The sequence below is a fragment of the Rhea pennata genome, chromosome 1 (genome assembly GCF_028389875.1).
Source record: "Rhea pennata isolate bPtePen1 chromosome 1, bPtePen1.pri, whole genome shotgun sequence".
In the NCBI taxonomy this organism is placed as follows: Eukaryota; Metazoa; Chordata; class Aves; order Rheiformes; family Rheidae; genus Rhea; species Rhea pennata.
In genome coordinates, this window is record NC_084663.1 from 208,562,790 (window position 1) to 208,634,294 (window position 71,505).

At 40.0% G+C, this 71,505-nt stretch overlaps 3 protein-coding genes across 7 annotated transcripts in view; 2 read left to right on the top strand and 1 right to left on the bottom strand.

Moving 5' to 3' along the window:
* PCF11 (PCF11 cleavage and polyadenylation factor subunit) overlaps positions 1–15,225 on the top strand; it is a 20,110-nt gene extending 4,885 nt beyond the window's left edge. For 2 of the 5 annotated variants that reach the window (XM_062567362.1, XM_062567365.1), the window contains exons 2-16: positions 463–588; positions 2,881–3,069; positions 3,506–3,697; positions 4,566–5,674; positions 5,944–6,133; positions 6,223–6,865; positions 6,946–8,429; positions 9,740–9,827; positions 10,517–10,636; positions 11,161–11,269; positions 11,872–12,055; positions 12,494–12,649; positions 13,743–13,835; positions 14,335–14,370; positions 14,977–15,225. In XM_062567362.1, coding sequence (XP_062423346.1) covers positions 463–588; positions 2,881–3,069; positions 3,506–3,697; positions 4,566–5,674; positions 5,944–6,133; positions 6,223–6,865; positions 6,946–8,429; positions 9,740–9,827; positions 10,517–10,636; positions 11,161–11,269; positions 11,872–12,055; positions 12,494–12,649; positions 13,743–13,835; positions 14,335–14,370; positions 14,977–15,192 — 4,935 coding nt within the window. In that variant the 3' untranslated portion in view covers positions 15,193–15,225. The remainder of the gene's footprint in view (positions 1–462; positions 589–2,880; positions 3,070–3,505; positions 3,698–4,565; positions 5,675–5,943; positions 6,134–6,222; positions 6,866–6,945; positions 8,430–9,739; positions 9,828–10,516; positions 10,637–11,160; positions 11,270–11,871; positions 12,056–12,493; positions 12,650–13,742; positions 13,836–14,334; positions 14,371–14,976) is intronic. The other 3 variants (XM_062567363.1, XM_062567364.1, XM_062567366.1) reach the window with 3 other exon arrangements.
* Positions 15,226–18,519: 3,294 nt separating this feature from the next.
* ANKRD42 (ankyrin repeat domain 42) lies at positions 18,520–41,841 on the top strand. The gene is made up of 12 exons (XM_062567367.1): positions 18,520–18,563; positions 21,492–21,655; positions 23,185–23,292; positions 23,593–23,712; positions 24,315–24,450; positions 28,778–28,978; positions 29,955–30,080; positions 31,433–31,538; positions 31,875–32,050; positions 32,448–32,574; positions 35,467–35,611; positions 39,023–41,841. Exons 1-12 carry the CDS (start codon positions 18,521–18,523, stop codon positions 39,116–39,118), a joined length of 1,548 nt encoding a protein of 515 aa, XP_062423351.1. The 5' UTR covers position 18,520; the 3' UTR covers positions 39,119–41,841.
* Positions 40,640–52,403, bottom strand: CCDC90B (coiled-coil domain containing 90B; the record flags this gene model as incomplete). The annotated part of the gene is made up of 9 exons (XM_062585462.1): positions 40,640–41,984; positions 43,416–43,530; positions 44,296–44,349; positions 44,434–44,505; positions 44,585–44,626; positions 45,296–45,397; positions 48,238–48,341; positions 50,839–50,958; positions 52,274–52,403. Coding segments are annotated over 9 exons (795 nt in total), but the record flags the coding sequence as incomplete, so codon positions are not given.
* Between the last annotated feature and the right edge of the window lie 19,102 nt (positions 52,404–71,505).

Below are 71,505 nucleotides of genomic sequence, written 5' to 3' on the forward strand. Positions count from 1 at the left end.
TCCAGAAAAACTGCATCCAAGGAGGTTTGAATTATAAGCAACTTTTAGAAGTTCCTTCAGTTGCTAACGATGGTTTCCTACTAACTTGAAATTCATTTCTCAATGGGTTTTGAAAGGTTACACTGAGCAGCAATATTGTCTCGTGAGCTTCTTTTTTTTTCTTTTTTTTTCTTTTTTTCCTTTTTTTCTTTTTTTGTCCAAAGCTTTCATACACAAACAGAATAAGCTAAGATATTACTACTTTTTTTGTGGTAGACACACTGCCCTGGTACTTTGAACTGAGTATCAATTTTCCAGTTTAAGTTTTTGTAAAAAACAAAAATCCCAAGCAAATCCCTTTGTTTTTATAGTGGCAACCAAAAAGAGAGGTCTGTATTTCTGGGATCGGTAATCCCTTTATTTAAAAAGCTTAAAGTATATTTTTATTGTACTAAACTTCTCAGTTTCTTCTTATTACTCCAGGCTCCTGCATCAGAGAAGCTCCCAGTTATGTACCTTATGGATTCCATTGTCAAGAATGTGGGAAGAGAGTATCTTACTGCATTTACTAAAAACCTAGTTGCAACATTTATTTGTGTATTTGAAAAGGTATATACACTTTCAGAAAAGTTCTGTATTCTAAGCAAAATTTGTTCCTGGTAAAATAAATACATGCTTTCAGTTCTGGGTTTTCTTGGGTGGTGAATTACAGGAGTTGATTGGTTTTCTTAAATCTTAGTACTGTTGTGTATAATGTGAAAGGATATTTGTGCTGCTGTCGAGCATGTAAGTTCTGTGTTTGCTGAAAGCTGCAAAGTTGTATTTAATTCATAAATTTCTGTAGTCTTCCTTTCCAGGCAAGATTTAATAACAATTTTTCATTAATAATTGCTTCCCTGGAAGGACTTTTCATAATGTATAGACTGATTAAATATAAATTATTTATTTTTAAGATAGTTAATAGTCTTTATGCCAAGACTGTACTGAGACTCAGTTTCTTGTGAATTTCTCATCTCTTGTCTATTGTGTAGTTAATTAGGTTAGTCTAAATTACTTTATTTGTAATGTGACAATGAGTGTTTGAACTGTGAAGACTGAAAAACATTGACACCTGATACTCTTCTGGTGGTCTGTGATTAAAAAGAAATGTTAGGAGGAAGGACTCTTAGATATTGCTGTATGATGTTACAAATAAGTGTTCAATATCACTCAACGTTGAGAACTGGTGCCAAATAGTTTCATTCGTTTTTTTGTTCTTAATCTTTAAACCCAGTGAAGTAACCATCTTAGTCCTTAGTAAGAAATGCAAATCAAAGTCCAGTTTTTGAAAGACTGGACTTGAATGGGTTTAATTTGGATCAAAAATGAAGGGTTAAATTCTGATTTCTTGCATGCCATGATAAGAGAGCTGCATTTCAGGATTGAGATGAGAGGATCATTTGCCTGTATCTCTACATATCAGTAAGGATCTGAGATCTCAGTATGCTTTATATATGGCTTTCAGATGTGAAATGGGTGACTAATTAGGCATGAAGCTTAAACTCCTGTGTGTTAGAATGGGTAGACAAGTAGAAGTTCTACTTGGTTTTTTAGTATTATATTTTAAATACTCATTCACTGAGTTGCATTTAACTTTCTTGCAGCTGGAGCTCTGGAAAACAATTTTTTGAATTTTGTAGGTTAGCTGTCTACTGAGTTTACTAGAGTGCTTTATTTATGCATATTTAACATTATATATATACAAAGTAGCGGTCACTTGTGATAGCTTAGCTGGTAGTGTTACAAGATACAAGTTGGATTCCATCCTTGACATTGTTACAAATTTTATTAGTAAATGGGCCCTAAGGTACATTTAAAAACTTAATGAAGTCAGATACTTTTGTACAGACATTTCAGCAGCCTTTGTAGCAAACTTCATATCCTTTTGTTGAAACTTGGATAGAACTGCCTAACTAACTGATAGTTACGTACTACTTGATTTTATTGAAATACTTAAAAAAAAAAAAAAAAAAAAAAGGGAAAAAAATCCCTCCCCAAAAATATTTCAAGACTATGGTATGTCTTGCTCTAATGCCTTAAAAATAAAACTGCAGGAGATGATGTTTAAGGGCCAATATTTAATGACTGATTTAGCATATTGACTCTAGGAAAGCTATGTGTTGTATCCTCATTTATTTTTTTTTATTTTATGTTATTGGGTTATCAGGTAAATTAGGAATTTACTGCAAAGTAAAAATTTAACTTGTTTTAATGAGATAAATAAAACTAATATTTAATGAAAAGATAAAATACGGACTAGACCTACAAGGACATTTCATTTGTAGTTCATAGGTATAATTTTGCAGTTCAGCTGAAATATAATTGGCTTAATTTTACCTAATACCCTTTTTGTTGTGTTCATTGGAAAAAGTTGTTTGGTGACTGAACAGACAAGAAGCATACTCTGATTTTGTTTTGTGATCCGTCGTTTTCTGATTTGCTGGTGCTTATTATATACCATTCAGCACAGGCACTTGAATACCCTGTTGTCTTAAGGGCTCTTGCCTTCCAGTATTTTTATTACTTTTTTTTTTTCACGGAAAATACGCAAGTAAAATGAGAATTTTGGTAATGGAAAAGTTGAAAGGAAGTTCTTATAGAGAATGATAATATACAATAAAACCTTCAAGTGGCCTTGAAACAACAATTCCACATTGAAGCTTCTAGTATTGACTCTGTTGGTATAGATGTGAATCATAAAGCACATCTGCACTATTTATCAATTCTGCCTAGGCAGTTGAATGTGTTAAAATCACAAACTATTGATATGAATATAAAATAACTGAAGTAAGTTTTACAGAAAAGTGTGAAAAGTTGTTTTATATTAACTTAACAAGCCATAGAATTGTTTTATTGTTTTAGGTGGATGAAAATACTAGGAAAAGTTTATTTAAATTACGCTCCACATGGGATGATATTTTTCCTTTGAAGAAACTATATGCCCTTGATGTCAGAGTCAACTCATTAGATCCTGCTTGGCCAATTAAACCTCTGCCCCCAAATGTGAATACTTCTAGCATCCATGTGAATCCTAAGTTTTTAAATAAATCGGTAAGTTTTCATGCCTACTGTATGAGCAGATGGTAATACATGTAGTTTTCATTGCTTGTATACTGATTTTTTTGACAATTTAAGTAAATTAATAAAGAAGTAGCTGACCTTTATAGACAGGTAAGGTGAATTTCTGAATTCAAATATTTGCTGGGCTTGGTTTCTGTATTTCAGAACTGTATCTTATGTTTCTGAACATTAATAATTTTATATGAAATGATGTGCTGTAACTTTCACTGTGGACAGACTGTAGTGGAGCAAAAATCTTCAAATATTCTAGTTATGTTTTGCATTTTAAATGCAAAATATATAACTTCATTACAAACTTAAATCTCGCTACTGGATCATGATAGCAGTTAAAGGAGATGGAGTTAGTTGATTCCATCAAGACTCAGATGTAACTTACTTTTTTTTGTTTGTTTTATTTTGTTTTTAGCCAGAGGAATCTACTGCACCTACCTCTGCTGTCACTTCTGGTGCCTCAACTCCTCCAGCTGTTCCTGAAATACAAAAGAATTTGACACAGGAGCAACTAATAAGGCAACAATTACTTGCAAAGCAAAAACAGTTGTTAGAACTTCAGCAGAAAAAGTTAGAGCTGGAGCTGGAACAGACTAAAGCACAGTTGGTGAGTAGGGTAGTTGATGGACCTCTCATAGGTGGGGTTTTTGTTGCAGTTTCTTTTGAATAGCACCTTAGCTATACTGCTAACTGCAGTAAATTAAATTTTTCTTAGTTCTAGACAAAAAAGTTGTTTTAGAATTAGAGCAATGAAAGTTGATCTTGGGCTCTAAAACAATATTAAATAAAAATCTCACTGTTTTTAATAAAAACTGAATCAAAAAGGTGAAGTTTTTGAGAGTTTTTTTTTATTATTTCTACTCTCCAAAATGATGCCTGCCTATGATCCTGATTTTCCACCTTTTTTCATGGGTTATAGCACACCAGGCTTTTTCAGTTACCTTTGCTCCTGTTCTTCTGAGAAAGTTTGGAGAATCAAGATTCTTAGCCTATAAAATCTGTTTCCTCATCAAGTCAGATTTCTTAAATGTGAAAGTCAGTTAAGCAATGTTATTTCAGGTTTGTAATTGAAAGTCTTGTTGCACTGATAGTTGTAAAAACATCTTGATGGTATAAAAATATGAAACTAAAGCACCCTGAAAGTCTTGAAATAGGAAAAATAACAGATGTGTAGCAGCTTAGTTGCCTTGAGCATATGGAGTGTATGAAAAAAACCTAATGTTGTAGTGCAAACATGCTCTTACATCAAATTTTCTAGGATTGACTTTTCATTTATGTTTGGACTTGATCTTTTGTAATGGTACTGCATTATTTTAAAACCTGTAATCAGCAATTAACAGGTCACTTTGAGATAATTACCTTGTAAGCATGTCTTTTGAGACATTTCCATTGGTAGATTTCGCTCCACAGAATATCAACATCACTGGACAGGAGTTAACAGGCATTTTAATGCTGCTTTTTTCCTTTCTATTCAGGCTGTTTCTCTTAGTGTTCAACAAGGATCATCTACTATAGCTTCAGTTCCAGCACCTTCCAAGCAACATATGTCTCAGACGCCTCATATGGCAGTTAAACCTCCTCATCAGACTTCTGTGCAAGCTGAAAAAAACAAACCATCCCCAAGTCCTCCACTTCATGATATCAAAATAGTAAACAGGGATCCTAGGCTTAATAGGATGGCTCAACATTCTTCTCATGCTAAAGATCAGTCTCATAGGAAAGAATTTTCATCAAATGCAACCAGTCAGTCTGATACCAAGGCAAGCAAAACGGCTCAAGCTGAAAAGCAGAACTCATCAAAGCAAGAAAAACTGAAAGCAAGTGAAAAAACACCGAAGAAAGAACTTGATCAGTCAGAAGCAAAATCTAAATCACCATCACCTTTGAAAAACAAGCTACCCAGTACTAAAGATACTAAAACCCAGGAATGTGAAAGCACAAAAGTATCTGAAATCAGTAAACGAGATCCAAGATTGAAAAAACATCTTCAAGAAAAGCCAGAGGGCAAAGAGGAGGAGGTGAAAGACAAGAAGAAAAACACAGAGAAAAAAGAAAAAGAGGAACATAAGACATCGGAACATAGACCGGTAGGCAGCAGAAATAAAGTAATTAATGGTGTTGTTCAGAAACAAGATGTGGCTACAGAGGAATCAGAAAAACAAGGTGGAAAACAGGGGAGATCAAGTAATAGAAAACGCTCACGATCACGCTCTCCTAAATCTCGGTCGCCATCTACACATTCTCCAAAAAGAAGAGATAGGAGATCACCCAAAAGAAGACTTAGGAGTTTGTCTCCTACTTCATCAACTCCTAAAATTGGAAAGATACGTCAGATAGGTCCTAAGCAGTCTCATGTTGAAGAATGTGCACAAGCAGCAAGAGATGAAAGAAATTCTAATAAACGAAACCTTAAACAAGAGGTGCGAGATCCAAGGAGAGTGAAAAAAGCTCAGGAAGATAGGCCCCAAGAAACAACGAGCCAGCATTCTACAAAAACCTCTCCTGATCCAAAGGAGAATGCAGAAAACTGGCAAGGGTCCAAATCAGGCAAGAGGTGGAAATCTGGTTGGGAAGAAAATAAAAAGTAAGTTACCAACTTTTAATCAATTTCTGTCTGAAGTCAGTGGAAATTTTCCTGCTGACTTCAGTATGCTCAGGTTTGGGAGGCAATGTTCAGATTGTAAAAATGGATTATTCCAATTGTTAACTTCTTTTATTAGTAGAACATGGAAATAATGTATATTTAGATTCTGATGTGATTGTGGTGTTTTGCTACAGTTAGATTAAATTGGAATGTGATAGGTATGTCCTGAATAAAGGAGTAATTGGTTTTAAATGTTTTATTGCTTTCAGCTCACAGCAGAATGAAGAACACCAAGCACTTGGTAAATCCCCTCACCAAAGACACCGGGAAAACTGGGCTGCTAGTAAGGGAATTTTGTCACCCCGAGCACCGAAGCAGCAGCACCGCTTAAGTGTGGATGCTAATTTACAAATTCCCAAAGAATTGACATCTGCAAGCAAGAGAGAATTACTTAAAAAGGTAATACTGACTAATTTGTATTTATAGAAGCATCCTGGATGTAGTTGTATGTTGTTTTAGAAGTCTGAACTTTAACTTTAATATTACAGGCAAATGAACGCTTAGCATCTGGTGAAATAACACAAGATGAGTTCCTTGTTGTAGCTCATCAGATCCGACAGCTGTTCCAGTATCAGGAAGGAAAGCACAGATGCAATGTGTGGGATAGCCCTACAGAAGAAAAATGTGGTTTGAAAAAGAAACCTCTTCTATCTGATGCAGAATTAACATATTATGAACACAAAGCAAAATTGAAAAGAACACAAGTACAGCATTCATTGTCGCGACTTGATCTGTTAGACCCTGATGATATTTTAGATTATCATATACCTGATGCATTACTTTCTGGAATAGAATGTGAGCAAGCCAAAGCTAAGCGTGGAGTACAGTTTGACAGAAAAGAACCATTTGGGGAAAGATCCAGGCGACATTCTCCTGTAAGTGGCAGTAATAGACCTTTTCCTGATAGTCTTTCACCACTTGAGAGTCGACGAAGAATTGAGGAACAAAATGCTACTAAAGGAGCAAGAGGTTCTAAAAATTTCGATCCTTATGACAGCTGGGGAGAATCAGATGAGTTTAGAGAAGCTCTCAGACAACAGGGGAAGAGTACACCAGAGTTTCAGAAAATAGATGGTGATGCAATCTGCAGATTTGATAATCGTGAAGAAAGACAGCTTCTGGGGCAAGCTGGTATGTATTTTTGCCTTATTTTAGTGCTATTTAGTAATTTGCAACATTTCAGCAATTAGTTAATGGTTTTGTTTGTTTAGGTGTTCGAGAGGAACCAAGGTCCCCATTCAGTGAACGTTTCAAGAGAGCAAGGTATGAAGATCCAGACAAGGCACCGTTTTCAGAGAGTCCAGGATCAAGATTTGGAGGCATTGAAGTAAAACAGAGAATAAGCGCACTGATGGAAGACAGATCTCTCTTTGATGGCTCACCGAGACAGCCTGCTACAAGAGTTGGGGTAGATGGACCAGGAAGTCCTTTTGTTGATGGTCCTGCTGCTGGTTCAAATTCTAGAATTGATGGGCCACCTGGACAGGCTGCTATGAGATTTGAGGGGCCTCTGGTAGGGGGAGGTGCCTCTCAGTTTGACGGACCACTGGCAGGAGCAGGGGGAGCTGGAGCCCTAAGATTTGATGGGCCACCAGGGCAGCTGGCAGGGGCCCTCAGATTTGAAGGACCCCCAGGACAGGTTGGTGGAGGAGGTCCATTGAGGTTTGAGGGACCTCTTGGGCAGATAGGTGGTCCTTTGCGTTTTGAGGGGCCAGCAGGACAGCCTGTAGGTGGTCCTAGATTTGAAGGACCTGGAGTTGGTCTCAGGTTTGAGGGGCCACGTGGTCAAATTTCAGGTGGTCTCAGGTTTGAGGGACCCCATGGTCAACCTCTGGGGCCCCGAGGTCAGCCAGGGGGTGGTCTCAGGTTTGAGGGACCCCATGGTCAGCCCTTGGGGCCTCATGGTCAACCAGGGGGTGGTCTCAGGTTTGAGGGGCCACACTTACAACCGTTGGGGCCCCATGGTCAACCTGGAGGTGGCCTCAGATTTGAGGGGCCACATGGTCAGCCTGTGGGGCCCCATGGACCATCAGGTGGTGGGCTTAGATTTGAGGGGCCACATGGACCGTCAGGTGGTGGTCTCAGATTGGAAGGACCAGGGGTAGGTCCTAGGTTAATTGATGGGCCAGCACACCAAGGAGGGGGTGGTCTTAGATTTGAAGGTCCTCTGGGTCGAACTGGTCCAAGATTTGATGGCTGTCATTCCGCTGGATTTGATGGTCAACCTGGACAGCTATCTCTGCTGCAAAGATTTGATGGAATTCATGGACAGCCTGGCCCAAGATTCGAAAGAGCACCTGGCCAACAGGCACAACCACGATTTGATACAGCCATACCTCAAAGATTTGATGGTCCTCACCAGCAGCCCTCAAGGTTTGACTTGCCCCTTGGCCTTCAGGGTGCACGTTTTGAAAATGTAGCTAACCATCCTGCCTCAAGACTAGAATTGCCACCGTATGGACAAAGCGGTCCATTTGGTGAACATCCCAGCCAGAGCTACAATGGACCATCTCATGGGATGCAATTCCAGAGACCTGAAATATTTGATGGTTCTCCAGGACCAAATTTCAATGGGCCAGCTGGCCCAGGAGCACAGAATTTCCCATTGAGAGCATCTGGACATTATTTTGATGAAAAAAGTCTTCAGGGTCCTCAATATGGAAGCTTCAATAGTATGTCAGTGGGAAATAATCAGGTAAGACTTGATTGTACTAAATAAGGTAGTCTGAAGTGTTACTGTATAGAGATTAGTAGTTATTGTTCCTCCTAAAACAAGGTTTTTCTGATAAGCAGGGAGGCTGGGAACTAGTTTCAGACTAAAAATTATCCTTGCTAAGAAGTTTTTAGATTACTGAAGGCAGTCATACACTATTTTTTTGAAAAAGAAAAATCGGAAAAAAAGATTTTTACAGTCATTTTGTAGCTGAGAAGGTAACTTGAGGAAGTACACTATTTTAAACTCACAAAACTAATTGGAAGTCTACTATTCTCGTTAAGTTTACTCAAAGTGAATTCTCTGTAAAGCCTGGAAGATAGAATTATGAATATACATGATTAATCTGTTCGGTGCGGAATTACAGTAAACCAAAATAATTGTTACCTTTTTGAGTCAGTATTGATGGTAAGACTTAAGAGAAATCTCTAATTTGGGGGAATTGGGAAGGTTTGGACATTGTTGAACTACACTTGAAGAATGTTCTTTGTACCAGAATGCTTTGAGGCCTGTCAGAAATGCTCTTTTTCAGAAGGGAAAATGATGCTGAATGCTGATGTTCATTCCTTTCAGTTGATTACGGATAGAGATTTTAGTGGCCATTTTTTCTTTGAGGGACAAAAATCACATATGAGGAGTGAACTGAACCTAATCCAATTGTGTCCTGCTAACCTCTAGAGGGATGAAATTTTAAACAATTTTAACTTTCTTAATAAATCCAAAAGCAGTTTGCAAAGAATATTTTTATTAGAAATGTATTCTAAAAATTATTTCTCTATCTGGAGTTTACTGCAGTTAGTTTTTTGAAAACATCCTGTTTTCAGGATGATTTTGGTATAAGGGATACTATTTTAATTACTGTATAAGAAGGAATATCTGTTTACTGAAAAATAACATTTTTTCATGAATGGTCATCAGATTGTCCAGTTTCTTTCTGATGCACTCTGTTTTATAAGTAAGTAATATGTTTAGAAAATGTGATTGGAATTTGAAGGAATTGATTTTCAAATTTTTCAAATTGATTCAAATTTTGGAATTTGAATAAGTAAAGGAAAAGTATATTTTATTTAAATGTTAGACATAACATTCACTGAATTTTTTCTGATGGGAAATTAGAACTAGAGAAAGATTATGAGCTCATTTTTTGACTTCTCAATACTGAACTGATACGATATGTTCCTCGAGGGTGTTTAATATAGCTAAAATTGTGAATGCCTAGAGGTTAATAACTTGATTATAATATATTTTTTAATTTTATCATGCAAACAGTACATAAATATTTACTTTTATAGGTGTCTCTTATGTCTGCTCAGCCAGGACCTTATGGCCAAGGTCAGCAGTATTTACCAAATCCTGGAAGCTTTGTTCAGAACCCAGCAGGTATGTACCAAAATAATGAAAATAACAATAATGAAGTAATAACCTTTTTGTTTCTTTTGGACTGTTTTGTTTATTAGAGGCTATAAAAATAAACATTTCGTCCTATCTTGGTGTACTAATTCTGGGTAATTCTAAAGGAAGCCTTGACACTTAATGAGGTGCTAGTAGATGTGGTATCTATATTACCTGAATTCGTGTAGGGGTTTCCCTCAAACACTGAAATGTTTCATTAGTTTTCATTAACTATATGGTTATGGGTATATAGTTGGGCAGAAAAAAACTGGTCTGCTTTTGAGAGAAGGAAGGGATTGGTTCATAGGACTGATTTGCATTTGCCAGGTGATACAAAACTTACTAGTACATGAATGGTTAGTAATGAAAAGCTTATACAATGTCATGAATTATTAAAAGCAAGTGATCAAGTAGATTAGTCCTCATAAATACTTTAAGCATCTTTAAGTGAGAAAATACTACATTTCAAAAAACCGTATTCAGTAGAAATCTGTATGCCAAGAGCCAGCATAGATAGCACTTAAATATTTGCATTATGAAGGAAGCTGCTACAAGAGAAGAAAAAGTTGGGAGGAGCGTGCAGCAGAGAAGCATGTTGCGAAGTGCGTTGGTGGAAATGAAGTAAATTTTTGAAGCTAACCTTTTGTCACTATGAATGTTGATATTTTCTCCTTTAGGAGCCCTTCCACATTCATACCCTGATAACCACCTTGGTCAGCTTGATGTCAATGAATTGTTTGCTAAACTGCTGTCAACAGGAATCCTCAAACTGTCAAAAACTGATTCCACGTCCGCACGTATGTACATCCATTATGTTCTAACTTCTCAGTTTATGCATAACCTAAGTGCAGCTTTTTTTTAATGGAACTTTTTTCTTTGGAAGGAATTCAGTGCATCTGAGGAAGTAAATTCTTAACTTTTAAAATGCATCCTGTAGTTTAATTTGTACAATTAAGCTATGCGAAGCAGTGAGATGCATCTTTGGTGCTGCTGCTTAGAAACTTGTTCTTGATTATAATCAGGTTCTTACCAGTTTCATTCTGAAATACTTCTTTCTCTAAATACGAAATATTAAAGCCAAAGACTTAGGTGAAGGTATTGAAACACTGTTTTCTTCAACTCAGGTTGTAAAGAACTAATTGCATTTTGTATGCTGTTTATAATGTTAGAAGCTGAGACTGATTCAGCTATTACTATGCACATGCATTTTAACATAAATTGTTTGCATTCATATTTCAATAAAAATACCTTTCAGGAGTTCTTTATTTTTTTACAGTAATGTACTGAAGTTTTGATAAGATCATAATTTTCTATTTTCTAGAAGTGAATGAAACATCAGCCCAGCCAGCTGCTGAAGAGGAGGAGGATGATCAGGGTGAAGATCAAGATGTCCCAGACCTCACTAATTTCACAGTTGAAGAACTCAGACAGTGCGTATAGTAGCATGATACTACAATGCAGTAAGAACAATGACATGGCAATATCTGTAGAGTTAATCCAAGACAGCTGAGAGCTTTTAAAAGATCAAATGTCACTTTGTTACCAATACAGGAGGACCTGCAGTTTTTGGTTCTTTTGTTAGCCTAGCAGAATTTGAGGGAGGAAAAAGGGGAGATTAACCTGAGTTATTTTTATCTGAGATGCATGTTGTGATTTAATCAGCAAGATTATAGAAATTGAAGACTGTTAACTTCCTTTACCAGTGTTACTAACTTTGTGGTAGTTTGCAAAGCTGAACAAATGCTGGCATTACTGTAGTATGCATTATTAGACCCTTGGAGCTCCTAGATGTAAAACTAAGACCTACACACTGATATGTTTCTCATGAACAGATAATGTGCATGTTTTCAGTTGATCATGTTTTGAAAATCAGGAAAATATTTAGCTATGTTGCATGCTTTAACTGTATAGAAGATTAATATTTTTTTTCTACTGTTGTGATCATTTGAAGCAACTTAATGAGGAACTTCTTCTTACCTGTTACTTTTCAAGAAAATGTTAAGCCTGCCTTTTTTTTTTTTTTTTTTTTTAGGCGTTATGACAGTGTTATAAATCGACTATACACTGGAATTCAGTGTTACTCATGTGGAATGAGATTTACTACTTCACAGACAGATGTTTATGCAGATCATTTAGATTGGCATTATCGCCAAAACCGCACAGAAAAGGATGTTAGCAGAAAAGTTACACACAGAAGGTGGTACTACAGTTTAACAGTAAGTAATGGAATGTGTGTTTTGATTAAATTAAAAGCCAGCTTTATGTGTGTGCTGTAGGACTGTGGTTGAATCTAGAATTACATCATCGCAGGTGTTTGCCTTTGATAAACAGTGCTGCTTAGCTATTTCAAATAGTTTTTATAAATGCCATCAAAACACAAAAGATAATAAGCAGTTTAAATTGTTAGTATCTTTTTGGTATTAATTAGAATGGAATGGAAATAGAAAGTGTTTTTTCTGGAGAAAGTTTTTTGAACAGCGTAGTACTGTGAAAAAATGTATACTGTATAATGCATGTGATGAGCATTTCAGTTTTTAATGAAGAGACTCATTACATATACTACTTTTTGAATGGTTTTTTTTGAGCTTTGCTTTTTAAACTTGGATTTGTGGCTACTTGTCCATGTCTGAGTGTGAATGAAAAATTTCCATTAGGACTGGATTGAATTTGAAGAAATAGCTGATCTAGAAGAACGTGCAAAAAGCCAGTTTTTCGAAAAAGCTCATGAAGAGGTTGTGTTGAAGACACAAGAAGCTGCAAAAGAGAAAGAGTTTCAGAGTGTCCCTGCTGGACCAGCTGGAGCAGATGAGGTATGTTTCAGCTTGCCTTCATTAGCCTGGGTAGTGAGAAGGATTTAATACCTTGAAGAATTCTACAGCATTCTTTTACACAGTGTGTTAAATATAGCATGAAGTTTTGTTCTTGGGCCTCTGTGTCATTGGTTTTATATTTGTTTATGTAAGATTGTTTCCTAATAGCAGATAGTGGTGTAAATTACCAGTAGTTCAAAACAAAACAAAAAAACTCCCACCACCTATTGATGATCCTTAGCAAAACTGAAGTTGGAAATGCGTTTTAATTAACTGTGTGTGTCTATAAGAATAGTAAATTGAACAAATGAATTGGAAATGGTCCTTTGTGGTTCAAGTAACAATTGTCTTACCTAGTTTGTGTTACTTTTTGCATTTTTTTTTCAGTAGAAGGTAGGCATTAGGACAAAGAAATACCTCAGTCTTTTGACTTGAAAATAACCAGTAGATACATATTTTATTAGATGAACTGGAATGGTATCACATACAAGAACTGTCAGAATCTCAACTTAGTTTTCACATGCTAACCCTATATGAAACTATCTATCAAGCCCTGAAAGCCTTTGTTTTAATTTTGGAAAAAAGTACCTCTCATGGCTTGTTTTCAAATTTGATTGTATGGCAGAGAAAGTATTAAAGATGTTAATGTTCTAAGCAAAAGTTTTCCCCTTTTAACTTGAAACTCAAAGTTGAGGTAGGGGTAAGAGTGAAGATAATGCTATAAGTAAAATTAACGGAGTTTCTTTACTGGATTGTGTTACCTGGCAGCAAAAGAACATTAGATTGTTACCAAGTGTTTTGCAGAGACTTCCTAGCTTAAAGGGCAAAGCTTACTGTTCCCAAGTTGACAGCTGTCTGCAAGCTATGATGATGATAGTTATTGAATCTGCACACTATACTCAAATTTGCATTAATACATGTTTTCTAAAGTTGCTTTTAAAACGTGGAAGCAAGATCATGTTGTAGGTCAATATGTTTATCTTATGTTAAAAAAAAAACTTTGATTGTCTCAGTTGCATTCTTAAAGTTGATGTGTTCAGTATATTGTTAAAAATCCGCTTTATATATCTCTGTTATTTTAATAATTTTCCAGAGTTGTGAAATTTGTCAAGAGCAATTTGAACAGTATTGGGATGAGGAGGAGGAAGAGTGGCATCTGAAGAATGCTATTAGAGTAGATGAAAAGGTAATCTGATTTTATTACATGTGATACTTGTTTAGAGTTCAAAAAAAAAAAAAGAGTTGTAGCAAAAAAATGTGAGGGGAAAGTGATGATTTTCATTCCCCATGGATTCTCTGGATGGTTTTGCTGGTGTCCAAGTACACCAATATCTCAACCTTTTAAAATGCATGAAATCTTGATTGTATTAGCATAGGCTCACTAGGGTTCCCTCATGCTGCCTTGCTAAAAGAAAGATAAATGTGTATGTTGGTTCTATTAATTCTAAATACAGCTGTAGACAAATAATTCTCAGCACTTACCAGGCTTTTGTTTAACTTTTCCTACCTAAACCACGCATGCAATCTTTTCTCAGTTAGTTATGTTTGACTGTTATACTTTGCCTACTTGTACTATTATTTTTCTAGAGGGATTATAATATGTGTAATCAAAACTTTTCTGTTCATGACCAGTGCTTCTACTATAAAATAAGTATATATTTAAGTGTACAACAATTCCTTTCCAGATTTACCATCCATCATGTTACGAAGATTACCAAAATGTAAGTGAACCCTTTATACTCTTTTTAAAGCATTTTGAGTTGGTTTTGCTTGATTTCTGGCTTTGCAAATGTATTCAGAATATGCTACCCATTTCTGTTGCATATGACTGCACAAGGAATTGAGGGCCCCAGGCATGGGAAGTTTGTAATACAGAATTACCTGAAGATGTATTTTTTGTTATGATGTAGCATGTCAGCTTTTGTCTCACACACAACTAAAGAGAAACCGTGTTTTGAAAACGTTCTGAATTAATTGCTGAGTGAAGTGCTCGATCTTAGGAATTCACAAAAAGAAATAATTGATGTTGATGTGTGTGTAGACATTAAATTTTTAATGATTTGAAAGTTGCAATGCTTTTGGATATAGCTTGGAATGTTTTATGGTAATGTGTTATGTGTTTCATCCCTGCTTGGATGATATATTTTCAAAATAATTGTAAAGTAATTTTGTCAGAATAAATTGGCTTTCTCAAGGCCTAGGTAAAGCAGAAGTTTGGATTTTGAATGACTGATTATCAACTTGCTGTTTACATTTTGAAAATTATAAGAAGCTACAAATAGTTCTTTTAATGGTGTATTAATGCTACAATAACTTCCATTTTGCAGACATCATCATTCGATTGCACGCCATCTCCCAGCAAGACTCCTGTAGAAAATCCACTAAATATTATGTTGAACATTGTTAAACAAGAAACACAAGAACCCTGTGACTCCCCTAAAGTCAAGGAGGAACCTGAAGACACCCCTACTGCCTGTGCAGAAGAGAGCACATCTGCATCTACAGATATTAAAACAGAACCTGATAAGGTTGAGTCTGTTTAAATAAACTGAGGTATGATTTTTTTTTTTTTTTTTTAACAGAACAGAAGAGCTGCTGTGTTGACTCTGGAAGGCAAATACTTTTTATATGAAATAAAAATGTTTAGCTGAGGCAGGGCCTCAGCTACTGTTTGGTTAATAAATACATTTTTGTATTTGAATTTCTTATTGCCTGCACAGTTTCAGGTGTCATTGTGTGAAAGTTCTGTAGATGCGTGAAAATTTAATGGAATGAAATTGTATATGTAAAAATGTACAATTTTCACATGTGAAAATGTAAATTATAAATAAAAGATATTTTTGCTATATATGGAGTGTAATGTTTATGCACACCATCAAATGAAGACAGTGTTTCTGTATGTTTTTGAGTTTAAATGGAATTAAAACGACCTCAGTTTTAGACCTCTCGCTCAACAAGATTCAGAAAAATGAAAGCAAATAACTTCCTTCCGTTATCTCATTTGTGGGTTATCAAGGGAAGCAATGTAGGAACATTTTCAAACAGCCCACCCTAGATTTCTTTTCTTATTAAATTTATTTGAAAAAAACTTACATACATATCCAGATGATAAAAACATAATCAAAAAGACAGTTCTGGGTAGAAGGGGAAAATTAACAAAGCAACCAGAGTGCTTGATTGTGAACACAAGTGCCAACAAACATTCAATTAACAAACCAGGATGCCTGGTAGTTGAGACATTTTAAATAACTTTTTTGTTAGTCAAACACATATGAATTTAATATAGCTGAACAAACTTTTCTTTAAGTTACAGGGGGAAATAAATGTAAGAATGCTCATTTGAAACATGGTTAACATTTTTTCTTTGTTGGTTATGACTGGACTTAGATGGTAAACCAGATATCCTGAGATGTTAATATTTCTTAAATGTAATAAATAAAATGAAGCATACATTTGAGTGTGAATGTCTTCCTTCCAGGAATGGGTTTGTGTGGGTAGCATGTTTATGGGATTGGAAATAAATGGACATAGAGCATATGTCTTGGAATAAAACTTGAAATGTGTTTTGTCCTCTCTGGCATGTGTAAAGTGTGTAGTTTTAAAGCTGCTGAGAGCAAGACTTAAAAGCACTAAAATTCAAAGAGTAATGTCACAGTGCTAGTGTATTACTCTTTGCAGTGAGGATATTTCAGTGATCAGAATTTCTGTGTGTAAGTAAAAATAATAAGCAGTGACTATGCTGTCTGTGTTTGTCACTATTCTTTCAATCTTCACAACCAGGCTTCAACACTGTAAGCAGTTTCTAAGATGTTAATAGTTCCTTGAGCTTTATCATTTATCATTTTATAATTAACAAGATCTTAGCTATGGTTGTGAGCGTAGCCAGTTCTGGATGTCAACCTTAAAAATACCTTTCAATTAGAGGAAGTCTAGAGAGCATTAAGGGTTTGATCAGGAATAAGTAAATTTGAATGGTGGTATATATCACTGCTGATGGTAGCTCCTGGCTCTGCTGTGGGAAGTGTTGGATGAGTTACTCAGATGTTAAAACGGTTTCTGCCTGGAACATGGATGTAGGCTTGTTCCATTGATACTTTGTGTATAGAAATACCATAATTTTACAAATCATTGACATTGAAATTCACAGAACCACAGAATGATTGAGGGTGGAAGAGACCTTCAAAGATCACCTAGTTCAACCCCTGCTCAAGGTCACATAAAGCACATTGCCTAGACCTTGTGTGGACATTTTTTGAATAGCTCCAAAGATAGACTCTCTGGGCAACCAGAGGAGGCTGAGCAGACATGTTCTGTGTTTTAAAGTCTGAAGCAAAAAAGATAGGAACAAATTGCTCTACCTGTTTGGTGGGGAAAGAACAGAAAGAGTTAAGTTGCAATGAGGGCTTAAGAGGACAAGCTTGAAATCCTACTTGATCCATGTAATTAGTAATGCACACTGGTAAATCTTACAAGGAATAGTTCTTCCTGCCTTGCTTTTGGAGTTTTGAGGCCCTGTTCTCTAGTGTAAGTATTAACCATGGTTATGCATTTCTATGAGACTGGTGATTCCCTAAGCATCAGTCTTGAATGCAGTCTGTCTGTGTTGTGTATTTGTCCCCTCTAGAATTGTGAAAATGCTTTCTTTTCCATCTGGTGCAAGGATATGCGTATGAGGAAGTCTACTGGTGGGCCATGCTTCATTTTTTCTGCTGTGAGGATGGAGCGTAGTGGGACTAGATGAGTTTTCCTGTCACTGTTCATCCTGTTGATCCTGTCATCCTTTTAGAGAAGCAGGATCAGATAGTCCTGGTTTCAGCCCTCTAAAATCCTGCTGGACCAAAAGATTTGAAGTGTGATAGGGTTTTTTTGTTTTGTTTTGTTTTGATTTATTACCTGCAAAGTATTCAAACTCTGTACAGAAATGTTACTAATAAAAATGTTGAATGCAGGCTGTAAGAATATGTGCCTTTTACCTGCAATAGCCTCAAAGTGTGCACATACACTCTCAGAGGCTTCACATTCTGCAGTTTACAAACAAATTATTTGTGAGTAGCTTCCTTCTCATCAGTAGTATTGATTTACTTAGGGGTATGTGATTATATGGAACCAAGGATTTGTGGGTTAAATCTGTTGTTAGAAAGATGTCTGTTCTCTCTAGGCAGGAGTCTTCATATCCAACCTAGCTTTAGGAGACTTAGGGACTTAGCACCAAAGATTTTGTTGTTCTTTTCCTGGGGAGTATCCATGGGGACGAATCGGACCTCATGGAAGCACAGGTAAGGCATGTCCCACTGCCCTTGGTTTGTCTGATCTGTGTGTTCCCAAACCAGCTTTGGGAAGATTTGTGGGAACTTGCTCCCTAGTCCGGCTCAGCCTTCCCTGCGCAAATGTTGAGTTTCCTCAGACAGAGTAAGAGGGGAAGCAGCAGAGCCCGGACTCCGGCCGCCATCCCAGCTCCGGGACGTGTCTCCTCGCGGACGAACAGGGGAGGCTGCGGAGCCGTCCCGGCCGCGCCCCACGCACCGGCTAAGGGGGCTGAGAGGCGGCTCGGTACCTCGGCAGGGAGGGGAGCTCGTACCCCGAGAGCACCCTGCGCGCCGCGGAGAGGCCGGGTCACAAGCGCGCAGACCAGGCGGGCGGACCATAAGCTGGCTGAAGTCCGCCTCGGCAATACGTTGCCGCCATTTCCCGCCCGCCGAGGCAGCGCGCGCCGTCCCCATAGCAACCCCGCGGCGGCGGCGGCGGCGGCGGCGGCGGCGGCGGCGGCGGCGGAGGAGGAGGAGGAGGAGGAGGAGGAGGAGGAGGAGGAGGAGGAAGGCGCGGCGAGCCCGCCGCGCTCCCAGCCCCCGCGGCCGTGAGGGGCCGCCAGCCATGCCAACCGCCGCCGCCGCCGCGCCGCCTCCCCCTCCGGCCGGTGAGACGGGCTCGCCCGCGCTCCTTCTGCCCCGCGTCCTTCCCGGCGGGCTGCTCCCCCGCGCCGCGCCCGGCACCGCCATGGCGGCGGGCGGGAACTGCCCCCCCCACCCCCCCCCTCCTGCGCGGCGGCCGCCTCCCGCCTCGGCCCTGAGGGGAGCGACCGCCATGGCGCACGGCGCGCCGCTTCCCCTGGCTCCGGCGCCGGCCCAGGCGCGTTTATATTGCCCGAATTCCCCTATCTGCCACCTGGGGACCCCGATGAAATTCTGATGAAGTTGCTCAGTGTTGGCGAATTGCGCGGGGATAAAGGGCATAACCGCGGCAGGCTCTGGAAGCCGTGAGGTGGCCGGAGCTGCGCTTCACGAGGTGTTAAGTTTTTTACCTCGCAGCCCCGGCGCTGAGCGCACTTGGCCTAACGAGTAGCTTTTTGGGGGCTCACAACCTCTGTCTCCTTGAAGTACTCCCCAGCTATGCTACGTACGACTGTTCTGCGTGTTACAAAAATACACGGACATTTAAAATTAGCTCATTTCCTCATTCTCAGTGATACTCTTCACATAATTTCTTTAACAAATCTTGGTCTTACCTAAATGCTTACTTTACATTTTTTTTTTCTAAAAAGAGGGCTTTAATGCAAATTTGATAGAAGTTTCAAAAAAATTTACATGGGAAATGTATTTCACCTTGAAGATCAACATATTTTTTGCTAATTTCATGTAACAAACGTTTATGGCACTTTAGTCCCACTGTAGCTGCCTCTGGATAGTTTATGGCAGCTGGAGCCAAAGTATTACACGTCCAAGGGGCAGGCGGCTGGGAAGGAGCACAGCAATGCTTGGAATCACTCTCTGCAGTTTTAAAAGGTCATTTTGCCTTCCAGAGAGGAGTAGGAGACAAAATTCAGTCTGTTTGCTGGCCTTTATGTTTGCATTTCTTCTGGATTAAAAAAAAAAAAAAAAAAAAAGAAAAAAGAAAGAAAGAAAAAACATTACCTTGAACTTGTTGCACTAGAACATTTTGTAAAACACATTAGTACTTTGGCAAGTAGCGTAGCTGGCCAGGTCCTTCTCTGAGGTAAGTCAATATAATTGTGTAATTGGTGCAAGTCAGCTCTCTCTGATGTAAGTCAGCATAATCACAATATAATTGTTCTCCTGACTTGGTGTAATGGGAAGTGACACTTTGGTGGGAAAACAGTGTCCTAGTGAGACCATCTCTTAAAAAAAAAATCCCCAAACATGAAATACACATAAAAATTATTTGAAGCATGAATTCAGATTACCTCCTGAGATCTCTTCCAACCTCAGCTATTCTGTGTTTCTATACTGTTGTTCATGTAGTATTTTGCCCAATGGAGTGCTGGTTCCTAGCTGAAGCTGCCTTTGCAGGGCAGAGAGCTGCAGCTTAACTGGAGGAAGTGCAGTGATATGTGGGACAAGATGATGTGATGTGTTACAGCGCAGGGGGTTGCATTACGCTTAGTCTAGGTTGCTGAAATCGCTTCAGACCTCTTCTCTTCTCCCTTGTCTTCTCCCTGGCAAACACGAATCTGCCTGAGCAGTACTGGCATGCAGTGATTGCAAATTACATGAAAATAGGCACAAGTAAACTGTGAAGATTGTTTTTAAATCATTTTTAGTGCTTTTTATGTATATGGTCAGAAACCTTCTCATATGGTATGTTATTTATATTCTTTAATACTTTTGATCTCAAATTGCTTAACAATTTGAAGCAGTATAACATTCCTTCTTCATGGGCAGAGAAAATGAGTACTAGTAGTACCTTAAGGCCTACATTTTCCTGCTCGCTTGACTTGTAAAAAAAAACTGTGCCTCACCTCTTCAAGACTTTTCTTTACATGATGGAATCTAATGACGTTAGTGCATTTTGGTACTAGAATGATGACCTTGCTAGAAAGGTTCCTGTTATGCTTGGCTATCTGAAATTAGTCACCTGAGCCATTAGATCTACTTACATCACTTATTTTTGTTTACGATTTTTGTCAAACTGCCAAGACATTGCAAGGAGGTTTAGATATTTACCTCACATTGTTACATATTAACCAGTGAAAAGGCCTGAAGGAGAATACAAACTATTTACTTCTATGACCTGGTGGTGGATTTTTTGGGACCACACTGCTTTTACATTTAGAGTGATTCTGTGCCAGTGAATCAATGAAAGTATTATGACTTCACTGGGAGCCGAGTATCAGGATTCTAGCGAAGTGACTGGTGCCAGAGCAATACCATAGTTTTAGTAAAAGAGAAACACAGGATGACTAACACATTGTACGAATTTATTTTCTACAGCAGCTTTAATTCTAACATCAGCTTGTTCTGAGGCTGATTTCTGTAGCTCAATCAAGAGCAGTTACACAGTATGCTTACTTGGAGAGGACTTAGGTGCCCTCCAGCATGGTATGCCTGGACCTTAGCAGCAGGACTGTGACCATGTGGAGCACCTGGAAAGTGACAGCTGAGAGCTTGTTTGCTCAAGTGAGACGCCTTCCTGGTGATGCTCTTGAAGATATGATTGATGAAAGAATTAATGATGCTCAGGGTTTTGAAAGACAGCTAGTGCTGAGGTGGACCTGCTCCAGCATCTTGCACGCGTAGATGGGGTAGCTGTCCTTCCTGCTCATGTTGTGCTTCTTGTAATCTGTCTTCCGGGTGTTATTCATGACTTCTTTGGTGTGGGAGGGGACCTGGCTGTCTCAAGTTTTTGAGTATTGCACTGTTTATGACAAACAGAAGTGGCTAAGGATTCCTGCTAATGAAAGTCCTATTCTAACTCTTGTAGGTTACTCTAAACATTTTTGGTTGTTTCCTTTGAAGCTGACACCCCAATGTTTCTTTGATTTATCACTTATTTCAAATCTCCTAAATGTTGCTGAAGTGGCTAATGGCCCTCTGTTATTCCTCACTAGCTGTCAAGAAGAAGCAAAATTATGCTAGTGTTCACGAGGCAGTGAAAGCCGGTGATGTAGAACAGCTTGCGTCAATGATAAAAAGTGGAGCTGGTATTAACAAAGTGGATATAGTCCATAAGTTCACACCTTTGCACTGTGCTGCACACTCTGGAAGTCTGGAGGTAAAATACTTTGTTAGTGCTCAGACATAGCTTAGGTTTTTGTAAGTTAATGTTTTCTTCCTTTTAGTTAGAGAGACAAGACATGAAATTGCTAGCTCTGATCAAGCTAAACAAATAATCTCTATCTTGTTTTTCTTAGTAAATATATTCACCAGGAGTAGAAGTAAAATTTTTAGTTTTTTGTTGTGCTTTTCTGAAGCTTCAGGCAGTTTATGTACTCAACATTGAAAGATTTCAGAAGTGATTTTCTTACTGCAAGTATAGTGTGGCTTCCCTTCCAGATTCATGGCCTTCTTTTGTCCCTATTAAGTTTTACCCATCATTTAAGGACAAATCCTGTAGGATGTGTACAATATTCTAATGATGATTGCATTGGGCTGGACTGAACCAGATGAGAAATGACGTGAAAACACATTCATTCAATTTATCAGTGTCTTACCCCATGCCTCATTCTCTATAGCAATAGCTTTAATATTTATTTTAATAAATAAAACATTGACTACTGATGCAGAAATCAACAGATACTTGCTACATACATGTGAGGAACTTTCAGAATGACCAAGCTTTTGTATTAAGGATAGCATATACCTTCTTGCTACAACCTCTTGTAAAATTATTATAACAATCTAACCCTGAAGAACAAGGCTATGAATAATTGTATAAAAAAACCATGCCCAAAAGGAAAGGATGCAAAGTTTCTGCTAAAATCAAAAATGCCATTGTTGGAATGTGCAGAAACTGTCAAGAAAATGCTGGTCGTCATGTTGTCAGCCCTAAAAATAGCTCACACACCCTTTTCTACCTCTATAAATTCTGTAAATTTTCATTTGATTCTCCTACTTTGTAATCAGATAACTGAGTTATGTCATCTGTTTATCTCTCACTAAGCTCTTAAGGTTGGAAACAGGAAGAATCAGAGTTGGAGACTGACATAAAGCAACATAATAAATAATAATAATAATAATAGTATCTAATAAACTATATAAATAGTCCTCGGCCACCTTCTGGTTAGTTCATAAAGTTTTTCATGTAAAACAAAAGGAACTGCTGGAAAAAAGTGAATAAAGCAAGGCTAGGCTGTGAAAAGTTGAGAAGAGAGGTGGGACTCCGTACACACAAAAAGCCTAATAAATTAAATGAAGTTTTAAATGTATTTGGTTGTATTTTTCCCCGAGCAGTTTCAACTGGAATTCAAGAGAGCATATTTGCATTTTCTTCAGTGTTTTTAACTCATGCCCCATGATTGCTCTCACAGATTGCATTTTAAACCTGGAAAAGAAAAATTCATAAGACATGCTATAAAATCAATGCTAGGGTCTAGATTACTCGGTCATTCTCCTAGGTGAAGCCTTGAAACTGTATAACTTACCCGTAGCTTCCTAATGCACAAATACCTGGCTAATCCATGCCTTGGGTGTCTTATTTCAATAATGAAGTATTCTGATATGCTTTGAAATGTAGCGTCTACTGAGTTGTGCCCTAGACTCATGATAAAAATAATTTAAAAGACTTTGTTTTTGGTTGTGCAGTGTCTTCACTGGTTGCTCTGGCATGGAGCTGATATAACACAAGTAACTGTCAGAGGCTGGACAGCAGCTCATCTTGCAGCTATCCGAGGTCAGGATGCTTGCATGCAAGTAGGTATAAATATTTGCTCTCAAACAAAGTTAGTAGGGCAGACCTTGAGCTTAGATGAACTATCACAAGGTCATTATGAAGATCAGCTAAGACAGCTCCTAATGGTGCTATGAATATCTTATCAAGCTATCTTTACAACTGGAAGCATGTTACTGTTGCTCTATCTGTGCAAACAGAATTATTTTGTATAAAGACAATGCCTAGAAATCACCCCAAAGTTGTCCTGCTGAATTCATCCTTTTAGTCAACATTTACTTTTTCAGCTTGTGAACTGAACTTCTACTTTTCATTTCTTGTAGGCTCTGTTATTAAATGGAGCAAACCTAGAAGCTCAGGATGATCGTGGGTGCACTCCATCACACTTAGCTGCAGCCCATGGGCAGTCTTACACTTTACAAACTATACTACGAAGTGGAGTGGTGAGGAACTTTTATCTATAGTTCCCTAGCGGAAAGCCAAAGCTTCATATCTTTTTCCAGATAAGATAGACTGAGATTAGAAATGTAGATTCATCATTGTTGACATATTGTTGGAGGATGAGGGAATTTATTTTTAAATTAAATTTCCATTTTTTTAATTGTAAGATATGTTAGGAAAATGTTCAAAAGTTCTAGGGAGAATCAATAATGTGAGAAAACAACATTCCACAGGGATGTCACTAAATAAAGATTGGATACTATGGTTATTGTGATTTTTCTCAGTTGTACTAATCTTCTGTAGTAAAAACTTAAAAAAATCCCAACCAAACCGAGGTATACATTTAAGGAATAATGAGGGATATGGTGACAAAATTATGTCTAAAAATGTACCCTTTATACATATATTATTTAAATAAAACCAAGAACTTATGAAAAATACCTCCTCTTGGAATGAGCTCTATGCACATGGCATGATCTTTGAAAAAAGTTCTTGGATTTGACTTAAACAGTTGAACACAATGAATAGCTGATTCCTATTTATAAGATTTGTCTTGTTTCTAAGTTTCATAAATGAGTGATTTAACCTGCTGCTTTCATTCTAGAATGCAAATGTTTCAGACAGGAATGACTGGAAACCTGTTCATTATGCTGCTTTTCATGGTCGCTTGGGGTGTTTGCAGCTTCTTGTTAGATGGGGAGCAAGTATAGATGATGTGGATAACAACGGAAATCTTCCAGGTACATCAGGATAAATCACACATTTTTTTAGCCTTTGGATTGCAATTGTTGTGTTATGTGATAATTTTAGCAAATGATAAGTAATGCTTGGCAGCAGCATTTGCTAGTCAATTCCATACAATCAGCTTAGTTATTTAATTTTTATAATGATGGGGGAAATTATAAAATCCAAAGCACTTGTCTATTGGGGTAGTTCACCTCCTGCTGCTGCTGGCAAGGATTGGAGATCATGGGTGCTGTAATATCTCACATCAGAGTGAGCTCAGTCTGGTTAAGAGCACTGGGTAGGTGGGCAGCCTTTCCCATAGCTGTGAAACAGTGCATATGCTAGTGGAGGTCATGGAAAGGGAAGGGGAGGTAGGGCAGGAGGCAGTTTCAGCTGGTATATGTTCCCTTTTGAATTTCTGCCAGAGTTTAATGGATGTGTAAGTGTGATCAAATTCTGGCTTCTTCTTGGGCAGGTTTTTGTATCAAACTGTTTCTTAACTGATTCGGTAAAACTCTTTGTTCTCATTTGCTTGTGATCTCATCTTGATTTCTGAAATATTGACATTTCTGTATTATCTGTAAACTGTATTCTTTTTATGATCATGTGCTCAGGCACTTTAGTGCAAAAAATGGGCAGCATTTATTCCTTCCTCTTCATAGTTTGGCCACCGTTCCATTGCCTACCCATACTATTGCCTCAGAATCCTCTTTAAGTTGAATGCTATTGCTTATACCCTGCCTTCTTGTTGCATCCTTTCCCTTTTAGCCTTTCTCTTCTTATGAGCTGTCACATTATTTGTTCCAAGTAGCATAATGTTTTCTCTATAACTCTTTAGAGTTATGTTTTTAAATCTCTTTTTACAGTCGTTGACCCTTTGTTAAACACCGCTTGTCTACTAAACGGGTACCTATGTCTTCTTTTGCAAACTGTTGTTGTTGTTGTTGTTGAAGAATGTGAGCCTGTTATATCTCCCAGCAGGACATTTGGTATATTAGCTCAAGCAGTAGAGGATTATGTTAGGCACTCTCATGACAGTGCAGAAGGTAGCTCTGTTTCCATGTGGGAACCCTTCCCTGATCCTACTGGGGTCATGAAAAACTCCATATCACACTTTTTTACAGAAAGAGGGAGAACACAACACAGTTCCAATTCAATCCTCTGTATACTCTGGTCATTAGGAAATTATTTTTTGTTATTATTTTTTGTTATTATTTTGACATATACAGAAGCTGAATCTCCAGCCTTTGTTCATTTTAATTTGACCATATTGTCATCCAAAAGAAAGAAACTGCTTTGAAATACTGCTAATAAAAGATTAGGTAAGTGGTGTGCTATACAGGTCAAACTATTTTCCACAGTTTCTAAAACAGTGAAGAAAAATTATATCATCTTTACATAATTCAACTTCAAGATTAGATGGCAACGTCATAATTTTACATAAGAGTGTACTCAAAGAAACTTGCTGAGTTTGCAGTGCCATGCATCTAAAACTAAATATATATATATACACACATATATATAAGACTGTTTGGACCTTTTCCATATGTGTGTTGTGGTAGACATTTTAATTACCTATAGCATGCTATTTTTTTCTGAGAACTCATTCAGAGCCCAGAATGGGCTGTGCTCGTTAATGAACTATGCAACATTTTGTCTGTTCTCTATATCCTATATATTTTTTGCCCTCCTAATCTTTTATTTTCTCCCTATATTCATTTTTGGCCCTAGCTATGCATCGTTTATTGCTCACTAGTTAAGCCTGTTCTAGAGAAAATAGTGATTTGATAATGATGCAACACTGCAGTTTTTCACAAATACTATTTTTACTCACTGTTGAGAAGAGCAAATAGTTTTAGCCAGATTTTATAAAAGGCAAGACAAAACATAGAAAGCTCGAGATACCAAATGCCACTGCGAATTTTGTGATGTCTAAGACACTAAGGCAAAGTTTTGCTAAGTTCTTAGCACTGAGCAGCATTTATGCTCACATTGCAGTACCCTTTCACTTTAGGCTCAACTGCAAATGCTCAGCATGCCTGCAGCTCATATGGCACAGTTATGTGTTGGGCATTAGCTAGTAAGAGAGATACAGATTAAAAACCACCTATGTAAAATTCCTTTATGTGACTTTCACAGCATCCTATTGAAACTCTACTAAAAGACATGGACTGAATACAACTCTCTAATGTATTTTTCCCTTGCTATCACTACAGAAAAATCTGAGCTTTTCTGACTGCTGTTCTGCACAGGGCAGACAGCTGGTTAAAAAGTTTAATTCCAAAAGGTTAAATTTTGTCCTTAAGATTTTGGGATACCTGAAAATAGATTTATAGGAGTTGAGTCAGTTTTGCATCAGCTGATTGTAATAGTCAGTATTTAACTTTAAGAAGATCATAGAATCATAGAATCAGTAAGGTTGGAAGGGACCTCTGGAGATCATCTAGTCCAACCCGCCTGCTCAGCAGGGGCACCTAGAGCATGTTAGACAGGGTTGCAGCCAGATAGGTTTTGAATATCTCCAGAGAAGGAGACTCCACAACCTCTCGGGGCAACCTGGTCCAGGGCTCCGTCACTCTCACAGGGAAGAAATTGCCCCTCACGGTCAGGCGGAACTTCCTGTGCTTCAATTTCTGCCCATTGTCTCTTGTCCTGTCACACAGGACAACTGAAAAGAGTTTGTCCCCGTCCCCTTGACATCCTCCCTTCAGGTACTTGTACACAATGATAAGATCCCCCCTCAGGCTTCTCTTCCCCAGGCAGAAGAGGCCCAGCTCTCGCAGCCGTTCCTCACAGGGCAGGTGCTCCAGCCCTCTGATCATCTTTGTAGCCCTGCATTGGACTCTCTCCAGGAGCTCCACGTGTGTCTTGTCCTGGGCAGCCCAGAACTGGACACAGAACTCGAGATGAGGCCTCACCAGGGCTGAGCGGAGGGGCAGGATCATCTCCCTCCACCTGCTGGCAACACTCATTCTAATGCACTCCAGGAGACCATTGGCCTTCTTGGCTACAAGGGCACATTGCTGCCTCATGGTCAATCTGTCATCCACCAGCACAGCACTCCCAGGTCCTTCTCTGCAGAGCTACTCTCCAGCAGCTCAACCCCCAGCTTGTACGAATGCGTGGAGTTATTCCTCCCTAGGTGCAGGACTCTGCACTTGCCCTTGCTGAACCTCAGGAGGTTCCTCTCTGCCCAGCTCTCCAACCTGTCCAGGTCTCTCTGAATGGCAGCACAGCCCTCTGGTGTGTCAGCCACTCCTCTCAGCTTGGGATCATCAGCAAACTTGCTGAGGAGGCACTCTGTCCCCTCATCCGGGTCATTGATGAAAAGGTTGAACAGGCTGGGACCAAGGACTGAGCCCTGGGGGACACCTCTAGCCACAGGCCTCCAACTAGACTCCTTTGCCTGTAGTGCATCAGCCAAATTATACAGAGCATTTTCATAGGGTGACAATATATAATTAATAAGCATTTTTTTGGCAACTTCTTCCCCTTGATGGGACTAGAGGATACTGTGTATTACAAAATAATAAGCATTACCTCTTACTTTGTTATATCCCCAGCACTTTACCTGTATTCAATAACTAAACTTCAGTGTAGCCTGAAGGACAGAGAAGAAAATACTTGACACCTAAAGGAAAGCAGTCACTTCTGTAGTGAGGCACAGTAGCTTCTGCACGTAGCAAATGTCAACACCAATTTAGAAGATAAATGTAATAGATGTACTGTGTATAGACTCTGTTATGGGAGTAACCTCCAAAGACTTTACCGAACAAAGTGAATGTTATTGTCTTCATTTTATAGGTGGGGTAATTGAGATGCATAGGTGGTGGCTAAATGTAGGTGGGATTAAAGCAGAAATGCCCTGACTTCTAGTCAAGGACACCCCTTGCTGCCTCCTCTGCAATGAGTGTCTCCTTAGGACAGGGAAATCAGAAGAACACCACTGCTGAGGAGTCAGATTTCTGCTCATTGAGAAGATGAAACCCCAGCAGTGCACTCTCCTAGCTGGTGGTCAAGGGTCTCTTGGCCATGTTGTATTGTCTCCTGCGTCAGCTCTGTCAGCGAATCTTCTTTGGAGACCCTCTCTTTGACAGTTTTCTTTTACCTTCTTTTGGTAAAGAAGGATATTTTCTCTTTTCTTCTTCCCAAGAGCTAAACTCTGTCCTGGATCTGTCCCGAGCATTCCTTATCCAGCTGAGGCTGCTCTCACTTCTTGTGCAATGCTGGATGTCTCAAGCACTGGCAGAGGAGCTAGATCTGATCAGCAGTGACAACAGTGCTTTCTTGATGGTCAGCAGTGCTCTGTTTTAACATACTATGTTTTCCCTTGTGCTATAGCTCATCTGGCAGCAATGGAAGGACATCTGCATTGCTTTAAGTTCTTGGTCAGCAAAATGACCAATGTTCGGTACACTCTGAAAGCCAGGAATGACCATGGAGAGACTCCGAGGGACTTGGCTGAACGGTTCTATAAAGACAATATTTTACAATATATTGATGGTATTGAAAAACAGGGGGAGCATCCAGAGACAAAGGAAAGTGAGTATGGATTAAGATACTTTAAAAATAGTCAATGTAATGCTACAGAAATACTTGATTCTGGTAACTTGTACGAGCAGGAATATAACTTTTAAATAAGCAATGTGAGCAACAGCTGTTGCTTTCAATACTTACTACACTTAGTGATAGCTAAAGACTGGAATATTCAGTTTGATTTTATAAATGTGTTAGATTTACTCCTAATGGAAATAAAGCTTGTCAATCTGTTTTGCACTGTGAATACCAAGTTATCCATGGTATTGTTCTTAGACTTCACTATTATTGTTCTTGGACTTCACCAGAGATCGTGCAAAATTGTGTAATTTTCATGAGTGTGCAGAATTGCATGTTCAGAGTCCTTTACTTGTATTAAGTAGTAATGTAGTCTAGAAACATCCCACTGAAATTAGGATTATTTGCGAAGCAGTAACGCTACTGCAGTCAGAACAGCCTAAGGATGCAAGTTTGGCAAGATTTGTAAGGAGAACATTCAACAGACCAAAAATATGAGAATTTCCCCTTTTACCTCTAGGCTTTTTACAGGCACTTACTTTTGTTGTCTGCTATTCTTTTGCCATTATACAAATGCATATATATGTCAGTGCTTTCTCTCTCTAAAAATAATTAGGAAAATCAAATTATCTGTTTGGCTAATGTTTTAAGCAAGGAGCAAAATAGTTTATATATTTGGTGAGACTATAAAATTCCAATCAGGCAGGTGACTCCAGTTACCAATTAATTTCCTAACTGTATAAGATCCCTGTAGTCATAACTAAGACATGTTTAGTGAAGTCTGTGAAGAACAGTGCTAGTTATGCATCTGCATTCTAACTGATTAAGGATGCATTAGCCTTGCTAACTACAGCTCTGAAATTTCTATGCATTAGTTAAGAGAGGCAAGCTGTGTAAGATGAATATGAGCATGCTTATTAGAATTCTAGGCATCTGCTTGGAAACATGTGCATTTCATTTTTAGTTTTAGCTTTCCCAGCCCATGGTGCTGCTTTCAAAGGGGACCTCGTAACACTTAGAAAATTAGTGAAAAGTGGAATAATCAATATTAATGAGCGGGATGATACAGGATCCACTCTCATGCACAAAGGTCAGTAATTATGATCTGTATTTCAGCTTGTTACTGTTTGTTACTGACTTATTTGCCTTTTTTTTTTTTTTTTGAGTGGCTGCTTATCAGATAAATTTAATGAAAAATAGCATCTCATTTTCTGAGGGCTTCAAAGGGCAACACGTGATATATGTGCATAGGTGTCATTTACTTTAAAAACAAACTAAACTAGTTGAATTCAAGGAGGAAGAATTTATATTAAAAGAAACAATATGTAAACTGAAAACTAATTTAGTTTTTTTATCAGATGAGATGTAACTTTTAGAAACATTGACTATCTAGGTGTGATGATTTATACCGTGGCCTGGGCCTTTATTTACTGAATGTCTTGGTACTATGGAGATGTGTTTGAAAAACCACAACAAAGTCATTTCATAGTATTCCGTGAAGAAAGGTAAGCATCTAGTATCTAACACATTGATTTGCAGTGGAGTGCTAGCATTACAAAAAAAGAGGCCCTCTTGTATTTTGAAATTTCTTTTGTAATGTCTGAAAGAAGAAATGGAGGAGGAAAGAAAGAAGGAGATATTCTTGCAATCTGTCTGTAACATGATTTCTTCCCGGCCTCCCTACACCTCTTTTTGACTAGATATAAATGTTAGAATTTTTCAAAACATAATTAAAGTTCTCGTTAAAAAATTTGCTAGATAGGGATTTTAGAAGCGTTTCTTGCATTCCTTCCCATCATTTTTCTTGGGTGTTGCTAACCTACAATCGTTTCATCCCCAATCTTTACGTATGATATGAATGTTATGGGGAAAAATTTGTAATCTATTATTGTTGTATTTTGTCGTCTCAGTAAGAAAACAGATGTGACACAAATCCAAAGGTGGTGCTGTTAGAGACGTAATTATTTTTGCTTGAGGGAAAGAGCTTTCATGTTTCAGCCAGCAGGTCAGGTACCATCCTCCAATATGTGAAACATCATTCCTGGGACCATGTTGTAGGAGGAGTAGCCATGCCAGATCATATGATGAGGGAAAGCTGTTATGTTAGGCTGTAAGTGAGAAGTGTTGTCTTGAGAATATGGCTCGAGTTGTGTGTCTAATGTTCCATGCATGAGACTGGGCAGGTTTTGTTTGACTCCTGACCGGAAAGAGTTGCTAATAAATTTCTGGTGCTAGAAGGAGGCACAAAACTAATGATCTTCCTCAAAACTGCATGTACTCATATGACTTGATCATTAGGCTCCTCTTGAAATAGTATCTCCCCATAAGCGTGTTAGTGAACTCAGCCCCTGGGATGTCAAACTGTGCCAAGAGGAGGACATCTTGGGTTAGAAACACATCAAACCTTCTACATCTGACTTTTGTGCACATTCTTTCTATCAGCTGCTGGACAAGGGCACCTCCATTGCTTACAGTGGTTGATTGAGATGGGAGCTGACTGTGACATTACGAATGAAGCTGGAGAGACCCCAAAAGATGTAGCCAAGAGGTAGCACTGCCTATCCTGTAACTCTATCATTTATTTGCTTACTATTTATATATCATTGTCAGCTTTTTTGAAATTACTCCTGATTTTCAGTGATGGAGCAAGAACAGATCAGGCCTGTGAATTCCAGGTCTGAGTGATAAACAAAGCTGTACTGTTGCTGTAAAAAGTAGGCAGTTTAGCTGCTCATAGTTTGTACAGCAATGCTTCCTTAAATCCTGAAACCTCATCTGGCTGAATATCTGGGAACATGAAGAGTTTCAGAGAGTTTCTATCCCATGAGTAGAGCATGGATACATTTTTCCGCCTGACAGTGTAGATTAACTGTTCTCTATGCAGATTTGCCCAGCTGGCGGCTGTGGAACTTTTGACACAAAGAACTGGAGATGGTAATTCTGATGACGAAGAACTAGATGCAAACAATATGAAGTTTTTTGAAAGACATGGTGTGGAAGGGAGTACAGATAGCAAGGAAGATTTAACCCTGGATAAAGCAGAGAAAACAAATGCACGCAGTAAGCACTGTCTTTCGTCACCCTTTATTTGGAAAAGGTAGTCTCAAGACATTGTATTTCTAGTCTCTACCAACTACTGCAGACTTCTTTGTCATAAGACAAGTTGATGGGATCTCTGTGCCATTGAGCATTCAAATATGTTTTAGAAAATTAGAAAGCATCTTATAGGAACATCAAAGCATGAATGTTACACTGTTTGAATCTGCACTGGTGAAGCCACATTAGATTGCATGTTGTTGTTGAGAGCTCTCTTCTGTGTAGGTGTTGGGTGTAGCTCTGGATCTGCTGAGCAGTACAATTGCTGCTGTTTGTGAGACTGTTTTCTAGACTATTAGATTCCGGTATGGATTTCTTCACTCCATGACATGTTACTTACCTGGAGAACTCTGTCTTGCAGTAAGGGCCTATCGCAAGATTCAGGAACTTCGGCAACTTCTAGAAATTGCCTACAGCAACTACAGACAGCTGGGAGGAATAACTGAGGAGGAAAGGAGAACGAAAAAAGAAGAAAGGGAAATTGAGAAGTAAGATTAATTTGTCCCGGTAATATTTAACTCAGTAATGCCAATTTGAAAGCCTTAGTTAAGGATACTTTACGCTCAAACTGCTTTGGCCATTACCTCTTTGTAACTTAGCAACTTCAGCCAGGTCAAAAAGAAAAGGATTTCAGCCAGTTGTCTGGCCATTTCTAAATGTCCACTACCAGGATCAGCACCACAACACTGGTGCAGTATGTTTGATGGGTCCACACTTCTTGTGCTTGTGTAGGATTAACTGTTCTACCTTCATTTTTTTCTGCTGCATATGTACAGTAGATTGGATACATCCTGGCTGTTTTCAAAACATTATGGATGCAAAATACATGTGCACACAGTAGGAAATCTGAAGAAAGGCCCTAGTATTAGCAAGATTTGGATGTTAAGTGCATATAAAGCAGAAATTATTCAAGGGCCTGCTACATTTCTGTGTCAAAGACAATGTACTTCTGTGCTCAAGAATATATTAGATCATATCCACACTACAGAAAAACAACCTCAGCAAACCTGCCCATGCATGTGGAGCACCTTTCATAATATCTGTCTAATTCTCAAGATCTCCATTAAATCAAAGGATTCTGTTTGATGGGTCAGATGACTAGATGGATGGACTAAGTTTCAGAGAAAAGCTCTCCTGTCTATCAGATAATTAAATCTTAAATGATAAAGTATCATCCAAAAGATAGCCCTGTCCTGACCGCTAGCTCTCAAAGATTTGGCTACACACTGCCAGTCTCTGCCACACTGCCATATAGAAAATTATGTCCATTTTGCGGTTTGAGCAGCCCTAAACCAATATGTCATTAATTGGTCACTGCATGGGAGACACTGTGTATCAGAAAGGCTTGTATGCCATAAGAAAGAGATCAGAATTATCAGTCTGTGTAGATTTAGAGCAGGGTATAGGTGTCACAAGGTGGAATAAGTAGTTTTTTTTTTAATGACATTATATGAGCCAGGACATTGAGGATTTCTTTTGGATTCAGCGTATGCTTTGACTTTAGCCTAGGAGTTATTTTAATTATCAAGCCCAGGCTGGAGGCCCAGCTTCCTTAACTTTAAATGTTGGCAGTATAGATACCTGCATCTCAGTTAGTCACCCCAAGTTTCTTTTTAGAGTCTTCAGAGGGATGTAGACATTTTTTTTAGGATATAATCAGAAATATAATTTAGGATGAGATTAATCACTTCTAGCAGTGTTTCTTCTCTTGTAAGGGAGTAGGGTGACTAGCTCAGATGGTGATGGCTATGCTGGAAGTTGAGAAAGCTCTGTTTTCAATGATGAAAAAGTCACTATTGTCTAATGGCAGAAATCAGAGGTCATTCTGGATGCAGCAGCTAGAAAAGTGCCTATTAGAGGACACTGCTGAGGCTCTTAAAGAGATTTTGTTTCCTGTGGCATGAGGGCTAAACCAGAAAACACAACAATTGTGAGGGTCTCTGAAGACTCTGCCTCATCTGTGCAGGCCAAAGAGAATCCCTAGCTTCACACTGGCATTTTGAAACTGAAAGACTGCTTATCAGGGTACCTACAGAGAGACCTGTGGATAAACCCCAAGGTATTTTTATCATATGCGACAAAACCTTCTTTATTGAAAAAGATATCTAATGACAATAACATCTTACTAGATGAAAAGCAGGAGTTGTCACTTGGGAATGTTGCTATAGCAGATTTTGAAGATGGCTGCTTTAGTGCAGGTTTTCCAGCTGTGAGAGGCCTGGTGGGAACCACTGCCCAGTGCTTTGCCCAGGCTTGCCTTGCATGGAAAAAGGCCCATCTTGTGTGTGCCACCTAAGTTTGAGATTTGTCTTATTAATCTCAAGAGTGCATGTATCAGCCTGTCCTCAAGCGCTGGTTTCTCTGCACGAGCATAGACGATTCTTACGGTGTCAGTAAGGCTGACACCACCTGGGAGCTTGGGCTGTGTGAGTCAGGCATATTCAGTCCAGGAAATGTGGTACCTTTTGCTGAGAGATTTCCTGCTATCCTGTTTGAATCTGTGGACCAGACATCTCCCTTTTCCTTTTACCAGTATTTCATCTTTGTAGCCATACTAATTCATCCTGGTACAGAAGAGAGCAGCTCAATTCAAGATGACTCAATCTGAGGTCATTTGCTGACTGTAATAAGAATATATCTGAATTATGCCTCTGCTGACCAGTTCCAGGAATCTCAGTTAATTAAGTAGCCATTGTGAATGTGATAATTGATGAGAACTTGTGCAACTATACATCAGCCAACGCTGCAGCCTCCCTGCAGAAAATGTTATGCTGTCATCTGAGCATTCCTCATCTGTGGTTAAGCCTATAACCTCGGGTTGTGGCCTACCCAAGATCCCACTGGCTGGCTTAGTGTGTGGGAACATGGCTCCATCTCGTGGTCGGATGTGCTGCGTACTGCTGGAAGCTAAGAACTGCCGATGCTGAGATTTTTGCAATGGGTCTTTGGCCAGGAGAATGCTGTAGCTGAATGGAGGTCACTGTACAAATACATTCGGCCTAGAGAGAAGCAAGGGGCTTTTTTTCACCCAGTAGAAGAACTGAGCAGGATTCCCATGCTGGCACCCCTGGGTGCTTTGATAAGATGCTCCATATCTCCCTGAAGTCCTATTGTCATTTTGCAACTGGTGATGGATGGAGGATTTCTCTCCTAGGGTCTTCTCACAGAGAGGCCGGTTTAAGTAGCCCCAATAAAGAGGGACGATGGGCAGTGGAGGTGGGAAGTGGCCTTTCCAGCCCGCTTGTGTGCCAGCAGTTGGTGTGAGTACTGCACTGTTATCTGCTGTGACTAACCTGTTCCTTAGCAGAGGCACAGGAGTAGCCAGGGCAGGGGTTGACTGTATTTTATGAGCCTCTGCTTGTCTGCTTTGCTTTTGGCAGGACTGTGAAGGAGCTGGAGGCCCAGCTAGAATATGAGCGAGTCAGGCGGGAGAAACTGGAGAGCCAGCTGGATGACTACCGCGCTGAGATAGGCCACCTCAGAAAGAGCCTGGAGAAAACCCCCACCTCCCCTGCTCTCCCTCCGGTGAGTGCCACAAAAAGTCGCTTTGCTAGCCAGTGCACAGGACAGAGGTCAGCTCTTGTTGCTTGTGCATGTTTGTCCTCACTGAGATGGCACAGTGCTAGGAAATATCATTAGAATAAATGTGTTGGCAGCTTTTAGCCTGGGACACTGAAGCAAGCAACAACCTTCACTGCATCCTGACAGTGTCTCTGCTGTGAAAGGGTATCAGATACCAGTTTCTCTCTGCACAGCGGAGTGCCCATCTTCTTCATGTTTGTATTAACAAAAGGGAGCAGACTAAGGGCTTAGTACCTCTGTGCTGTAGCTGCAGTGACTAACTGTTCCCCTTGGCTGGTTCCTGACACTGACTACTGGGTGCCTCAGGAAAACTGTCGACTCCTCATCCCTTAGATTGGGCTGGTTTGTAGCAATTGCAGTAGTGTTGCAGGATATTTACTTTGCCTCAGAACTCTCCTTCTGAATTGGTTTATTTTCCTCCTTTTTACACCACACTGAAGTACTGTAATACAGTACTATATTGCTGTGTATAGTGGCTGATTTCATGAGTGATGTTGCATGCCATCTGTTGTCATCTTCATTATCAAGCCCAGTGATGGCAAACAAGATGCAGATATGACCTATTCCTTGGCTTAGCAGAATACAGAAAAAAGTTATAATCTTTTTTTTCTTTCTTTCTTTCTTTTAATACCAAATCTGATGTGTTGCTTCACATCAAAGGTTCACACGCTAACTTTGAGAACACGGGGCCTGGCTTCAGATCCTGCCCTGCCACATAACTTCCACAAAATGATGTGACAGTCAGCACCTCATTTGTCAGGTCTTTCCCATCCAGTCAAACCACAGCCCTGGGTGAGGTAATGAAGTTCCTCCTCCTCTGGCTGGTGGGGGACAATACGCAGTTACGCTGCTATTTCTTTCAAAGATGCAGCCGATATAAGACTCATGGCCCTGTCTTAGGCCCAGCCTAAGGTTCACTGCTGCTCTTAAGAGCTTCTCTTAACTGCCTTGACCATTGTACTGATGCAACTGTTTTTGTAAGGCCCTGTTATAACTGATAGATAAGTCAGGCAAGGACTGTAGCTACTGAAAATGTAGGAGACTTGGATTTAGATTCTTCTTTTGCCTAGAAGGGCCCAGAAGCCCCATCCCTGGGGTGCCATAACCAGCACCATGCCAACTTTCTGGAGACAAAGCTGTATTAATTCCCTGCTCACAGCCATGCGCTACGATTGCTATAATTAAGTATTCATTGGTTCACAGGGAGAGAATGAGAGAAAACAACTTTATAGGCTTATTAAAAGGGATATCAAGCAGGAAGAAGGAAATTTGACCTGAGCTTTACATGAACATTTACATATTCCTTGGACCAGAAATAGGATTACTGGTTAAAAGGGGTAGCATTAGCACCTTCTTCAGCCAGGTTTGAATGATGTCCAGGTGTTTGGCGTGTCCCCACAAGGTAGTGGTCTCCTCTGTTTTCCAACTGTGTTGGGGAAGAATGCTTGGTGAATGTTCTGAGTGTGAAATGAGCATCTAAGAACCCTGTTTTGTTACCATTTAAACTACACATGGCTTTGGCTATTGAAATGGCTGGGGCATTTCAGGCCCCTTGAGAGCAGAAGTGATCCCACCCCTAGGAAGCTGGGAGCAGGAGCTGCGACATGGGTTGTTTTGTGTTTCACTCCTTGGAAAAAGATGGAAAAACTTCCATCCCAAGCATTTTAGTCCTTCTTCTGCCATCTTCTGGTCACAGGGCAACATACATGGCTGCATGTGTAGCATACCTAAGTAAGTTGCAACTCAAAGCATCGAGGCTTGCAGGGTGCCTCCATCACACACTTGTGCAGGGTGCTGGATTTATAGCAGCAAAGTTCTTTTGTCTGTGTCCCCCAGCTTTTCCTCCAGCTCTTCCAGGCAGTAGCTCAAATATCCCCAGTTTGCAGTTGTCTTTCTCTTCACTTGAATAGTTAAACATGGTCTGTGAGGCCTCTTGGCCACAAGAGATCCCTCAGCTGGGTATGAATGGTACTTTTGTAGCTATTATCTTTCCAATATGCCCTACTTATCATCTGCAAAGATTCAAACGGGTTTAAAAGATAATGAGACATTCATAAAACAAATTATCCAAGACCTTTTCTAAAGATGCTGGCTTTGGCTTGTGGGGCAGGGGTGTGTGTGTGTGTGGGGGGGGACTGCTCTGAGCCACAGTGCAATGAGAGCATTACTGCAGTTTTCTTACACCTGTTTCTAGGCAGCACTGTCCTGTGTTCTGACATAGCCACCTTGTACAGCCCCTTCCATCTCCTTCATCCACTTTCCCCACTTTTTTCCTCCTCTTTCTGCCCTCCCTTGCGTAATTGTTTCCTCCCACTATATTCTTGGGACTGAACTTTTCTACACTGAGCTTCTCTAACTGGCCAGGTACCTCCCCACTTCAGAACAAAAGCCACTCTCTGTGCCCACAGGCCACCTTAAAACATTACCTCGCATTACTATTCACCTGGCAACCTGGGGCCACTTTGGCATATAGTGCTGTGTTTCTGTGGTAGAGCAGTGTCTGTAATTACTTAGTTTGCTACTGGTAGCAGTCTGAAAAAGCACATTTGGGTACTGGCTTAACTGTCAACAACACTAGCTTGGATGGAGACAGCTTCTGCTGGGGCAGATTTGTTTTAAAAAGCTTCTGCTTTCAATAACTGCTGCAAACAAGGGTTCTTCAAAATTTTACCCTGCTGTGACGGTCATTCTGCATACAGGAGACTAAGCTGTGCTCTCAGCTTCAGTTTGGCTCCAAAATTATTCCAGTATTCAACAGCTGAGACAAACTCAAGTAGAGCAGAGCACCAGCACAACAGCACTAATCATTGTGTTTGATCTTGGGTATACTGTCAAGCTGAACACTTGATCTATTTCTAGCTTTGATTTTATCAAACACTCTTACCACTCTGAATATTAGCCTAACCACTACTTCCTTAGGGGAAAAAAGGTGTTTGTGCTAGTGTTCCATTGCCAGATGCTCCACAGCGTGTGAAAGTTTACAAGAAATAAAAGCTTCTTTCACTTTGTTCTAAATCTCTTACAAATAAAGGGACAGAAAGTCAAAAACAGGTGGTATAGAAACAGCCCAGAAAGCCATTAGGCTCTTGGCTCAGGCTGGGTTCAGTCATAGGCAAGATTACCAACACGAGGAAGAAAAAGAGCATGTCTAGAACATGTCTTTGCCCCATTTGACAAACTGCAGGCTCGATAACTAATTTTGTTAATATAAAAAATGGTCTTGGCTGTTAGTGCATTTGTTTTGAACCCAATAGTCTCTAGCTATTCAAAGCTGTAATTTGCTCAAAATCCTATCTTATTAGGCAGCCTATTTAAGGAATTGCAGTTTAATGGTTGCGGTGTCCTTTGTTTCAGGAAACTGAAGCAACATCTGATTCTTGCAAAGAGAAAAAGAAAATAAAGAAGAAGCCATCCCGCAGCCCTGGAGGGGTGTTTGTGAAGCGATGCTGAAGAATGAACCTTGTAAGTAGGGCAGGCAGGCAGGCTTAGAGAAAGATGTCGATGCAGGAAGGCAGTTGTGTCCAAAACAGCGAAGCTGGGGAATATTAGACAGTTTTGTCTTACTGCACAACAGCCAGTCCAGGTTCATCTTCTAATCATCTCCCAAGTCCTTCCAAACAGAAGTCACCAGAGGCAGAAAAGCTGTTACATAACTGCCAGGAAGTAGAACAACAATATTCAAGACAGTGCAAAGTGTCTGCATAGCCTCGGTTCTACAGATGAGTTGTGGTTTCGTATCTTTCGGTTTTAGTGAATTTTTTCAGTGAACTTCCTAGTTCTCAGGGATAGAAAATATCTTTAAATCACAGAAGCATTTTTCTAAAAAGCTGTAAGACTTCTTTTCCTATCTCAGTAGCTGTTTAGCAACAACTTTGCAAATTATAAACAACAATTGAAGAGTTAACTGCAGAGATGTCATAGGCCCTACTGGGCCTGAGAAGAGTATTCCAATCTGCTAGGCTATTTTGTACTATTGTCTTACAAAACAGCACCTTACTTCCTAAAATAGATTGGACAGACACTGAATCTTGCTTGCACACTAAGGATCTGGAGAAGAGTATTTGCTCGACTGCAGACTGGTGCCAAGCCTTGCTTTTCATGGAGTTATTCCTAAGCAAGTGAGAAAGGTACCCCTTCACAACGTACCACATGAACTGTACTGCTGGGCCTCCGGGTCTACCTCAGGGCTGAAGGTTTCACTAGGTTATGGGGCATGTTAAAGTTAGAACTAGCAAGCCTGACCTCCATGCCCCAAAAACTTTTCATGACTTTACACATAATACTCTTCTTCCATTAGTATGCTATTGTGAAATTTCTTTTTTTATATTGGAACCTTCATCATTCATAATATTGAGACAGTCTTGATTTCAGTAATAAGTCAGGTCAATAATATAAGACTTTCATAAAAATTAACTCACTAGTGCTTGAATCATGATCAGTCCTCTCAATTACTTAAAGGAAAATTAATCTCTGAATTTCAAAGTTAATGGAAAAAGTAAATCTGATTGTTTTTATGCACATGTGCTATAACAGACTGGGAGAGAGGCAAGCTGAGGAATAGCCTTGTATCAGAGCTAAAAAGGAGAAATCCAGTCTCTAGCACCTACTTATGGGTGTGTGTGGGGGGAGGTAAGGGGAAGGGAAAGGCGAGAGCTGGAGTAGATCAGAGATTTCCTACATCACTGCTGGTGTTAAAATCTCATGTAGGAACAGCACAAATGATCAACCTGAATCTTCCTGAGCACTTCCAGAATGGGTAGTTTACTATAAGATGAATCTGTCTACACGACAGTTACAGCAGACATCAGCAACGGCCTGAAGTCTTGGCTGGTAGCACTCCCATACCCATTTGAGAAATACACAGACACTGTAAAAAGCAGACTCAACCCTCAATAGAGTAGTGCTGTGCCTATTATAAAAATCTCGTTTTTACAGACTGGTAATCTGAATTCAAGTTTCTCAGACAACAAATGTAACAAATTCATTTTATTTTCTTAAATAAAAATGTTTAAATACATAATCTCATGCACAGAATACAAGAATTTGCAAGGTACCAGCAAATTCAATATAGAGAGAATAAAACTGCTATAGAAAAAAAATTGTCACTATCCAAATTTTTATACTCTCTAGCCCATTAAGGCCTACTCTTACTTAAAAGTTTAATCCAGGAAGAACTTGAATTTAATTAAAGACTTAAACTAAGCGTAGGCATTTGTACTCAGCAAAGTGTGAGTGCTTCAGTTTTGAAAGATATCCCCCATTATGTTCCATCTTGGCAATCAAAGTCATAAAGTACTTGCAGAAGGTAGGGGGATCATGATCAGGTTAGTTTAGAAGTCAGTGTGTCCCATTCTTTTCCATGGGATTACAGAACACTCCAGAGAAGTGGGGAGACAGGGAGGAGAAGGACCACCACCACACTAGCAACTTTATTTGAGATGCTGAATATAGTCACATTAGAAGTTAGATCCTATACTCAGAAGATACAGGAGGGTTTATTGGAAACACCCTGTATTACCTGAAGGGAGGAGTTATGAACATTTTTCTGCCCAAGGCTCTACACTGTGAGAGCATCTCCCTTTGGAAAGAATAGTTCCCCTTATTCTGTTGGCCTCTGAAGGTATGGGTAAAAGGTATTAAAAAAATGTATGGGGACATCTTAGTTTTAAATGAGATTTTATATCTATGTAAACCACTTTTGAAGAAAGAGAAATCTTCAGGAAAAGCCTGGGAGTGTGTGTTTATATTTATTACCAATGGGCCATGCTTCAATCCATCAGAAAAGAGCAACAGATTGAAGAAACATCCAGCCCCTATTTTTAAAATTAGGGTACTCTGCTTGGATCAGAGTAGATCTGCTGCAATCTGGCATTAGTATTCCCATATTTTCATAGGCATATCAAATGTTTACTGTTTCCCTTTTGAGAGGAGCTGAGGGCATAGAGAATGTTCTGAAAGACAAAACAAAATTAATTCTGAAACTTCTTAGGAAACACTTTCTGACTTAATGTAGAAAGTCCACTGAGGTAAATAAATTATTGAATAAGGGACAAAGAATAATCACTGTGTATTTACTTACCCTCCTCCTACAAATATTTTGATCTTTGGTGTTAACTATTCAGAAAACTTTTTATGTACAACAAGAATATATATAAAAAAAAGGGTACCAAGATTATCTACAGCTGAAACATGATGGTCTAGCAAATGTTGCGTGGTGGCCTTTTCTCCATCTCTATTTGATGTAGTCATTCCATTTAGATCTATTTCCAGAATCTATAAAATCCAAGTGCTATTGCTAGGCAAGTGAATACCGAAGCTGTTAAAACAAAAGAAAAGAGGTAGTAATTAACACTAAATTTCATCATCATCTACATGCAGAATACTACTACCTGCATACAGATGGAGGGATAATTTTAACTCTAGAGGAGTGTTTCTTAAACCTCCTGAGTTGTTGCAGGAGTGGCAGAAGAATTTTAAATGACAGTGTCCTATCTTAGATTTAATAACCTATCCAGAAGCAGCCCAAACACTGAGATGGGCCATCAAATTAAGCAGTCTGAGGAATTATGTTTTCAGGAACGTTTGTGGAATTATGTTGGATATACAGAACACAACAGGCTACCATAAATTTTACTGATGTTCCCCTGTTTATCATAAATTATAAGAGAAATGGTTAAGACAGATCTTTCATCAAACGTAATTAAAATTAACAAAATGAACTAACGGTATATACACCTGATGCATCATTAGGATTTCTAGGCAGTGCCTCTGAAGCTTGATCTATCTTATAGAACTGTTAAGCTGTTGTTTCAGTTAATGATAGAATAAAGCTAACTGGGTTTGTCTTTGGACTTATTCTCACTTCCAAATGTAATGTGTTACTCTTTTTTCATTCAACTCTAATGCAATATAAATTACCCTAATTATGAATATATTGAGAAGTCAATCTCAAATCAGACTTTGATTTTTCTGCTTGGCAGGGAAAGGTAGAAATACCGCAACACTGAAAATGTGTTTCTTTCAAAGTCTGAATGGGAGGCAGAGCTAGTTGCAGCAGCAAAATACAGTGATATCAAAGCAAGAGGTTCCCCTATTTCCATATTCCATTCAACAGAAGTCACAAGGACTTTCAAAATCTGAGAGCAGACCAACCTACAATATACCTTACACATAATCACAAGAACATGTAAATATCCCACTTCACTCTCAGACTAGTTTTTGATTGTGAGCAAGCTTTCAGGATAACCTGAAGGACCTCAGGAGAGTTTCTGGAGCAACTCTGCCATGTACATTTCTGCAGCAAGGAGAGATACTGGCAGACTAGACAAAGTATTTAGCCCTCCCCGCTAAGTTCATGCTTCTTCTGATCCCAGTTCTGGGCACAATCCTAATCCAGCTGCAACGCTTTCATGCACCTCTCCCATGTTCTGAGTCACTACTGTTTTAAAGGGGGGGGGACACCCCCCTCAACTCCAGTTATCTGCTGCTACACAGCTAACTTTGGGTTCATTTTGCATCAACCACTTGTTTCCACGCCATAGGCAGCTTCAGTTCCTTAGAACAGCAACTGACAGCATTGCTTACATACATACTACAGAGACATAATCACTCTGTTTGCAAGGAGACAAAAGAGAATACAACTAGTTTACAAAAGAAGGATTTTCTAGAACTGTCTCCAGTATTTAAAAACATACTTGAATAAAATGCTTTACTTCCACGGATACTTGCCTTCTTGCCTATCACATACCTGCCAAATAACGTATTGTATCCAGTTTATTAGATTCCATAAGTGTTTTTAAGGAAGCTATTTCAGTGTCAATTTTATTACTGATTTCTGAGATAACACTGTTGGTACTTGAATCCTGAAAAATTAAAAGATAACATATATTTGACTGTGATCTCTAGCCCTTTCAGTTTTGCAAAGCCTAACAAAAATGCCATGCTATCAGAAATGAAAAGGAAAAACACTTTAAAACAAATTTCCAATCTGTCAGTGAAGTAAAATATGCAACTGCTAAGAGATCTTAGATAACACCAGGCAGCACTTCATACAATCCAAGCAGGGTATTAAAGAAGAAAGAAAAGAAAAAAATCACATACTACAGATTTTTCTTTGGTGTGTCTATGCCCAATGAACCTAAAGGCACCACTCTGCGATGTATAGATATATGCCTAAATTTCTGTGAAACACTGATTTAATCATCCACAAGCTATATCCAGAAAAGGGAGGAGAGATACTGAAGATGGGACATGTCTATCACAGCCTCTTGGACTTCAGTGTCTGCCTGCAGGTCTGGGGACTTCCAGCCCCCAGAATTGTTCCTCAGCACTTAGCCTTTAATATTGGGAAGGGGAGCATGGCAGCGCGTATCTCACATGCAATAGCCTGCACATTAACACACTCAAGAGTTACAACTGTGAAGTGGGAGATACGGCTTGCATGACCCCTTCCACCCAAGTGATGTTTAACACAAATCCCACAGACCTGGACAGTAAACAAATAACATGTGAGTGATACTTTTTGTTTTCCTATTAACTTTCATGACAGTTTTGAGCTTACATGACATAAAATAAATACAAAATAAAAACAGTTCCACATTATGAGGCTGGCTCTGTTTAATACTTACTTTCTTATGAAACTCTGTAGTTGCTTCCATGAGTTTCTTCTCTTGATCTGTAAACTATGAATAAAAGGCAAATTACAACTGTAGTAAGTGAAAACAAGAAATAAAAACTGATAAGGGTATCTTCAATGCCCAGCTTACCATATCTGTCACTCTGCTTCTTTCCAAGTTTATATCTAGCTTGCTGTCAGCTCGGATTTTACCTGTTTCATTCTTTAAAACAAATAATGATTATGAAAATAACTGTTTACTTCCCCTAATATACGTGTATATATACTTGCTGTTTACTTACCATTAGCTGTTGTTTAACTTGATCTAATTCAATTTTCATTTTCTACATGAAAGGGAGAAAGAAAAGTATTTTATAAATTCAGAAAAGAAAGTGTTGTCACTACACAGTTACCACTGCATTCACGGTAATTACTCTTCCATGATTTTTCTCCTAATAGAGCAATTTGTTCTTGATTACATAACTTAACTAGTGTGTTCAGACTATACAGCCAGGTATAATCTATTGGAAATTTTGCTAACTGGAAATTAAGGTATTATTTTGTAACAATATACAATGATAAACTTGTTATACTGAGACTAAATATAGTAGAAAAACAAATACCAAAATGCTGTCAAGCCCACCAAAATATGTCTAAATCACTTATTTAAATTGTTACATAAAAATGGCTGATTACTCTCCCTGTACTGTATAATTTATAAGGCTCTACAAGAACTAGCTGTAAATAAAAATAAAGATTATTCTAAGATGAAAACGTTTTTTTCTTTCCAGAGAAACTGAGCAAGTCTTAACAAGTAAAATCTATTTTTATATGATCATAAAAGCCATCATTCACAAACATTTCAACTCTGATAGAAGTATCCATGCTTACTTCTACACAGAAGCATCCATAATTACTCTTACATAAGTATTTTGTTCCACAAAAGATGTTCAGTAGGTATAACTCAACATGTATTACAATTTAACCTCTTAATTTAAAATACTTATTAGTACCTCATTCTCTGCTCTCAAGTTTGCAAATTCACTTTTCTCCAGGATGACCATATCTTTTCGAATAGAGTCTAAATGTGCCATTATCTGCTGTAAAGTTATTTCCTTTGAAAAAACAAACATGTCAAAATGATTAAGTTTCACACTTTCTGGAAAAGTCAAGGAAAGCAGAGATTTTCACGTCTGAGATTATGAAATAAGATGCAACAAAACACAAAGCAGGGTTAAAAAACAACAGGAGAGCAGCTGAATCTCAGAATTTTGTAGTTGGAGTTTGAAAGATTCAAGAGGCCTTTTTTGCAATTTTTTTTGTTTCCATTAAGTAATTCTGAATTTAAGTAAAAAAGCCACAGGTATCTAGGCCAAGCCAGTGCAAGTGAAATACACTAGTAACTTCAGGTTAGTCTTCCATTTTCTTCCCCTTTCAATGAATGTTTAGTACACAGTAAAATATGAATTGTTAGTCTCTATTCAGTTCCTAAATATGAGTATCACACTGTCCTCTCAGCTCTGACATGCAATGCTTACTAGTACAACACTGCAGAAAAAGGTAACCCTTTCCAGTCTTTGGACTAAAAAGTTTAAAATCCAGCTACTAATAAACTAGAGAGAAAATAAAGGAGGAAACATTGTATTTTATAATCTTGAAAGCAATATTTCTATACCTAGTGTAAGGAAGTTATGCTACTGTTTAACATGAGTTAAACTCTGCAGAGAAGGACCTGGGAGTGCTGGGGGATGACAAGTTGACCGTGAGCCAGCAATGTGCCCTTGTGGCCAAGAAGGCCAATGGTCTTCTGGGGTGCATTGGGAAGAGTGTTGCCAGCAGGTGCAGGGAGGTGATCCTGCCCCTCCACTCAGCCCTGGGAAGGCCTCATCTCGAGTCCTGTGTCCAGTCCTGGGCTCCCCAGGACAAGACACACATGGAGCTACTGGAGAGAGTCCAGATGATCAGAGGGCTGCAGCACCTGTCCTGTGAGGAATGGCTGTGAGAGCTGGGCCTCTTCTGCCTGGAGAAGAGAAGCCTGAGGGGGGATCTTATCAATGTGGACAAGTACCTGAAGGGAGGGTGTCAAGGGGATGAGGACAAACTCTTTTCAGTTGTCCCATGTGACAGGACAAGAGGCAATGGGCAGAAATTGAAGCACAGGAAGTTCCGCCTGACCGTGAGGGGCAATTTCTTTCCTGTGAGAGTGACGGAGCCCTGGACCAGGTTGCCCCGAGAGGCTATGGAGTCTCCTTCTCTGGAGATCTTCAAGGCCCGCCTGGATGCAACCCTGTCTAACATGCTCTAGGTGACCCTGCTGAGCAGGGGAGTTGGAGTAGATGATCTCCAGAGGTCCCTTCCAACCTTACTGATTCTGTGCTTCTATGAATGATGACAGCTTTGTGGGATTATGCCTTTAAAGCTCAAAGCCAGCAGAATGAAGAGCTCTCATTCAGACTACAAGTGAACAGTATTTTCTCTACCTAAATCATGTCCTTCAGCTTCCCCTGAAGTCTGACTTTACTTTGTTGAACATGATGAAGTTGCAGCTTTTAACAATCCCTGGTAAAACTTCAGCTGCATTTGCATTTAGGAGCTGATTTTCTCCTTCCGTCTTAAAATATTCAGCTTTAAACTCATTACATTACAACAAGTAGTGTTTCTGACTAACAAAATCCATGCAAATTACATTTGGGATACTGACTTTAAGTGCAACAGGATCCCCAAAAGAAATGTTTCCCCTTTGACTCAAAAAGCACAAACAATAGAAACACACAAATTTTTAGCTTCTTCATCTTTGAGATGTGTTTTAAGAAGTTAGATGAATTTTATCAAGAACAAATGTGAGACAAAAACCCGCTGTAATCAAGACTCAGCAGTTTAAATAAAGTAGCAATAAATGTTTAATTGCATTAACTCACTGAAGAAGAACAGGACATAATTTCAGCTTGCAGAGCCTTTCTGACTAATTATTACTGTGCATCAGTATTATTTTGGCAATTTTTTTAAGATGAAACCTGCCACCACCTCTGTTACCAGCAGAAAAAAAAATCACACTACTACCCCGATTCACTGCCTCCGGATACGTTCACAAGCATCTGCCTGAACACCTAAGCAAAGATGACAACGTGGTACTTGGCTTGTGGGCAGACAGAGGTGTTGAACCAATGCCAGTGCCTTAGTTTATACAAACAAATAAATCAGGGCTTCTGGCTGACCCTGAGGGCAAGTGACACACCACAGCTCAGGCCTAGATCGTTAAAATCTCTTTTTCCTAAAACAAGGTGTCTCTGTCCACTCTGTCTTGCATTTCCTGGCCCTATGCTTTCCTACAAAATGTGCCACGGTCAGGGAGGCTGATATAGTTGGCACAGGCCAAAATCAGGCTAGGGGCTGCACTAACAGTTTAACAGTCTGGATTACTGTGCGGTGATGTTTGAGGCCATGCCCTAGCCATATTTCACTACTAGGACAGATACAGCTTTAGAGATTAAAATGCACAAGTAAAATCACGAAAGTTGTTTTTAGCTTACGAACCAGAAAAAAAAATGAAGCACAACAAATGCAGGATTTGTATGGACAAAGTTGATATCTTTACTACGGCTCAATAAAGAACGGAGACGACTTTCTATTGTTTTATGCAGAGCTTTGTTATCTCTCAGGAATGCTTTCAAAATCCTTTTCTACCCTCAACTGTTGTGAAAGGCTGTTAAAATTTTTGTTTCACCTCAAAGTTTTCAGCAGAAAATGACGCAATCTCTGCACTACACTTATTGCATTGGGAAAGCAGTTCAGGTTCCTGTGAGGAGGTGTTCTGTGTAAGATATTGTTATCCTTTAGTAGTTTAATAGCAGTTGGAAAGTCAGGAAAATCAGTGAAGTGTTTACTAGAGCAAACCTGTCTTTTAACTATGCAAATGTGCATCATTCTATTTATATAACCACACGAGACTTTTTACCTGCTGAGCTTGGGTCACCATATCCTTGTAGACTGTGTCTAAGCTGACATTTGACAGAGTTATTAGTGCTGATACAATGGTCTCTGCTTGTTCTTTCCCAAAGCCTGAAAGACAATTGGAAGATGACAAGTTGAGATAATACTAGAAAATCGGAAGAAGAGCAAGAGCTGCATAATAAACTTGGACTCGCGATTCCTTTACCTAACTACTGCAATGCACAAGTAATCAAAACTGACAAAGAAGAGTCAGTCACTGTGACTTTTAATTAGAAAAGCTCAAACTTAATGCTGCAAAAAATCTGAAAAGCATTGCCTATTAATTTTTAATAAACTAAAATAGTCTGTAGTATGGCTGACAGGAGGACAAAACTTCTGTAAAATGTTTAACTGCCCGTGCATTATAAAAATAGTCCAGCAAAATTTTACTTTATTATAAACTTTTAAAAGTTCTATTAAAGTCAAATTTACCTTTTGCTACAAAGCACACATCCTATAGAATAATAAAAATAAAAGTTAAGTCCACAAATACTGAAATTGTTCTGCAGAGATGTGGACATATGCAAAAGTCCTGATTTTAAAACTGCTGCATCTATTGCTTGTGGAATGACTTCAGATTATGGGATTTTTGCTTTCTGATAGTAAAATTTATACTTTGTCTATAACTTGGTGCAATTTTGATACACTTAAAGATGATGAATGGTGAATATTAAAACCAGCTGTCAGATATAAGCCAGCTTTGATTTAGCGCTGAGGGATTTAGCCCTAAGGATTTATTTCCAGAAATCTAACTGATGTGTTGTATTTCAATTGCTCTGCTTTATAAAATGGGATTAACTAACCTTTTGTTGAAAAGGCAGATTATTTATAGAAATATGCTACTATTTTCTTCTAAAGTACTAGAATTGTCAAGATGCACCATCTGTATAAATTACTGAAAGAGCTATGCATGCTTTATGACAACTTCCTTCCACTACGAGGTGTGATAATATTGCTTCACTTCCTCTGAAGTTAAGAGTTATATAACTTAGTTATAATTGACAGTTGGATGATGAGATCATTTCAACGCTTAGCAGAGATCAACACAGTAGACCAATCTTCACAAATTATTAAAAAAAGAAGTAGAGAACAAAATAGATTTAACATTATGCCACTGTTCAAATCCATGGGACATGCTGTTGACTAACAGTGCTTGTAATTCTGTTCCCTCCTTGTTCAAAAAGGATGCAATAGAACTGGAAAAGATTCACAACAGGGCAACAAGAACAACCAAAAGTATGCAAATGCAGGTGTAAAAGGAAAAATTCAACAGGATAGAACTCTTCTATCCAGAAAAGAATGAGGGAGGAATAAGAGAAAATGAGAGACATTAAATGTTCATTCTCTCTTCGCAAAAAAGAACTGAAGGGGCATCAAATTAACCAAGTGAAAGTCAGGTTCTACATAAACATAAGGAAGTATTTTTTTCAAAAAGGAGTAGACTTGCAGAAGTCCATGCCAAAAGGATGTTTTCAGTGCTAACCAGTTTACAGTGTTTCAAAAATGGAGTAAATGTATAGAATAAATTATTTTGAAGGTTACTAAATACATAAAACTCACATCCAGCTCAGAATACCTCCAAAGTGATAATCACTGGTATGCTTAGAAAGCATAAGGGAATACGTTATATGTATTTGTCCCATTTTTTATGCTTTTTTCAGGTACTGATTCATGGCCGCTGTTAGAAATAGAAGCCAGGGCTAGATGAACCTTTAATCTGACCCAAGAGAGACATATTAAAAAAAATAAAAGTGTAAATATTAAAAATCTATCATAGCACTATGCTGCTAATATTTACAGTTAAAAAATTTAAAGAGGAGGGCAAACTTAAAGAAAAAAATGGAGAACTGTAAAAAAAAAAAAGACTAAAAATATGCATAAAGGTACATTAAGCATAAGCAGCAGAAAAACACTCTGCTTCCTGCCTCCAAAACCAACAGAAACTATGACCAAAAAAATCACATTATTTAATTGAATTTAATGTGATTAATTTAATCATATTAACTTTTCAAAACATTAAATATAAGCTTGTTCTGAAGTAAGGTCAATTGTCATTTATACACACGTATTACACATATCAGTTACATACATGTAAGTCATGTGTTTGTATCTGCAACACTACAATGCCTTACATAAGAACTGTACGTTTTTTGTATTGTTCATAACTAAATGAAATAAAAGAAGCATTACCAATCTGGTTTTAAAATTCAGTTTCAGTAACTTAGGTTACTATTAGCAGTCAATTGAAGGATGTTATAGTAAAGCTTCATTTTTGCTAGAAACCAGTTCCTTAACTGCTACTGGTATTTTACATTTATTAAAGGTAGTATGTTCCTGGAAGCCAGAAGATATTATATAAATGGACATACAGCTACAAACAAGGTAAATCTAACCTAATAGCTTATTTGCATGATTGCAGAGGCATCAAATTGTATCAGATGCTTCCCTTCACATTCTAGAGGCTTCTAACATATTTTATACTATTGACACTTAATTAGATAGTACACAAAGTTACAATACTCAAACTCAAAGTCTTCCTTTGAATTATTTAACAGATGTCACTTACCATGGGCTTCCAGATCCTGCACTAAGGCATGGGTATCAAAAGTTACCTTCCTCTGTTCCAGGGGAGTGATTTCAACTCTTCTCACATCATATGATCTTCTAAGAGCTGTGGCAGCAAAACCTGGAAGTGACAACATATGCTTTAAAACTGTCAGATTCTTTGTTCAATTTATCACATAATAGAGCAACTCTAATTCCTTTCATCATGGAAAAGAAAACAAAGCTGCACGAAAGGTGCAACAAAAAATGCTGGGTCCTTTCGACAGTTTGGTTAAAACACACATCAGAAACCTTTCACACACATCAAAATTCCTTTTCCACAGGAATTTTGTACCAGCTGAAGCCTGTACATCAATTCTAAGTCCATTTGTAGAAGTATTGAGCTGCGCAACAGACATGTATCCTGACATACCAAAAATAAAAATATGACTAATAGTTTTAAAATACATGAAAAACATCTTTTAAACCATGCTCTTACTTTTAAAACATTAGCAGTTCTAACACACTGACAATTGCTTGCTCCCCTAACCATAGTCTCTTTACGCTTTCTTCTTCTATTACTACCCTTACCAGCAAGAGAGTGCCACTGGTAAAGATACAGCTACCATTTTTTTTAAAAAAAACATGCAGTCCTAATATTCAGAATAAGTTTGTTGGTTCACCAGTAAGGTTACTGGGAAATAAAGCAAGATGTGCATACTTCATAGCTCAGAACTCCTGAGTGAGGAATCTGCTGTATTTATTTTGTGAAAGCCCTCCCACAAGCCATTTCCTTGCCTCTCCTACCTCAAATTTCAAGCATATTTTTTCCCTCCATCTCACCTTTGTGGGGCCTCCCATATTACAGACTTCTTTCTGACAGAAGCTTTGTTATCTAAAAAGCTCTATTACTTCAAAATACAGGCTTATTTGAAACCTTTTTCACTGCTGGCTCTCTCCCTTAACTGTTATTCTGTATCTTATCAAGATTTTTACTCAACGACTTTTTATCACTTAAACAACACTGCAGTTATAGTGTACCACTGCTAGGTGTGTTTTCTTATATCCGCTTTAAGGAAGTGACTATGACTAGATAAGCCAGCCCTAGTATAGAAACCAAATTCATATAAAGGTAAATGAGATGGGGGAAAGAGTTGTGCTTAAATGCACAAACACTCAATACCACATACAAATAACTACGCACAACACTAAGCTTCACTGTGGAATAAAACATTCTTTTCCCAATGAGCCCTGATAGCTTTTAAACAGAAAGAGCTTTATGAATAAACACATCCCAGTCCTTCGAGTCTAGTGGATTTTTTTTCCGTTGGGTTGAACGTATATATTGCGCAGTTTCTCTCTTAAAAAAAAAAAAGGAAAAAAAAAAATAAAAAAAGCCGCTCCTGATGGCCTAAACATGCTTCCCCCCCCAGCTCCACGGTCTCTTAAAGCCTCACTTATGCTTTTCACCGACTCTGCCTCAGGCGGCGCCTTGTCACGGCAGCGAGACCGCTCCGCCCCGGCCGTCACCGCGTGCCTCTCGGCAACAGTACCGGCGCTTACTCCTTGCCTGTCCGCGCCCGGCTCTCACCTCTGCGAGCGGCCGGGGGCGGCGCGGCGCGACGCGGGGCCGCCAGGCAGCCGCCGCCCGCGCCGGCGAGCAGCGCAGCGCCCCGCCGGGCCCCCGCCATGGCCTCGCCGCCGCTTCCGCCAGGCGGCGCCTGCATCCGGCCGGGCCCGCGGGGCATGCTGGGTGTGGCAGTCTGGGCGCGGCGCCCCCGTGCGGAGGGGAGGAGCGGCAGCGCCCGCAGCGCCCGCGCATGCGCGCGGGCGGGGAGGGGGCGGTTGCCATGGCAACGGAGGCAGCGCTCCCGCCGCCATTAGCGTGTCGCGGCGGGCTGCCCTCGCCGAGCGGCCTTCGCCTTCGTCTCGGTGTCCTTCGCCTTAGTGTCCCCCCAGAGATGCTGAGGGACGCCAACACCCCCAGGGCACCCAGACTACACCCGCTGGGGGCCTGCCCCAAAGGAGCCCCTGTGTGTCCCAGCAGCTACCCCTCTGGGGCCTCGAACGCTGAGGCAGGCCCGACAGCCTGCGCCTCCTGCACACATCACCTCACGGGTCTTGCCCAGGCCGGCGCGAACAGGCTGGCAGCCTGCCTGAGCTCGAGCTTGCTCTCGCTGTGGTTAGCGAGGGCTCTCTGACCTTGGCGCATTGATTTCTGGTGGCTGGGCTATGGAGCTGTGCAGGAGAGTCGTGCTCTGCGGCCCTTCGTGTGCCCATTTGCACTCGGGAGTTTTGGTCACACCACCATGTCCTTTCCTGTCTCGCTGCCATGCTGTCAGGTGTTTTAGTTTTTTTTGTCAGCTGTCCATTGTGTTGACAATGGGGTAAAGAAAAGAAAACTCTGCTTAAAAGAGAAGGAATCCCAGTTTCTGTACGAGCATGTGCACTGCTCCATCTCACCTTGCTGTCAGGCGCGCAAAGTAGCATTTAAGAGCATTTAAGCATTTAAGCAAGAAATATGTTCCTCTCCTTTGCTGAATGTAGTCCTTCCTCAATGTTTGGAAGCTATAATTGCTGTCAGCAACCTGTCTGCTTCAGGCCACAAACATTTCTTTTAGCTTGGCTAAGGTTTGCAGATGTTCAAGAGGCTGAATTTTGCTTTCAGTTGCAGCAAATAAATCTGAGTTGTTTTAAATTTCAGGTCAATATTATAGAAAACAGTTTGCTCGCTGGCGTTAGAGTGTATGTAAAAGTTGTTGATGCCTCTTGAGAGCCAAGAGGAACAAGCAGGGTGAAAACACATACAGAATACAGCAGATGAAGAAGAACATTGCAGATAATTATGCAGACCACCCTTGCTTGTAAAACATACAAAGAGGGAATATCCAGAGAAATGCCTGTGTTAGCAGGGCTGTTCCAAGAGCTCAGATATTAGCAGTGTGTCCAGTGCTTGGAGTGTCCCTCAGGGAGCACTTAAGTTGAGGTCTGGGTAAGCAAGACCTTGTCTTATCTAGCCATGCGGTAATGAGGACACACAGGAAACCTGCTCAGAGATCTTCCTTGTGAGAGCAGTGATGTTGTCTCCATAAGGCCAGAAAGATTTGTGGACAGACAGAGCCCAGAGTAAGGCAAGCTGCCTACGGTAGGCAACACAGAATTCAGAGCAATTTAGATCTGTATAGATGCGGTCATGGAGCATCCATGCAAAAAACACTAACAGGCCAAATTCAGCTCTGGAGTACCCAGCTGCAATTCTGTTGACAAGCAGTGTGGCATACAGTGACATGAGGGCTGAATATTAATTTCAAAAATGTATCTCCAGGGCAGACCTTAGGAAAAGAACACAGCCCTGAATTTGTCTTACAGATGGAGAGGGCCATGTATCAATGGCTGTATCAAGAGCGAGAGTTAGATTTGTGGTGGAGAGGGCTAATGTGCAGAGGCTAATGGACACTTACTTTCTGCCAGCTGCATTGGACGAGTGACTGCACATAATTGAGCATGTTTTTCCCTCTTTCTCTATTCTCCATTCACTATACCTTAGACATCTGCTATAGGTCATCTTCCCTAAGCCTGGTTCTGCATATCTTAACATCCCTGAATTTAAATGCAAAACCAGACCTGGCTGCAGTTCTTCTAAAAGACAAAACCAAAACTCTGGCTCCTAGTGCTTTTGAATGCTGAAGCTTTGGAACCTGTAACCATGTATGAACTCTGTGGCTAGAGAGCAGAAGAAACAATTCCTATGCCAAAGCCTTACCTTGGGACTGAGGAGATTTTGGTTCCATACTCCCTCCTGATTTCCCATGGATTCCTGTTGACCTTAGCCTAATCACTGAATCATCTCAGAGTTCCCCAGACTGAATAATCAGAATATTAATTTTGAAATTTATTCTTACCACTTTTTCCTCTGTTTTGTCCATTTTGACTGGAAAGACGTGTGATTTTACTATACAGTGTACAGCACAGCCTTGGTGCCTGATCTTGGTTAGGATTTCTTTGTGTTACTTTACTACTCCATGTCTAAATTCTGCTGATCTGACAGTAGCTTGTGGGCAAGGCCTCAACTGAGATGTCATCCGTAATGTTGGTTTGAATACGCCGGAATTTCACTCCTGTTGTGACCTGGCAAGTGCAACAGCTCTATACCAAGATTAAGAATGGGAAAACCAACTCTGATTGCACAGAGCATGCCCAGCACGCTGCTATCACCTTTGAACAGCCTGCCTGACAGACTTGCAAAATAAATCATAACACATTGACTAATTCTCTTTCACTTCTGTACTCACTGTGCTAGTCAATTCAGCCTAGAGCTGCCCTCCCTCACTTGGGGCAGCCCTCAACATTGTTCCTTTGCTGGTGACTGTTTATTGTTTTCTTCTCATTAAAGCCCTTGATCACAATTAAAATCTTTGCCTTTTCCAGGAAACTAAAAATAAAGTCTGTCCTGTGGCCCCTGACAAAAAGCTACCTTCAACAGTAGCCAAATGTATAGATGGAAATAAACAGATCAGCAACTGGAGCTGTCTCTTTGCCAGTCTTTTCCTCATAGTTATTCCAGCGCTCTAATGGGATCTGCTATGAGAAAACTGATTGTTACTTTGGGCACTACCCTCTGTGAACTTAATAGGCAGGAAAATTGTGTGGGTCTGATACATTCTAAGATTGGCATGTAGACTAGCACTTGCCTCCCAAGACTGGTTTCCAAACAAGAATGACTCCAGAGCACACAGTTTTCCACAGCCATGGCTTGATAATCATGACTTCAGTCTTTCTACTGATTGAAGAGCAGGACTTGAACCAGCTATCCCGGTCTTCAATTTTGAATCCTCATGTTGTGATCCGTTCCCATACAAGTTGTTAATCATGTAGGGACTCAGAACACAATGGAAAAATTTTGTTTGATCAAAAAGGCACTATAATTTCAGGATGAAATTTCCATTCAAACTGTAAGGAAGGGTGAGATGATCCATCCAGGCTAAGACCTTGACTCTCCCTACCTCCTAGTTAAATAGTCTACTCTGGAAGGCTGGCTACTCTGGAAGGGAAGAAAAATGGTCTTGACTGAATTTTATCTTCATTTTATTCCCTATCAGAGCAAAATGCAGATTTCAAAGACTGAATATTTTTGCAAAAATATTTTTTGCTTTTAAGCTTGTACTAGTTATAATAAAGTACTTTAGGCTCTCTCAGGCATTTCTTTTACTGCAGAAGTCCAGGAATTCTGAATTTACTTCTTAAAATGAAAGTCAGACAAAAAAAGAGTATTGCTTGTGGTACTTTTTATAACTGGTTATATTTGAACTACTAAGTTTGAGAGCCATGATATGACATAAGATACCTGCGAATAAAAAAGATGCAGTTTTCAACAGTGACTAGCAAGTGTGGATTATCTGAACTCGCCCACCTCTGCATCCTTCATAGAGCCCTGATTCTCTCACAGCCAGCACAGTGCAATGCTTTAAGCTGGACATGTAAAAATTCAATCTGTCAGGATCATTAATAAGAGCAGAAAAGCCTCTTTGTGGATAAAGGCTTGAAAAAAAAATCTTGATTTCTAATCACTCAAAGGTCCCTTTGGGTGACAATTTTCATTCAGCCTTCGTGAACTGTTTGTCTCCATGCAGTGAAAAGGACTGTAGTTTCAATGGGCTCTCTTAGGTGGCTCTTTGATCCTGCCTTGTTTCCTTCTTTTTGTAAGAACCAGTTGGGGGAATCATAATTTGTTCGGTAGCATTTACTCTTTTGGGGTATGACTTTTATTCAGAGGCTCAGATGAGAATGAAGATGGAGGTAAAAAGTGTATGGGATATCTGAGGACAGAAGCGCTGCTACCAGTGCCAGTGGTCTAAGCCAGGGTAGTAAAGAAGGCAAGCAGCCAAGGAAATCACTAGAAGGACATTAGTAGCAAAGCAAGTGTGTGGTACCTATGCTGAGGTTTAACTCTACAGTCCTGCCATGGTAACAGATGCAAGATTCAGCAGAAATGCTCAAACCCAACCTTATTTAAAGCACTGAGTTGCCAAGTCAACAATTCCTGTTGCCAAGATACAGACCTTAGAAAAAACGCCCAACAATAACAACAAAACGCTGTCACTAAGGGAGAAGAGCCCTGGATCCAAGCAGTAACGATGTCACACAGAGACTAAGGATGGCAATTGCTCCTTCAGTGGCATGCAGTCAGTCTTTTCAAACCGCAGAGGTTTCCCTCAGAGGACAGAAAGGCTAAGTGCCCCAAGGTGTTGATTTTCTACTTCAGACAGACACTGAAACAGCAGACTGGTTTTTTGGAAGCTGTAATTTCTAACAGCAGGTACTAGCAACTGAAAGCAGTTTATCTTACTAATACAGAGAGCTGCTTTGGAGATAACAGGGGCTGTCAAAACATGCCATAGGAGGGCAGCAGCCTACAACTAGACAGGGTCGGATCATGAGACTGGGTATTCTGATCATATCCTCCTCCCGCTCTGTTGTATTTATTGTCATTTATACAAACACAATTCATATGCTCTTAGCCACCTGTGATACAGCTTTCACATGAATACTAGTAATACCTCTCAGTATTGTCTGTCAGTCACAATGAGAGCTTGCAGCAGAGATTGCTTCAGGCTGCAAGGTTCTACAAAGGTATTTAAAGGGAGGAGGCACTCCGCTCAAACAGCTGAAAATAAAGAAGGCAAGCAAATAAGAAACTCAATAGAAAAACTGTGAAACCAGTGAGGTGCTTGGAGAGAGGGGCAGTTAATGAGACAACTATTTTTTTTTAACCTTCCCCTCCCACTTTTAATATTTTATAGATTTTTCATCATTCTGCATGCTTCATAGGAGTTCTCTGTTGTCCCCCTTGACTGGAAAATACAGATCAAGGTCTTAGTGCTGTCAATGGTGGTGATATCTAGTCGTTGGAATGTGGGGCTTGAAAGGACCTCTGGCTTGAGTCCAGTCCCTCCACAAACAACAAGAGCACTTGCCCCCATTTTTACCCATATTTTCTTCCCAAACTGGGATTGATTTACCCACCAAATAGTTAGCAAATTCCTTTCTTGAGCTTACATAATCCGTGTATTTTCAAAGCTAGGTGTCCCTTAAACTGCATTTAGAAACCAGCTCTGATTCTCTGTATTGGCTGTATTAGTCAGCATACATCCCTGGATTCAGCACCCAGAAACATCTTCTGGGACCTATGACCAGTGAGTGTCAAAAACAGAGAATAGTCAGCAACAGCAAAGCAAGATACTACTTCATCTTAACAAATGCAACAAAGTGTAACGGAACAAAGAGTTTGAAATGGTAAAAATGTTAGTATGATTGTTTACATTAAATAAGCCATGCACCCATATCAAAGCCTGAGAATAATGAGTAGGGGACCCAGGCAGATGCTAAAGCAGGATCCATCCCTTTTTAGTCCATTTTCTGATGTAAACGCTCCCTCACTCCCAAAGTAAGTTTTTTCTTTTTTCTTTTTTCTTTCTTTTTTTTTTCTTTCTCTCTCTCTCTCTCTCTCTCTTTTTTTTTTTTTTTTTTTTTTTTTAAAAAGATCATTTCCCTGTAATCTGGTGGCACATACTGGTCTTACAGCATTTATTCACATCCGGAAGCAGCACACTGCCTGCTGAGAGATAACTCCAGTGTTATCTTTTCATGGTGCCCATCCTGTTTTGCCGGACTCTACTTCTCTTGAGTAGTTTTGTAGCTGTCTTGCTGCTAGTGAACCGGCATGGGAAGGGAGCATTCAAGGAGCCAGGAAACTTTATTAGCAATGATGGGTGATGCTACTGGGCTCCATCTCAATCCTGAAACCAGAGAAAGGGAGCATCACCCCACCACTAAGTCCTGCAGCACCACTGAGCCTTGGAAAAGACTTTGGCAATGTTTGCCCTCTAATAACCTAAAATCTCTGACTTGACCGGGACACACCCTATGAAAGAGGCCATGGTACAAAGTGGCCAAATGACTTGGAAGCAGCATGACTATTCATCTTCTCCAAACTCTTCTCTACCAAGTGATATTTCTCCCTGATCCCTCCTGGGGCCATCCATCATCCCAAAACTAATACACACCTAGATGCCCTCCATCACTGTGCTCTGGAACCTGCTGAGGGGGGAGCACAATATTGCTGGGTGGTGCGAGGAGGAAGGCAGAACCAGCTCTGATTCCTCTCTCCTCACTACTGAGGCAAAGCCAAAGTGCAAGGTACAGAAGTCCAGCTCAGCAGACAGAGATAGCCCAAAGTGGGACAACAAACAGCTGGAGTATAGAAAACATGCTATTTATGCAAGCATTGTCCTGTAATCATTTCAGCAGTGATGGGGATCACAAATATTTAGGAATATGAGACCTCCACAGTGTTGATCTCATTCCTCATTATAACTCAGGATGAAGTGTTGTGCTCAGGCTCTCCTGTGTTTCAAAGGCAGACTGCACTATACTGGCTACTGAATAGGCTATTGTGCTTTATTACCCTAGTAGCAAATATCTGTCAGAATTACACTCTGATTTGCTTTTGGTCAAACACCTTGTAGGCAGGATGTTGTTACCTAGCAGCTCTCCAAAATAGCTTAAGCCTTTGCTGAAAAGCCACAGGGAAGGGCTGGGGCACTCCAGTCAATTTTGAACTGACTGGGGCTTAGGAGCTTAACTGTAGTTAGGAAATATATTGTGACAGGGAGAAAGAGAACAATTCAAGTGCAAAAGCAAAAACAGAAAACACCCATCTATGTTCCCTGTATAAAGGAACTCACTAAGCCACACTTTCTGGAAAGCTTTCTTCATGAGTACCTGTCGCAGTCTGCTTCCAGCTAGATAAATACCCTTCAGCAAATTAGATTATCCTTGGAATAAACATCCAGGAAGAGGCAAAGGTGTCTGTGGTAGGATAGATCACCCTTCTGCATGATTAATTTAGTTCTATGAGGCTCAGATAAGTCTTACAAAATTTCATCTAGATGGAGTATGGGCAACAGACAGACACACTACAATGCTGTGGTTTGTATTTGTGACACTGTTGACCTTCCTCCTTGTCAGTGTCTAGAATAACCTTGTTTGAGTCACCAGTGGGATGGGACAAATTAGGATAGTGAAATAGAATGTGTTATCAGTGATATATTCAATTATATCTCATCTAAGTCAATGGGGTTGCTCTTGCTCATGTTGACTTGCATCAACAGAAGTATTTCATGGGAGGCGGCACCCCTCTCAAACAGCTGAAAATAAAGAAGGCAAGAAGATAAGAAACTCAATAGAAAAACTGTGCAACCAGTTAGCTCTGAGGTATGATCTCAGGTTAATAGTTTTGATTAAAGCAAGGGAGGAGGAGAAAGTGGAAATCAGCACAGGAATAGTATCTCAGATCAAAACAACCATTTCTTTAGCTTTATTTCAATGTTCGGTATACTTTGTTTTCAACTGCTATTGAGGTTGGCTTTGCTTGTTCTTTGTATACCTGTACTTGGTACATTTTTGCGTGTTCTTTGTATACCTGTAGCAGTGATAAGCCTAAATCCTGTGTCAACATTTCAGCACTATGAAAACTCAATATGTGGATTCAGTGTGTGGCTGAAGGGAATAAAATTCAAGTATGGAAATTATTTAGGGAAAGAACACTTCAGTGATGGGTTGCCCAATGCTTTTCTTGCCTGTCTCTCTGAATTATCTTCTTTCTGCTCTCCACAGACTTGCCATTTACCACACATTCTCCTAACACTAGCAGTTTCGCAGTGTTGTCCATGCCCTGCCTCGTGAGGATCCTGAGGGACCCAGATGCACTGAAGAAGCTGGCACAAGTTCATAAACAAGCACACAGAAATCACTTACAAGTCATTTTATTTACAAGTCATTACAGAAATGGCTGGTAGCTCCCAGTATTTCCCCAGGAGATTGATTTAATAATTCCTGAAGTAGCTAGGAAATTCTAAAGGGGTCCAAAATACTTTGTCTCAGATCATACAGTGCACTTGTACTGTTTTGAGACTGCATAGATATTGATGCATTTCCATGTAGGCATAGTCAGCACCCACTCAAGCCCCACGCTCTGTATCATGGGAAAAACTTGCAGACCAATGTTTTCACAGATCTTCTTGCTTGAATAGATCATACCAGAACTAAGAGCTTTTCACAGACTGGTCAAGTATTTATGAGCCTGGAAACACAACAAATATATTTCTTTGCAAGTTAATGCAAATACAACTGGGATCTTAAAAAATTTAATATATGAGCTTCAGAAAGGTACACTGCTTGCTCTCAGACAAGTGAAGATGTGGAGACATCTCAATTTAGAGTTCCTTCAACACACAGAGGGTGCAGTCATCCTCAACTAGTGAGATTGTTTAGGGAGATACGTCACTGTAGAAACTGCTCAGTTCTAGATGCTCATTTCATCTATCTGCCCAGCCACCCATTGTGCCTTTAACTACATTTTACCGTAAGGACATTTGTGCGACGGAAGTAAGATATGCTACAGCTATATGCAAAATGCAACAGACCTTCAGACTTGACTGCAGCAAGTCATATGTGCCATTGCATAACTGAGTTAAATGAGGTCATTTTTCTTCTGTTCCAGGTACAGTAGTTTACACTGAAGAGCTCTGTCATCTTACACAAATGTTAATTGAATATGAAAATGTCTAAAATATCAAAATAAAAGAGCCCATGCCTGATGTTCAGTCCCCAGGAACCTAAGTAGCTAACTAAATTACTAACAGAGTAACTGTTTTATGATGCAAACACTCACAAATTTAGGTAAATTCTGTTCCCCCAAACATGGCTGTAAATTGGGATTTACTGTAAGGCAGCAAAACTGTTAATACTTATTTGATGAAAATCTCTGAAGTTCTTTATTATAGTTGAAATTCAGCATTGCTTTTCACAAAACCAAATCTCTGTTAATGTCATTCAAGTTCTGTGGATTTTCCCCAGCAGGAAATTTGGCACCTGCTTTGTTACAGTTCATGAATAAAGAGTCTTTTGTTACTGGTCAAGAGCTACAAAAAGGATTTCTGCATCAGTGACTGCCAGGTTGGTTTGCTGCAGTGCTTATAAATGGGGATGAATAAGAAAATCCTACACATTTGTTTTTAATTCTACTAAGGAAGCGGGAAGTTCATTGACCCAAAATTAGGCTAACTCCCAAGAAAACATCTAATCCAATCTAAGGTTATAATACTCCTCTTCAATAGCTTTACTGACTATAGGTAACAAATAGCCAGAAAATGTAAACCATCCCCCTGATCAGGTTGTTCCACTATTTCTCACTTAAAGGGCAGTGTGGTTGTCCCAGAGAGGTATAAGATTTATGGGAGCTAATGATAAGTCTTTTCCACGACTAGGTTTTGGCTTTTTCAGCTTCCCTCCTCAAGTGAAATTAAAGGATAGTGTTATAAACACAAACGTACTTCTGAATAAAGCTTGGTAGCTTGTCAGTTCTGACCTTAAGTATGAGAGGGGGCAAATGACTTAAGATCAAAAAGGCAAACAGGTCAAATGAGAGGAAGCCAAGGGAAAATTGAGTTGGGAAGAAAGCTTGTACTGGAATCTAGACTGTATTTTGATAGTAAAATCAGAACATAGGGGCATAAAATCAGAACATAGTGAGCATAGCTCTACACAACAGATGAGGCCTTTTATCAGGAGCAGACTGGAGACACTGCCTGCTCACACCATTTACAGAAAGAACTGCAGAAGAAGCAAGGGTATAACACTGCTTAGAGTCCGGTAGCAGGTCAGTGGCAAAGACAAGAGCAGAACAGAGGCCTTCTGGCTCCACTCCCAGGATCTAGTTACTCTCTGATCTGAAAACTTATTCCTTTTGCTGCAGTTTAATCATTTGGGCTGAAATTTTATGAACTGGAAATACCATTTGCAGCTGAATTTGAAAAGGAAAATGATTCAGGTCTTTCTGAGCAGGCAGTCCCACATCTTGAGGCAACATGGAAACTTTGGCAGGAAATTAGTTTGGATCAAAGATTGATTGCCTTTGCTATCTTCCCATGGGCACTATCTTACATAATGAAGAGACTACAAGAGACTGCAAGTTCATCGCAGTTCTGCAAATCTGGGGTTAACCCACACTTCCAATGAGCGACAGGGATACATACTTTTATGGCCAAACTATGAATTTTTGTAATTGAAATGAACAGAGATCTTATGGAAAAATATCATTTGATCACATCATTTACAATTGTGTCATAACACATACACACAACATGAGCATGGATAATCTTAAATCTGGCATTGTCTTGCTTGTGTATGCTTGCAATAATACATGTATAATATATGTTTACGTATGCATCTCTGTACACACTATACATACATACATATATATATATATATATAAAGCATTACCGTTGGAAAGCAGCCAACCTCAATACCTCAATAGCAGTTGAAAATAAAGTATACAGAACATTGAAATAAAGCTAAAGAAATAGTTGTTTTGATCTGAGATACTATTTCTGTTCTGATTTCCACTTTCTCCTCCTCCCTTGCTTTAATCAAAACTATTAACCTGAGATCATACCTCAGAACTAAGAAAAGCCTATGGGGAATTTCTGAAATACATGGAAAGAGTGTAAAGAAGCAATCTTGATTTATTTTGCTATGACTGTAGATGATCTGTGCCAGCTCTGTTTTCTATGTTCTAGAAAATTACATATTCCTAACTGATGAATACCAATTAATGGGCATAGATAAATTAGTGTTAGCATCCCTTTCCCTCCCTGCATTAGTAGTTGAACCACTCCCTGGAATAGACCTCACCTAGAAATTGTGCTGCTCTGGGAGCTGAGTTGCTATATTTTAAAGAAATTCTTCATCTTGATGATCATATCTGGATATAACTAATGGCAACAAGCAAGTTGTAATAGGATTAAACTAAGAAAGGGAAGATGAAACTTAAATAACAAAAACATTTCCTGATGGTGAGAGTCAACGCACCTGACCAGAAAAGCTCATCATCTGTCATAGAATCACTTAGGAAATATAAAGTAGAAAAATTTGATATGAGGAGGAATTATATAATCTAATACCTCTTCTCCATCTCAAAATTTTAACAAGTCCTTTCTTCTTTATGTAGTTTAGGACAAAGAAAATGTTTATGAAGAACAAACATTGCTGCAAATTGACTCTCATAAATCATCCCTCTGGAGAGGAGGTGGACTTCACTGAACAAAATGACTGTGACTTAAAAGAACGGTTGGAGCAAAGCATGGTCTGACTGCTGATGCAAGTGACTCATTTTTACAAAGTTGAGAGGAAAAGGGCCTAGACTTCCAAGGATTTCAGGCTGCTACTTTATAAATCTATTTTGGACTGAGACCAATCTTCTTTTCTTTGTCAAATGACTTTGAAACACCTTTAGTTATTATCACATTGCTTCCTCGAAGAATAGTGAAAAGGGATGTGTGTGTGTGTTTGTGTGTATGATTCAGCTGAAAAAAAATTTTAATGGCCATTCTCATGTTATTGATACAGAGAGAGCATTTTGTTATTATTCATTTCTATTACATCGAGTTCTAGCTGAATTTATCTTCCCCAGCTGGTAAACAACATACTTGCTCAGGGATAAAGTGCAGAGTGCATCCTCATTTATGCACTATGCTGTGTGTTTTGTGCATGAGGAGACTGGCAGTCTTTGACTCCTGTAATGTCTAGCACACCTATACGCACCTACAGCATGAGAAAGGAATTGCATGGACTTTCACTAATAAGAGGCATAGGCTAAACATTTCTTTCTGTAATGGGCCTGAAACCGATACCTGAGAGCAAATTTCTTATTGAGATAGTTTGGATGTAAGGAGAGTACAGTCTCAGACTATCAGTTAGAGAAAGCCAGGAGCATTATGTAGCTTGAAGTGAAATCTCTTAAAACCGAAGACCTCTTTTCCCCTTTGCTTCAGTGGGATTTTATCCACCTGAGCCAAGGCTCACATTCAGTGGTAGATGTATAAGCAGAAACTATTGCATTTTTCACTGGCTGAAAACAGTGACTTTTTCCTTCCTTGGCATGGAAATCGGCCAATAATGGGGGAGAGCATCTTCCTCTAGCTTTGAGTCTCTTATAATGAATTTTTTTAATTTCCTTCTTCTCTTATTTTCTCTACCTTTTGGGGATAAAAGAGAGGGCCTCCCCTTTTGTAGGTTGATCTTATCATCAGTCTTCTTCAGGAAACCTCTGACACACTTGGGGAACTAGGAAAGATGTGCTGACATTACTGTTTCCAGGAGTGCATTTGTGAGGCTGAATGTGGTTACCTGCCTGGTCCTCAGGCAGATCAGACAAGCTGACAGATCAGTCATAAGGTAATCTTTAAATAGCTGATGTAGGTACTTTTGGCTAAAAGCTTCCATTGCTCCAGGAGTCTATCAGAAAACATTTTGCAAAGTGTGTCCCAGCTTAGGGAGAATTGGCATCTTCTGGTCTATGACACAATACATCAGCAGAGCCACCACAGATGATTCTGTGACAAAGAGACTAAATGTTATTCCGATTTATATGAACCAAACCACAAATATATTGGTTCTAGGTTTGTAGATAATGAAGGCTATGTAGGTTATGAGCTCAGACCAGAATAACTGTGTAGGCAGACTCCTAAGTGTTACACCATAAAATAATTTAAGTCACTGATAGCAGCAAAGTTTGAACTGCTTCATTATGCTGCCAAGCAAATCTATGAGAGTAACATGGAATCACTTCCCCCAAGCTCAAGAGTGTTGCATTGCTATGAGTAAGAAGTGCATCAAGAGGGGCAGGAGACCTGCATGGGTGAGCAAGGAGCTCTTGGCCAAATTCACAGAAGAAGAAAGTACACAAAATGTGGAAGAGGGGACAGGCTACTTGGGAGAATTATAGGAATGCAGCCAGAGTATGTAGAGATGCTGCGAGGAAGGCTAAGGCCCAGTTGGAATTGAGTCTGGCAAGGGATGTTAAGGACAACAGGAAGGGCTTCTTCAAATACATCAGTAGCAGCAGGAGGACTGGGGAAATGTGGGCCCGCTCCAGAATGGGGCAGGGGCCCTGGTGACAAGGGATACAGAGAAGGGAGAATTACTGAATGCCTTCTGTGCCTCAGCCTTCACTGCTAAGGGCAGCCCTTGTGAATCCTGCAGCCTGGACGTGAGGGAGAAAGTCTGGAGAAAGGAAGACTTTCCTTTGGTTGAGGAGGATAGGATTAGAGACCTTCTGGGCAGGCTAGACATCCACAAATGCATGGGCCCTGATGGGATACACCCACGGGTCCTGAGGGAGCTGGCAGATAATGTTGCCAGGCTGCTCTCCATCATCTTTGAAAGGTCCTGGAGAACTGGAGAGGTGCCTGAGGACTGGAAGAAAGCCAATGTCACTCCAGTCTTCAGAAAGGGCAAGAAGGAGGACCCAGGCAACTATAGGCCAGTCAGCCTCATCTCCATCCCTGGAAAGGGGATGGAACAGCTCATTCTGGATGTCATCTCCAGACATATGGAGGAAAAGAAGGTGATCAGGAGTAGCCAGCATGGATTCAGCAAGGGGAAATCCTGCTTAACCAACTTGACAGCCTTCTCAGATGGAATGACTGGCTGAGTAGATGAGGGGAGAGTAGTGGACGTTGTGTACCTTGACTCCAGGAAGTCTTTTGACACTGTCTCCCATAACATCCTCCTAGAGAAGCTCAGGAAGCGTGGGTTAGACGAGTGGACAGAGAGATGGATTGAGAACCGGCTGAAAGGCAGAGCTCAGAGGGTCATCATCAGTGGCGTGGAGTCTAGTTGGAGGCCTGTGGCTAGTGATGTCCCCCAGGGCTCAGTACTGGGTCCCATCCTGTTCAACTTCTTCATCAATGACCTGGATGAGGGGACAGAGCGTCTCCTCAGCAAGTTTGCTGATGATCCCAAGCTGGGAGGAGTGGCTGACACACCAGAGGGCTGTGCTGCCATTCAGAGAGACCTGGAGAGGCTGGAGAGTTGGGCGGAGAGGAACCTCCTGAGGTTCACCAAGGGCAAGTGCAGAGTCCTGCACCTAGGGAGAAATAACCCCAGACGCCAGGACAAGCTGGGGGCTGACCCTGTGGAGAGCAGCTCTGCAGAGAAGGACCTGAGAGTGCTGGTGGCTGACAAGCTGACCCTGAGCCAGCAATGTGCCCTTGTGGCCAGGAAGGACAATGGTCTCCTGGGGTGCATTAGGAAGAGTGTTGCCAGCAGGTGGAGGGAGCTGATCCTGCCCCTCTCCTCAGCCCTGGTGAGCCCTCATCTTGAGTCCTGTGTCCAGTTCTGGGCTCCCCAGGACAAGAGAGACATGGAGCTACTGGAGAGAGTCCAGTGTAGGGCTACAAAGATGCTCAGAGGGCTGGAGCACCTGCCCTACGAGGAACGGCTGCGAGAGCTGGGCCTGTTTAGCCTGGGGAAGAGAAGCCTGAGGGGGGATCTTATCATTGTGTACAAGTACCTGAAGGGAGGGTGTTGAGGCCCTGGCTATTTTACAGCAAGATAAGCAGAAGTATATGTACCTGGGAAGGGAGTCGACACAGCGGTCAATTAGAGACTGAGCAGATACACCTGGACAATGCTAGTCAACCAATAGCGATGCTTTGTAAAGTGCGTGAACACGTGAGCCTTCTGAAAGGATATATAAGCCAGTTAGGTAGAATAATAAGGTGGGGGTGAACTTGCATCACATTGATGTGTGTGTTCTTTCATGTCTTGCTGATAATGGGCTGTGGCAGGAGGGTGTCAAGGGGACTGGGACAAACTCTTTGCAGTTGTCCCATGTGACAGGACAAGAGGCAATGGGCAGAAATTGAAGCACAGGAAGTTCCACCTGACCGTGAGGGGGAATTTCTTCCCTGTGAGAGTGACAGCACTGGAGCAGGTTGCCCAGGGAGGTTGGTGGAGTCTCCTTCTCTGGAAATCTTCAAAGCCAACCTGGATGCAACCCTGTCTAACATACTCAGGGTGACTCTGCTTGAGCAGGGAGGTTGGACTAGCTGATCTCGAGAGGTCCCTTCCAACCTTACTGATTCTATGATTCTATGAAGGGGAGCAGAGCAAGAGAAAATAAATTTTCATTTAACCCTAGCAGGAGATCAGTTAACTAGAGTGTGAAAATTCAGTGGTGAATTCATGCTATAACAGGAAACCATTCTCACTGTCCTCTGAGGGGCAAAACTGTGTAAAAAGCTGATTGTTTTGTTTTTACTGCCTGAATGAAAGCCACTAAAAATAATTTATTTGTGCTTTATCAAAAGTAAAAATAACCACAGTAAAAACAAGCAGACTTCATGTTGATTGAAGCAGTTCATTTCCTTTATAACATTTGAAAGATTACATTCAAATATTCATTGGTTTCAAAACTTTATTTCCATAAAAAAAATCAAGTATTCCATTAAAAAATGTAGAAAGAAGGCCTCACATATTTAATAGTTGAAAGTACTCATCAAGATAGTTTCCTCAGTTTGTAATTTATGACAATTAAACTATCTGACCAAGAGATTTCATGCAAGCCTGCTCAAGGAAGTCAACTGCTACTGGAGCTTTACACTGGACTCTACAAGCTGCTCAGGGGCATATTTCTGTATGCCAGAACAGACCAATTTAAACAACCCTTTCATCCAACACGTGAAAAATAAAACTGCTCATGAAAGTAAGAGCTCCAATATGAAGGAGACACAGACTTATAAAAGATGAATGAAGACTGGCAGCAACCCAGTCACAATGCTGTCCTCGTGATGTAGGTGCTTCCTGCGGTGGGACTTCTAGAGGTAGGGAGGACTAAAGAGCAGATCGATTCCAGGGTTACCAGGTTTTGCCTTCATATTTAAAGCAAGCTGGCATGAACACAGGGACTCTGTGTGGAGGACTGCGGGTTTGTGAATGTAAAAAAGTTATTTCAGTATGGGAGCTGATATTTTCAAACCCAGGAATGTAGCAGGAAAGACTTGCTTCTGCACTTAGAGGCTCAGAAAAAGCTCCTGAAGAGGCTCTGACATGTTGAATTCTGTGATCTGGGTACTTCTGTCCACTCTGCTACCTTTTAGCCTCAGAATTTCAGCACTGTCCTTTAGAAAGGGCCAAGCTATGGAGCTACAGTGTGGACATCCCTCCCCACAACTGCCCTTAGTCTGTCCAGAGTATGAGCTTAAGCTGATGTGCAAATATGCCTGAACTCTTCCCACTCTCTGCCTGCCCAGCTTCTTTGGGAGCTCTGGAGCTTGGTCAGTATCTTCACCAGGGCATGTGCTTCTCCATAAACAGCATAGAAAGGAAAGCAGTAGTTGTACAGGCACTCATGGACAAAGTATTTGATAAAGAAAACTGATTTACTGCAAAGTTTGCAAGAGTCCTTGCAAGGGTGTTTTCAGCTGGATCAGGTAAGATTCCCTAAACCACCATTCTGCTGAATTCCTTTGTGGAATTCCCTGTGGTCCTGTGTCACCACTCCAGCAGAAGAATGGTCCATTGCTATTGATTATCCTAAACTACATACAAAATACCTCCAAACTGTCTTAACTACATACGAAAGACTGGTCCAGTGATCATTTTTGCATCTGCTGGCACAGTCTCGTCTATTTACAAGTATTCTATCTATGTATAGTTCAGTCAGTTTTGCAGCAGGGAAGTCTCTGGGTTTGCCAAATTCTCCATGCAGGATGTAAATCAACACACTGTAACAAAAAGCTGGTCATGGATCATTCCTCTGATGAAATATGGCAGTTGCTGTGTTAGCTACAGTTAGTCCACATTTCAAAAGTCAGCAGGGAAAATACTGCTGAGCAATGAAAACCTGGAAAGGTTTAGACTGTGTTGCTCTAGACTTGCAACACAGGAAACAGAGTGCAAAATTTTAAAGAGCTTTCACTGAACATAAAATAATGCCAACTTGCTGTAAAAATTAATCATCTTGTGAAATCCTGTCTTAGAAAAAGAATACTCTAAACATCATGGATTCCAGGACCATTTTTCTCCCATCAAAATGTTATCAGAGCTGTGTAGTATACAGGAATCATGAAATCATTGACCCTGACTTACTAGGTGCAGTATTAACTGAACTGATGAACGCAACAAAGGCAGAGAGCTGTGATTTCAGGAACCTTAAGCCTGGCTAATTTTAAAAGCCTGACACCAGTATGTGGTCACTCTTCCCTGAAGATATGCTAATGTGCACTAATCATCTCATTTCTAGGCTCTCTGAACTCAGGTGGTAGCTTCTCCAAGGTAACTCTGAAGGGGGTGCTGTGCATAATGAATGAACTCGGCAGCAGCAGCTCTCATGTGATAAGTTATTGCATAATAGTGTTCAGCTCCTGAAATGGCAAAGACTGGCATTTTGCAGTAGGGAACACATGTTGCATCTTTTATCCAGCACCATCACTTTGGAGACAAGTGCACTTTGAGTGCCTACTTGTTAATGCCCATTCAGAAACAGCTCCAGTGCAGATTTTACTGTACTCCTTGAATAGACATTCATGCTACTGGAGATAGAAAATATTATCAAATGAATGCTCTCCCCCTTTTCTATAAGACTTGTTTTCTCACATCCACTTTGCAACAGGATAACTAACCCCACCAAATTCTGAAACAATACAAAAGGGACAGCCAGGCTCAGGGACTTTATATCTACCTTTATATATGCCTTTGGACATGAATCATCATCTTGCACTATTCTGCTCAGAAGACTTGACCACGGGAGCAGTGTATCTGACTCTAAGGCACCAGTACTGGGTGTGCATCAGAAAGGATAGCAAGACTGTCTGCTCATCCTAGCACAACATTCTTATTTAGGCTGCAGAGGTGCTGTGGTTAAGTCTTTTAAGTCTTCCCTGTGTTCCACCACTCACTGCTATTTCAGCTTAGGATGCTGCAATTTTGGGGACTCTTCAGCTTCAGCAAATGGCACTGACTGCACATCTGGTCTGTAATGCAGGGTTACAAAAGTGACATTTATACCATTTTTATTGTGTCCTCTTTGAATAAAGCTTAAGATTGGTCTAAAGGTTTGCCTACCTCCTTTGAACTTGCAGAGACATTGTGACAACATACACAAGCCTTTCCACTTCATTTAAAATAGGGGCAGCTTGTAGCATCTAGCACTGCTAGCTGATATGGAGTAAAACATAGCTCAAACCTATGTACAAACTGCATCAAGGACTTTAAAGGAGGAACTATGAGATCAGATGACATCGCCATTAGTTTACTCAGCAGAGTTTTCAGTAGGAGCAGCTCTGCAGCCTTTGTAATCATTGACCAGAAGGTTTCTTCCCGCTTGTAAGAAAGAATATAAAATAATGTGTTATTTTGCAAGGCAAAAGCTAGATTTTTTTTTTTTTTTTTTTTTTTTTTTAACATTTTGAACACCTTATAGTGTGGCTTGATTTAAATCATATTCACAAATGCTGATTAAATGTGAATGCAAATAGAGAAGAGATGGATACATTCTCTGCAACTCCCACTCATATATATTGCTAATACAGTCTGTGTTGAGAATTTCAATGCAAGAGTAGCTATGGTTTCTCTAGCAGCCATAACTTTAACTGTGACTGTAATCATCCCCTTGCAAACATATACATTGCTTATAAGCAGTAAGCATCTCTGCTATAGGCCATTAAATTTATATGCTGATAAACACACATAAAAGGTTCAAATTAGAATTGTTGTATGGATCATAATCGAAATACTCATTACAGATACACATTCTGAATTAGATTTAATGGCAAATACTGCATTT

Coding starts and splice junctions, on each gene's coding strand:
- ANKRD42 (XM_062567367.1), top strand. CDS start 18,521: ATGCCAACCGCCGCCGCCGCCGCGCCGCCTCCCCCTCCGGCCG. Junction 28,979..29,954: donor GCATCCAGAGACAAAGGAAA/GTGAGTATGGAT, acceptor TTTCATTTTTAG/TTTTAGCTTTCCCAGCCCAT. Junction 31,539..31,874: donor CCAAAAGATGTAGCCAAGAG/GTAGCACTGCCT, acceptor TTCTCTATGCAG/ATTTGCCCAGCTGGCGGCTG.